The sequence below is a fragment of the Triticum urartu genome, chromosome 2, assembly GCF_003073215.2.
Source record: "Triticum urartu cultivar G1812 chromosome 2, Tu2.1, whole genome shotgun sequence".
Lineage (NCBI taxonomy): Eukaryota > Viridiplantae > Streptophyta > Magnoliopsida > Poales > Poaceae > Triticum > Triticum urartu.
In genome coordinates, this window is record NC_053023.1 from 443286688 (window position 1) to 443358776 (window position 72089).

Here is a 72089-nt window from a genome sequence, read left to right on the forward strand (position 1 = left end):
AAATGACAAGTGTCAGTTTATCTCGGAGCAGCCAACTAGCTAGTGGTTGTAGGGGGCGGCTATTTATAGCCTAGGGAGCAGCCCGACATGATAAGACATAAATGCCCTTCAATGATATGACCGTTAGGTGGATAGATATTTTGGGACAGCTGGCGCATAGCACAGCAACGGTCGGAATTTTGAGTAGCAAAATCCTCAGGGATATCATGTTCCTCACTGTGTAGGCAATCCGCACTGGCGAATTCCTAACTCCTTAGTCAAGACAAATTCCTTAGAGACCAGAAGAACTTCGTCTCTGTCACTGAAGAAATTGACTGAACTGTATGAGATTTCCAATGGCTTCACTCGAAGGGATTGGTAGGTGTAGGATTTTGAGTAGACCATCACATGGAAATTTTTCCTTAGTATTTCCTCGACCCCCTTTAATAGTACGGTGTTTCCTATGACTCAAGAAAGAGAAAAACGAAACTATGAACACGAAAGTTGTAGCAACCAGACCTCAAACAGTCTGATCTCTGTGCTCCGGTGTCATCCCTGGACCAGTAATGCTGACACCACATAGTACTCGGAGGATTTATAGCAGATTAGCAATCACACACTTATTACATCGAGTGTCTCAAAAGAGAACTTAATACAATAAATATGGCTTAAGGCCATCTAATAACGATAACAGCGGAAGGCTTGGAAGATAAGTGAGTCCATCAACTCCAACGGCATCACTGAGTATAGAACCATGACCTAAAAACTCCTTAATCGTCGTCTGAAAAGTCTACAACATTAACGTTGCAGCCCGAACGGGTCAGCACATGGAATATGCTGGCAATGTAACACATAGAGAGTAATGAATGAAACAGCTATACTATATGCATATTTGGCTGGTGGAAAGCTCTATGGTTATAGTTTTGCGTAAAGCCAATTTTTCCCTACTTCAAAGGAATAAATTTTATTTAACTATCAGGGTAGTTGTTAAACATTGAGAATGGTTGACAGCATTCTCAATCCCAATTAAGCATCATCATTAAGCATAACCCAACAAAATTAATTTAGAGTAACATGTTGAGATTCACACGATAATCCAGGTACTAGATACTCAAGATGTCCATAACCGGGGACACGGCTAATCATGATTAGTTTATTACACTCTGCAGAGGTTTGCGCACTTTTCCCCACAAGACTCGATCGCCTCCATTTGGTTTCTCGCACTACAAGGTGTTTGAGAAATGGATGACCGAGACATAGTCTTTTAGAAGCGCTAGCACCTTATGATCGGGTAGACCGTACCACCTACATTCCCTACATCTGCTAGTCTACCACTGTAAGAGTTCGCACTACTTAGTTTACTATGCTAGAGCCCATAATAGCTTGTGGTTGCACACGGAAGTTTCTAGTATGAATAGTCTCATGATCCCTTTGAGCCTGGGTGGCGGTCCAAAAGAAAACATGCAAGTCCTGGAAAATCCAGGTGCCTCAATCCACCCAGATGTGTGTTTAAGTTGCCACCTTAGAACCATTAATTAATAAAACTCACATCTATCATGGATATCAATCACCCAATCCACGTCTACTAGCATAGCATGGCATAATAAGCAAACATAGAAGTAACTCCCAAAGGTTTGATAATAAACACGTAATAGGTACTACCTCAACTACTTTCCATCCCAAAATTTATTTAGATCCTAATCATGCAATGTGAGAGGATTGATCTAATGCAATAAAACTGGGTAGTAGGAGGTATGATCAAAGTGTTACTTGCCATGCTGATGATCCGGGAAACCTAGCGATTCGAAGTAACAAGCGGCGCACTCCGGGTATTCTATCGCAGACAAACAAACAAGCATCCAATAAGTACTCATCTAATGCACAGGTAAAACTCAAATAAGATATCTAACCAGAAGGTTCAACTTAAGAACTTCAATTGGCAAAAAGAATCAAATCGAATGAAGCAACGAAAGTCAAACGGTGAAAGAGAACAACTTCGTTCTACTAATCTGGATCTAAGGCAAATTTTACAGTACCAAAATCTTGTTTAGGTTGGTTAAATGGATAGAGGGTTTCGAGACGAAACTCTAGGCGCTTGAATCGCCTGATTCCGATAAACGAGCGAAAAGTTATAGTAAAAAGAAAATCGGATCAGGAATCGCGATCAGAAAAATCGCGGATTTAATCCGAGAAAAAGAAAAACGACGAACGATCGCTAGATCGAACGAACGGACGAACGGGCACTATTTAAATAAACCGGAAAAACTGATCTATTTCAAAAAACCGAAACTAAAAAAAAACGACGGAAAAACCGAATGGTTTTTCTAAAGAAAATAAAAAAATCGGCACGGATTTTGAGGTGGGGCGAACCTCGGGCGGCGGGATCGACGGCGGTGGCGTCCGGCGGGCGGCGGCGGCAGCGCTGGTGGCGGCGCTGGTGGCGGCGGCGGTGGGCGGCGGCGCTGGTGGCGGCGCTAGGGTTAGGGTTCGGCCTGGGGTGGGCCGGCTTATAAAGGGCGAGTCGGGCTGGAGTCCGGATAGGACACGACCCGTAGGTCGGTTTGTTTTTTTTAAATAATTACGCATGGAAGAAAAATAAAAAGAAAAACTGAACGGACTCCAAAAATTCCGAAATAAATTTTCACGGGCTTCTAAAATCAATCCGCACAAGGTGAACATTTATTTGGGACCTAAATGCAATTTTGAACAACGCACATTTTTCGTAAATTCAAATAAAACACCGAAAAACTCCGAAATAAAATCTTATTTGATTTTTTTATTAAATCCTCAATATTTCTTTATTTTGGGAAAGTCATTTTATTCCCTCTCTCATATTTTTGTAATAGAAATAATTGATGATAAAATAAATAAAATCAAATGATCCTATTCTCAAAATTTGAGAAAACTCAAATATGAAAATAGCGAAATCCCCAACTCTCTCCGTGGGTCATTGAGTTGCATAGAATTTCTAGGATCAACCAAATGCAAAAATAAAATATGATATGCATAGATGACCTAATGTATAACATTCCAAATTGGAAATTTGGGATGTTACAAACCTACCCCCCTTAAGATGAATCTCGCCCTCGAGATTCGGGTTGGCTAGAAAATAGGTGAGGGTGGTCCTTGAGCAAATATTTCTCTCACTCCCTGGTGGCTTCATCCTCTGTGTGGTGGCTCCACTGAACTTTGCAAAACTTGATAACCTTGCTGCGAGTAACTCGACTGGCAAACTCAAGGATCTTAACTGGTTTCTCCCCGTAGGTCAAATCGTTATCCAACTGAATAGTTTCCAACGGCACTGTATCTCTCAACGGTATGTCAGCCATCTCCGCGTGACATTTCTTTAACTAAGAAACGTGGAACACATCATGAACTCATGACAATCCTTCGGTCAATTCCAACTTATAGGACACTTCTTCCATACGCTCCAAAACTCGATATGGTCCTACAAATCGTGGCGTTAACTTCCCTTTAACTCCAAAATGCTTTGTTCCCCGAAGTGGAGATACTCGAAGATAAGCTCTATCTCCGACTTCGTAAACTGTCTCCTTGCATTTAGAATCTGCATAACTTTTCTGTCTGGACTGGGCTACCTTGAGCCTATCGCGAATCAACTTCATCTTCTGTTCAGACTCTTTAATCAAGTCAGGTCCAAACAACTGGCGGTCTCCAACTTCGTCCCACAATAACGGTGTCCTGCACCTCCTTCCGTACAATGCTTCGAAAGGGGCCATCTTTAAACTGGTTTGGTAACTGTTGTTGTTAGAGAACTCTGCATATGGCAAATTATCGTCCCAACTAGATCCATAATCTAGCGCATAAGCTCTCAGCATATCCTCCAATACTCTCTCGGTCTGTCCATCTGTCTGTGGATGAAAAGCTGTACTGAATTCTAGCCTGGTACCCAAAGTTTCGTGCAACTGCTTCCAGAACTTTGAGGTAAACTGGGTTCCTCTATCTGATACGATACTCCTTGGAATTCCATGCAGACATACGATCCTGGTCATGTATATCTTTGCCAACTTAGCACTGGTGTAAGTGGTCTTTACTGGGATGAAATGAGTTACTTTCGTCAATCGATCGACTACAACCCAAATCGAGTCATAGCCTGAACGAGTCCTGGGTAATCCCGTGATAAAATCCATGCCTATCTTATCCCACTTCCATTCGGGTATCGGCAATGGTTGTAACAATCCTGCTGGCTTCTGATGCTCTGCCTTTACTCTCTAACACACATCACAAACTGCTACATACTCCGCAATATCCTTCTTCATTCCGGTCCACCAGAAAATATCCTTCAAATCCAAATACATCTTGGTATTTCCTGGGTGAATCGACTATGGTGAGTCATGTGCCTCTTGCAGAATCAACTTCCTAATCTCCGGGTCATTGGGCATGTAAACGCGGTCTTCAAACCATAGGGTATCGTGCTCATCCTCACGAAATCCTTTAGCTTCTCCTTTGCTCAGTTTCTCCTTAATAGAGGCAATCTCCTTGTTAGTCTTCTGAGCTTCTCTGATTCTATCCATTAAAGTTGACTGAATCTCCAATGCTGCTACATAGCCTCTCGGAACTATTTCCAAACATAACTCTCGAAGATTTTCGGCTAACTCCCTTGGTATTTCTCCCGTCATTAGTGTATTGACATGGCTCTTATGGCTCAATGCGTCAGCTACTACATTAGCTTTTCCGGGGTGGTAATGCAATTTCATATCATAATCCTTGATGAGCTTCAACCATCTTATTTGTCTAAGATTCAACTCTTTCTGGGTGAAAATGTACTTCAAACTCTTATGATCCGTGTACCCTCACAATGATTTCCAATTAGAAAATGTCTCCATGTTTTCAAAGCATACACTACGGCTGCTAACTCCAAATCATGCGTGGCATAATTTAACTCATGAGGCTTCAGTTGTCTTGAGGCATATGAAACAACTCTCCCTTCCTGCATAAGCACTGCTCCAAGTCCTCGACGTGAAGCGTCGCAATACACCTCATAATCTTTGGTCTGGTCTGGCAAAATCAACACTGGTGAGGTAACCAAGCATTTCTTCAACTCCTGGAAACTAGCCTCACATTCCTCCATCCATATGAACTTGGTATCTTTCTTTAACAACTCTGTCATAGGCTTCGCAATCTTTGAGAAATTTTCAATAAATCTCCAGTAGTATCCTGCGTGTCCAAGAAAACTCCGGATCTCTCCAACGGTTGTTGGGGCTTCCCACTTGGTCACGGTATCAACTTTAGTGGGATCAACTGCTATACCTTCTCCAGATATAACGTGTCCAAGGAATCCTACTTCCTTCAACCAAAACTCACATTTGCTGAACTTGGCATATAGTTGATGTTCTCTGAGCTTTCCAAGTACCAAACGCAAATGCTCCTTGTGTTCCTCTTCAGTCTTCGAATAAACCAGGATATCATCAATGAACACTACGACGAACTTATCCAAAAACTCCCTAAACACTTTGTTCATCATGTTCATAAAATAGGAAGGTGCATTAGTCAGACCAAATGACATAACGGTATACTCATACAGCCCATACCTGGTGGTAAAAGCTGTCTTCGGAATATCCTGTTCTCGAATCTTCAACTGGTGGTATCCTGATCGCAGATCGATCTTGGAAAATACCTTAGCTCCTTGCAATCGATCAAACAGATCATTGATCATTGGTAGTGGGTACTTGTTCTTGATCATTACTTCATTCAATCCTCGATAATCGACAACCATTCTTAACGATCCATCCTTCTTCTCCACTAGAAGTACTGGCGATCCCCAAGGTGCAGAACTTGGGCGGATATATCCCTTATCCAGTAACTCCTTAATCTGCTTCTTAATTTCCACCAAATCCTTTGCTGGCATCCTATATGGTCTCTTTGATATTGGCCCTGTGCCTGGCAATAGGTCAATCAAAAACTCATTATCTCTATCTAGTGGCATGCCTGGCAACTCCTCTGGAAATACTTCAGGAAAATCCCTTACCACTGGTACTTCCTCCTGCACAACTCCTGTTAGGCAATTTACTTGAGTCCTCTTTGGCACATGCCGGGATACATACTTGATCCTTCTCCCTTCTGGGGTGGTAAGAAAAATTGACTTACTAGCACATTCAATATTCCCTTCATACTTTGATAACCAATCCATGCCTAATATCACATCCAATCCTTGGGATTCCAATACTATTAGGTCTGAGGGAAATACATAGTTACCAATCCTTAATGGTAACCGATCACACCATAGACTAGCGACATACTCTGCTCCGGGCGAGGTTACTAACATGGGTGACCTAAGGGCTTGGGTTGATAGGTTATACTTATCCACAAATCCCCTTGAGATGTATGAATGCGATGCACCAGTATCAAAAAGAACGAGTGTAGTAAATGACTTAACCAAAAACATACCTATTACTGCATCGGGCTAAGCTTCAACCTCGTCCACGCTAACGTGGTTCACCTGTCCCCTGTTGAAAGGGTTCGGCTTCTTCCCAGAACTTCCATTGCCATTTTGGCCTTCAGGACATTCATTGGCATAATGTCCGGTCTTCTGACACTTAAAACAAGTGACTTGGCTCAGGTCCTTCTTGGCTGGGGTTGATGGGTTGGTGCGATTCTGGCCGTTGCTTCCTCCATTCCCATTACCATTTTGGGTGCCATTGTGATTGTGCGAGCTACCTCCTCCATGGGTATGCTGAAAATGTCCTCCCGGTCTAGGGGTAAAACGTGGTTTCTGCTGAGCTCCTGAATTGTACTTCCCTTGTCCATACTACCTCTTGCGATTCTCAATTTGTTGCTGCTTCCCTTCAATCATAAGAGCATGATCTACCAACTCCTGGTAGTTGTTGAAGGTGGCTACCATCAACTGCATGCTCAACTCATCATTCAGTCCTTCCAGAAACTTCTCCTGCTTTGCTGCATCCGTAGCGACGTCATCTGGGCATAACGTGCTAACTTACTAAAGTCCTCCACATACTGGCCAACAGTCCGTCCTCCTTGGCACAAGTTGCGAAACTCACGCTTCTTCATGGCCATAGCTCCTGCTGAAACATGTGCAGTACGAAAAGCCTGCTGAACTGGTCCCATGTGACAGTGTCGACAGGGAAAGTGGCTGTGAAATTCTCCCACCATGATGCTGCAGGTCCTTCAAGCTGATGTGCGGCAAACTTCACCTTCTCCGCATCTGTGCATCCTGCTGTGGTCAACTCCCTAGCTGTCTTGCGGAGCCAATCATCTGCTACTATCGGCTCGGTGCTACTGGAAAACACCGGCGGATTCAGCCTAAGAAAACGGGCTAAGTGATCAACAGGTGGTGGGGGTGGGTTGTTGTTGTTGTTCCCCTGATTCTGATTCTGGACTAGCAACTGCATCAATGTGTTCTGCTGCTGGATCAACTAGGTGAGCTCCGGTGGAAAGGCAAATCCGGGGTCACGTCTTGGAGGCATCTGAGGGTTTAGAAAAGATGAGATGTAAGAATAGAGGGGGTCTAAAGAGAAAACACTACCCATATGCACATGAGGCAAAAGCAAACAATTCACTTCAATCAATCAAACAAGGGCATACAATCGATCTATCTATCGCAAAAGTGCTCGGACTACTATATTTACATGGTGGACTACTACTACTGATGAGGTGGTCTACTAGAAATATTCTTTGGTTGCAGACTCCATGATATCTGCTCCAGCTTCATCAACATAGTCATCATCGCTACTATTTGGTTCCGAATCGGTGCCATCGATGATGATGTAGTCTTCCGGGCTAATCTCCTTGGGTTCTTCGTCTTCATCTACTGGTGTAGGGCCTCCCATAAATATTCCAATCTTCTTGATCAGGTTGTCATTCTTCTCCACCAATACTTCAATTTCCTCTTCATAATCTTCACGTGTAGCCTTGAGTTCTTCCTCCAGTTCCTGTATTCTAGTCTTAGCCTTCTTCAGATCAATCATGTCGGCGCACATCTGGTTCTCCTGTCGTCGAATGTGCTGGTTTAACTCCTGGATAAAAGCTGCGATTGATGTATCCTTCCTGGTGCTGATCATATCCCAGTGTTCATCTCGGCGCCCACAAATCTGGTAGATAGTATCCTTGAGATCATTGCGGTAGAGTTCTCCAATGTGTCCCATGGTGATGTGAGCTGCCACGCTCTTTCCTAGACTCCAAGTTGGTGCATCAAAAGAAAACTCTATGGGCTCAGTGACTGGCATGAACGTCCTTCCTGGAACTTGAACTTGAATCATCTAGCGGTCTTCTTCAGGTAAAGTGGCGTTGTAGGTTCCGGTGAAGCTTGGTACTCCTATGTTCAGGTATCTAGTGACTTCCTTCAAGTGACGTCCAAAGGGTGTATCTTCATCCGGTTGCGTGAACTTGTTCCTTGCATCCGCCATCCTAATAGAGTAGAAAAGATGAGAGGTCAGAACAGAAGAGAGTGGATAGTGATCTAGGTCTTTAGCTTAGTGGTCGTGTCCTACAGTCAGCGTGTGCTCTGATACCATCTCTGTAGCGACCAGACCTCAAACAGTCTGATCTCTGTGCTCTAGTGTCATCCCTGGATCAGTAATGCCGACACCACACAATACTCGGAGGATTTATAGCAGAGTAGCAATCACACACTTATTACATCGAGTGTCTCAAAAGAGAACTTAATACAATAAATATGGCTTAAGGCCATCTAATAACGATAACAGCGGAAGGCTTGGAAGATAAGTGAGTCCATCAACTCCAACGGCATCACTGAGTATAGAACCACGACCTAAAAACTTCTTAATCGTCGTCTGAAAAGTCTGCAACATTAACGTTGCAGCCCGAAAACGGGTCAGCACATGGAATATGCTGGCAATGTAACACATAGAGAGTAATGAATGAAACAGCTATACTATATGCATATTTGGCTGGTGGAAAGCTCTATGGTTACAGTTTTGCGTAAAGCCAATTTTTCCCTACTTCAAAGGAATAAATTTTATTTAACTATCAGGGTAGTTGTTAAACATTTAGAATGGTTGACAGCATTCTCAATCCCAATTAAGCATCATCATTAAACATAACCCAACAAAATTAATTTAGAGTAACATGTTGAGATTCACACGATAATCCAGGTACTAGATACTCAAGATGTCCATAACCGGGGACACGGTAATCATGATTAGTTTATTACACTCTGCAGAGGTTTGCGCACTTTTCCCCACAAGACTCGATCGCCTCCGTTTGGTTTCTCGCACTACAAGGTGTTTGAGAAACGGATGACCGAGACATAGTCTTTCAGAAGCGCTAGCACCTTACGATCGGGTAGACCGTACCACCTACATCCCCTACATCTGCTAGTCTACCACTGTAAGACTTCGCACGACTTAGTCAACTATGCTAGAGCCCATAATAGCTTGTGGCTGCACACGGAAGTTTCTTGTATGAATAGTCTCATGATCCCTTTGAGCCTGGGTGGCGGTCCAAAAGAAAACATGCAAGTCCTGGAAAATCCAGGTGCCTCAATCCACCCAGATGTGTGTTTAAGTTGCCACCTTAGATAAACCATTAATTAATAAAACTCACATCTGTCATGGATATCACTCACCCAATCCATGTCTACTAGCATAGCATGGCATAATAAGCAAAGGTAGAAGTAACTCCCAAAGGTTTGATAATAAACACGTAATAGGTACTACCTCAACTACTTCCCATCCCACAATTTAATTAGATCCTAATCATGCAATGTGCGAGGATTGATCTAATGCAATAAAACTGGGTAGTAGGAGGTATGATCAAAGTGTTACTTGCCTTGCTGATGATCCGGGAAACCTAGCGATTCGAAGTAACAAGCGGCACACTCCGGGTATTCTATCGCAGACAAACAAACAAGCATCCAATAAGTACTCATCTAATGCACAGGTAAAACTCAAATAAGAGATCTAACCCGAAGGTTCAACTTAAGAACTCCGGTTGGAAAAAAGAATCAAATCGAACCAGAAGGTTAAACGGATAGAGGGTTTCGAGACGAAACTCTAGGCGCTTGAATCGCCTGATTCCGATAAACGAGCGAAAAGTTATACTAAAAAGAAAATCGGATCAGGAATCGCGATTAGAAAAATCGCGGATTTAATCCGAGAAAAAGAAAAACGACGAACGCCCGCTAGATCGAACGAACGGATGAACGCTCACTATTTAAATAAACCAGAAAAACCGATCTATTTAAAAAAACCGAAACTAAAAAAACCGATGGAAAAACCGAACGGTTTTTCTAAAGAAAATAAAAAAACCGGCGCGGATTTCTTGGCGCGTCAAACCTCGGGCGGCGGGATCGACGGCGGCGGCATCCGGCGTGCGACGGCTGCGGCGGGCGGCGCTGGTGGCGGCGGCGGCGGGCGGCGGCGGCGGCGCTGGTGGCGGCGCTAGTTTTAGGGTTCGGCCTGGGGTGGGCCGGCTTATAAAGGGCGAGTCGGGCCGGAGTCCGGATAGGACACGGCCCGTAGGTCGGTTCGTTTTTTTAAAATAATTACGGGTAGAAGAAAAATAAAAAGAAAAACTAAACGGACTCCAAAAATTCCGAAATAAATTTTCATGGGCTTCTAAAATCAAGCCGCACAAGGTGAACATTCATTTGGGACCTAAATGCAATTTTGAAAAACGCACATTTTTCCTAAATTCAAATAAAACACCGAAAAACTTCGAAATAAAATCTTATTTGATTTTTTTATTAAATCCTCAATATTTCTTTATTTTGGGAAAGTCATTTTATTCCATCTCTCATATTTTTGTAATAGAAATAATTGATGATAAAATAAATAAAATCAAATGATCCTATATTCAAAATTTGAGAAAACTCAAATATGAAAATAGCGAAATCCCCAACTCTCTCTGTGGGTCATTGAGTTGCGTAGAATTTCTAGGATCAACCAAATGCAAAAATAAAATATGATATGCATAGATGATCTAATGTATAACATTCCAAATTGGAAATTTGGGATGTTACAAAAGTCTTCAAGCTTCATATTTCTCGCATGAATATCAAGTCTTCACGGATACACCAATTTCTTCACTTTCAAAGTCTTCATGAAAGTCTTCAGAAATACCAAAATCTTCAGTCGAAGATATTCATTTTTAGGGGTCGACTTTCCTGTAAATATCAAACTCCTCATAGACTTATAGACCTGTGTACACTCACACACGCATTAGTCCCTTATCCTATAAGTCTTCAATACACCAAAATCACGAAGGGGCACTAGATGCACTTACAGGCTGAAAGTCTTCAGACACTTCATACTAAGTAGGACACCCTTCAAGATCAACATAACACTCTCTTGTCCGATCATGAAAAGCTTTCTTATGAATTTCTTCAAAGAAAGCAAGATCTTGAAAAGCTAAGAGTGAGTTATGAAGATCTTCAGAAGGAGCGCGATTCATTACTTGCTCAACAAATCAGCGATTCTCAGGAAGAATTTGTTCCTCCATGCTTGAAGTGCATTGAACGTGAATCTGCTAATTCTTCACCTGAATGTTCAAATGCTGCTAATGTTTCAAATTCTTCACATGCCTCTACTATCACTAATTCCTCATCTGAGGACATTGCTAGTATCACTAACGATGCAGGGCTGAAGGAATTGTACACGACAGGCATGTACAAAAGCCTCAAAGGGCATCAGGCTCTTTGTGATGTGCTTAAAAAGCAGATCCTCAACAGGAACCCTAGGAAAGAGGGTATCGCCTTTGAGAGGAAACTCAATGCTGATGGTACATATTGGAAGCCTGAGCAGTACCCCAAAACTACATGGGTTGCTGCAAAGGGACCTCCAGTTGATCCATGTAACTTATCTGGATTTGCATGTGAATCTCCTCATTCTGATGATGAGTCAATTGACTCCAACTATAAACTGTTCAAAAATCAGAATGGTGAAGTGTTTGCTAGATATGTTGGCACTAACTGTAGGAACGGCTCCCCGATGAAGAAAATCTGGGTTCCCAAAAGATGCCTTGAAAATCTTCAGGTCAATGTCATCATGACGCCACCTGTGAAGAATAGGAACCCCAGATCAAATTCCTCATATGGACCAAATTCCTCATATGGATCAAAGTCCTCATATGAACATCATCGTGCTAACCCGTCTGTTTCACAGGGAAGATCTAAGGATTATGGATATATGCATTATTCTTCAAATCATTATGTCCATAAGTCCTCGAAGAATTTCTCTGCATACTCTTATGCTTAATCTAACCCCTCTTATGTGAAACGAACTGGACTGGCTTCTATGCCATCCTTCTCGTATGGAGCTCGCAGAATGATGAACTCTTTGCCACCCCTTCAGATGTGGGTGGTGAAGAAAAAGAACTAATCTCTTCTGCAGGGTCAGGTCTCCAGACACACGTTATCGTCTGAAGAATTTGCTGGAGACCTGAGCATGCCTGATAGGATGCAGGCTAATCATGAAGAAATGAACTTTCATTTCTCACGTCCTCATATTGCTTTATCAGTTCTTTTACTTGATGAAATTGATCTGATGAATTGATGTCTTATTCTTCACTGATGAAGTATATGAGTTTGTAAGCTGCACTAATTCGTCTGCAGGATGATCAACCCAAAGCCACTGAGTGGGTCCTCGATAGTGGATGTACAAACCACATGACTGGTGACAAGAATCTATTGATGGATGCTCCGTTATCTCCGTCACATCTGAAGCATATCATCTTTGCTGACAAAGGCAAAAGTCAGGTATTGGGTCTAGGTAAGGTTGCGATTACAAAGGATCGACACATGGACAAAGTCATGCTTGTTGAGTCCTTAGGATACAACCTTATGTCTGTCTCAATGCTTTGTGATCTTGATATGGTTGTTGTCTTTGGCAAGTACCGTTGTGTTGTGGTTATGGAAGCTGACAATTCCAAAGTCTTCGAAGGCTTTAGGAGAGGAGACCTGTATATTGTTGATTTCTCTACAGGACCACAACCAGCCGTGTGCTTAATTGCAAAAGCTTCAGAAGGCTGGCTCTGGCATTGACAACTTGGTCATGCAGGCACGAGGAATTTGCACATGCTTGCGAAGAAGAAGCATGTCATTGGCATCAAGAATGTCAAATTCCTCAAGGATTACCTATGCGGAGCCTGTGAAGCTGGGAAGATGACGAAGGCCAAGCATCCAGCAAAGACTATCATGACCACCACTCGCCCGTTTGAATTGCTTCACATGGATCTCTTTTGTCCTAATCATTATTCTGCTATTTAAAATGAAGTATCTCAATATGGCTTTGTTATTCTTGATGATTATTCTCGCTACACATGGGTACACCTTGTTACTTACAAACATAAAGTGCAGGAAGTCTTCAAACGATTTTCCTTGAGGGCTTCAACCAACTTTGGTGTGAAGATCAAGCACATCAAAAGTGACAATGGCACTGAGTTGAATAATTCTGGTCTCGATGACTATCTTGATGAACTTGGTATCACTCATGAGTTATCTGCTCCTTACACTCCTCAGCAGAATGGCGTCGTGGAGCGCAAGAACATGACTCTTGCTGAGATGGCTCGCACTATGCTTGATGAATACAAAACGCCTCGTCGTTTCTGGACTGAGGCAATTGATACTGCGTGCCACATCACCAACAGAGTATATCTTCACAAATTCTTCAAAAAGACTGCCTATGAACTCCTCACTGATAAGAAACCCAATGTAAGTTATTTCAAAGTCTTCGGTGCTAAATGTTGGATTAGAGATCCTCATCACAACTCAAAATTTGCACCGAAAGCACATGAAGGTTTTATGCTTGGTTATGGAAAGGACTCGCACACCTACAGAGTCTTCAACAGCATTCTTCACAAAGTTGTTGAAACTGTAGATGTGCGGTTCGATGAAACTAATGGCTCGCAAAGAGAGGACCTACCTACTGTGATAGATGAACCAGCACCTGAGGAAACTATCAAGTTCAAGGCTACTGAGGATGTCATTCCTACTGAAGAATCTGCTGAAGAATTCATTCCAGAACATGAAGAACGTCGAGCTAATGCACCTGAAGAAAATGCTGAAGAAAATGGTGCTGAAGAAAACGCTGATCAAACTCTTCAACGACAACCAGCTCATCCTCGCATTGCAAAAGAAGTGCAAGTTGAAAAGATCATCAATGACATCAAAGTGCCAGGTCCTCTCACACGCTCAAAAGCTTCACATTTGTCTAACTTTTGTGGGCAGTATGCTTTTGTCTCTATTATAGAGCCCACTAAGGTAGATGATGCATTTCTGGAGCCTGAGTGGATTCAGGCCATGCAAGAAGAATTACATCAGTTCGAGCTCAACAATGTCTGGGAACTGGTCAAACGTCCAGATCCTCGCAAGCACAATATCATCGGCACAAAGTGGATCTACCACAATAAGCAAGATGAAAATGGCCTTGTGGTGAGGAATAAGGCACGACTTGTAGCTCAAGGCTACACACATGTTGAAGGAATTGATTTCGATGAAACTTTTGCACCTGTTGCTAAACTTGAAGCTATTCGCATATTACTTGCTTATGCTAACCATCATGATATCACTTTATATCAAATGGATGTGAAAAGTGCATTCCTTAATGGTAAGCTTGAGGAAGAAGTATATGTTGCTCAACCCCCAGGTTTTGAAGATCCAAAGAATCCTGACAAAGTCTTCAGACTCAACAAGCCCCTCTATGGCCTCAAGAAGGCCCCACGGGCTTGGTATGATACCTTGAAGGAACTCTTCATGAAGAAAGGCTTCAAACCCGGTTCACTCGACCCTACTCTTTTCACTAAATCTTATGATGGTGAATTGTTTGTGTGCCAAGTATATGTTGATGATATTATCTTTGGCTGTACTGACCAACGTTATAGTGATGAATTTGCCTATATGATGAGTGAAGAATATCAAATGTCTAGGTTGGGAGAGTTGAAGTTCTTCTTAGGTCTTCAAATTCGTCAACAACACAATGGCATATTCATCTCTCAGGAGAAATACCTCAAGGATGTACTGAGGAAATTCGGCATGCAAGATTGCAAAGGCGTCAAAATTCCTATGCCCACAAATGGCCATATGTGCACTGATGAAAATGGTATTGACTTCGATCATAAGGTATACCACTCCATGATAGGCTCCTTATTGTACTTATGTGCATCTAGGCCAGATATAATGCTTAGTGTTTGCATGTGTGCCCGATTTCAAGCTACACCAAAGGAATCACACCATAAGGCTGTGAAGCATATTCTTCAATATCTAGCTCACACACCAACACATGGATTATGGTACCCCAAGGGATTGGCTTTTGATCTTGTTGGATATTATGACTCTGACTATGCTGGTGATCGTGTGGATCGCAAGTCAACATCTGTTACATGTCATTTCCTCGGACGATCTTTGGTTTGTTGGTCCTCGAAGATAAAGAACTGCTTATCACTATCTACTGCTGAAGCTGAGTACATTGCCGCTGGTTCTTGCTGTGCCCAATTGCTATGGATGAAGCAAACTCTCAAGGACTATGGCGTCAACATGAAGAATGTGCCTCTCTTCTATGACAATGAGAGTGCCATCAAGATTGCTCACAACCCAGTTCAGCACTTGAAGACAAAGCACATTCAGATTCGTCATCATTTTCTTCGTGATCATGTGTTGAAGGGCGACATTTCTATTGAGCATGTGAAGACTGAAGAACAGCTAGCCGATATCTTCACAAAGCCCTTGGATGAGAAGAGATTTAGCAAGTTGTGGTGTGAGCGAAATATCCTAGAATCTTCAAATGTTCTTTGAAAAGGACACTCATCCTAACACTTATGAAAAATTGATGACTTAGATGTGCAACACATGAAGAAACGTTTTTCTTCAATCAATGAAGAATAACACTCTTAGTGTGAAGAAATTAACGAAGAATTTGATTGTCAGAACCCTATGATAATTGTACGCGGTGTCTGAAATCATCATTCTTATACGGTGGGTCACGCCACCACCAAAAGTTGAAATTCCTCAATTATTCATATTCTTCAACTTTGCATTGTCTTCACTTGTCCCGTCGTTTTTCTTCATTGGCTATATATATATATGAGTTTATGTCCTCTACAACATTCACTTATTGCTATTTCTTCAAGTTGGTTTTCTGCTAAGTGAATGTGATCGGACCCTTCCCCTCTATGCTATACTCAACCCAATCTGTTCACAAATTCTTCATGTGCGTTCTATTTGAAACTCGTTCAAAATCTTCACTGTGTCCTTGTCAGCTGAAGAAATTGCGAACGGAACTTTAAAACCTATCTTATTAAAATTTTCGGCTTTGCCGCTCTAACCGTTCCTCATCCCACGATACACTTATCCACTCACCGACGATCTAACACGATCTCCACCTCTCACTGCGTGGGTGACACATGTCATGCGAATGAGAAGGGTCAGGGGCACGTTCGTTCAATTTCTTCGGGCGAGCAGTTTTTCACCGTGCCTATAAATACCCCTCATTCCCTTCCTCACTTCTTTTACTCCGCTCGACCTCTCTCTCCAGCTCGAGCTTCTCAAACCCTAGAGCCGCCGCTACTTCATCACCGCCGGTGAGGAAGAGCTTCACTGCCTCGACCTCGTCGCCGACGTACTCGCGCCGACCGCGGACATCTTCACTCCGCCGCCGCCGTAGCCGTCTTCCTCTGCCTAGTTAGGGCGTGGAAGATCTGCATAGACGAACATCACATCTCCTCACTCCAGTTCGTCGTGTTCTTCGTCCAGGGTAATTAAAAGTCACTTTTACTACCCTCGTTGATTCGAATGATTATCTCCAAAATCTTCAAAGGTGTTTTTCTTCATAGAGTCACACACTAAAACACCTTACATATTATCCGTTCTTGATTTGTTTCTCTAAGCCATGATTTTCTTCAAGATTCCTCAAATGTGTGGACTTTTAATCTACACATCTATGGAACCTAAGCCAAAGAAAGCTTAGGGAAATTCTTCAAGACTCATCTGGTCAAATTCCTCAAACTTGTTCTTTTTGAAAAACCTTCTGAGAACGCATATGACCTCTCCAAATTCCTCGCAACTATACTCTGTTCATAGGTACACATGTCAGCTGCTGAATCACTAGGTTCTCATCAACTTAACTCATTTGCAGCGTTCCTCGAAGAAAAGTTGCATACTTATTTATAGAATTCAATTGTTCAAATTCCTCAACTGAAGAAAATGGCTGATGGTAAGAAACCACAGAAGGGAGGAAAGAGGCCTGAGGTAAATACAGTGTTTGAGATTCCTGATGACATATATGCTGGGTACTGCACACCTACTGAGGAAACCAAGAATGAGCGCAAAGTGCGCAAATAGAGGATAGAGAGGAGATGGGCAAGAGAATGGAGGGAGTACAGATATGTCACTCCTAAGTACATGAAGAAATTCGCACTCAATCCTCTATGCCCAAGAGCTCCATTGGCACCTGGCCAAATAGCAGATCCCACCAGCCTCAAGCGCGGTGAGGACTATCCTGATGAATGGGCCAAGCGCCAAGCTAAGCTGGCTAAGCAAGCCACGGAAGTAGTGAGGAAATTCAATGAAGACTCTGCTGCTGCTGCTGCCTCTGCTGAGGCCTCTGCTGTCAAGCCAAAGAAGGCTATGTCTAAGAAGCCTGCTCGCAGGCCAAGTTCCTTAGCAATGCCCTCATGGCCAGAATCATCAAAGCCCTCACGGCCAATTCCTCATGTTGCTCCTGTTCCTCCAAAGTCCTCAGCTCCTCCGCCCAAGCCTTCAGCTATTCCGCCTAAATCCTCAGCACCTGTGCATCTCGCCTCGTGCCGAAGGACTGCCGGCATCTCCATTGCCTCAGGTGCCTCAGCTAGTTCCTCAGCTGCACCAAGTTCCTCAGCTGGCCCCTCACTGATGAAGACAAAGGCCACTGCTGGATGAGGTCCTCACCCAAGTCCTCAAAAGAAGCAAGTCGCTTTCCAAGTGTTGTCTGATGAAGACGAAGCTGATGATGATGAACTTGCAGAAATCATCAGAGACAGGCAAGTCAGGGCCGCTAGAGCCAAAGGATCAGAGGTGCCACTGCTTTTGGATCCCAAGCTGATCCTTGATTACATTGATGATTGGCACAAGGACCCTAACACTCCCTTGCCTGACTTCAAGCTGACTCCTGGCCAGAGTCACATGCTGACCCACTTCATTCAAGAAGAAAAGTGGAAATTTGAGAAGGCCAGGAAGATCAAGAAAGCGCAGTACAAGAAAGAGCGCTATCTGAAGAAAAACGTTGTCTCTATGACAACTGAAGAACTTGTCACTATTCAGACTGAGATTAAGAAACTCAGTGATGACTTTGACGCATATCACGCTGATTGGCTTGGAGCCAAGGTTCGTTTTGTGAAACTTGCGGATAACTTCACTTCCAATGTTGCAGCCCCAACGCAACAGAAAATTCCTCAGGCTGAAGCATCTGCTCAGCCTACTGAAGAAAATGCTAGCACTGCTGATGACAATTTAGGCTGCTGAAGATAATGTGAGTTCCAGGGCTGATGACTGCATTCCAGCCACTGAAGAAAGTGCCAGGGCACCCACTAGTGGTGTGCCTGAAGAAACTGAAGAACTCAGAGAAACTGCATCAGTTGTGCCTGAAGAAAATCAACCAGATTCCTCAGCTGCTCTTGCACCAACTTCAACTCCAATCCTTCCATCTGCATCAGATGTGAAGAAGACCAAGGCTGTAGAGCCTGCTGCAGTGAAGAAAAGGAAAGCATCAGCTACTTCAGATTCTTTAGCTCCGAAGAAAATGAAGCCTATGACAAGCTCATTTGCAAATCTGATTGATGCTGTTCCCATCTCAACCAGGCCATCAAAGGACCTTGTTCCTTTTGATGAAGAATATGTGATCCCCAGCGGATCTGATGAAGAAACTCCTTCTGCTGCTTCGTCTGAACCATTGGATGAAGAAATTGAAGTGGATGCGATCCCTTCAACACCTATCATCTCCTCGCCTATGCCTTAGTTCACAGCTGAAGAGGCTGGCGTTGAAGAAATGGAAGAGGAAGATGTCGACATTGGCTGCTCCACACCCGTAATCAGTGATGAATTCTGGGAAAGTCAGCATCCAAACTATCCAATGTTCACCCCTCTACAGCAAATTCCTCAGTCCCCCACACAAACTGTTCACATGGGCTCTGAAGAAACTCATCCCACTGCATCTGTCCATGAGGAAATTCCAGCCACTAGCGCTGAAGAAACTGCTGCTGCTGAACAACCAACTACGCAGACTGCCACTGAGGAGGAACCAGAAATTTCTCAGTCTGAAGAACCTGTCATTGAGATTCCTGAGGTCGTGATGCAACTCACTGAAACTCCTCTGCCGAAGCCAAAGGATCCATTCTCACGTAAGCAAAAGTTCATGGCTGATGATTTCTTTGGCGAGCACATATTCTTCAAAGATTACAACCCATATGACTCTGCTCGCATTAGGAAGAGGTGTTTCTGGACTGCTAGTCAAGCCAATTTCTATTCCTTAGTGCTGTTCAACAAGGAGAAGATTTTCTACCATGAGCATATTCCTCACGTGGATATGGAATCTCTGTCGTCCTTCGCACCAGTCCTTAGTGTTCTTCACGATGCTGGACTGCTCAACTTTTGCTCTGACATCTTCGATTGGAATGAAGAACTGATTCTTCAATTCTATGCAACGCTGCACATCACCGGAGATGCTGAAGATGTGAATTCATGGGTGCTGGACTGGATGTCTGAAAACACTCACTACACTGCACCAGTCTTTGAATTGCTTCGTGCTCTACCACTCAGTCCTCCCCTTGAAGAAGCTCGTTGCATCTACAGTGAACCTGAGCAAACACATCATTACATGCAGGTGCTGATGAAACCTTTGAAACCTGGTCAGGCACCAAGAACCAAATTCCTCATGAAGGAATTGTTGTACGTGCCCAGAACTGTCTATCATATTCTTACGAAGACAATTAGTCCCATCAAAGGCCACGACTCATCTGATGAGGAAATTGTTGGCATCATGAAGAATTTGGTATTCAACATCGTTCATGGCATTCCTGTCAATTATCATGATTTCTTCATGAGGACTATGGCCAATGTTGCACTGTCTCCAATTGAGTTAAAGCCTTATGCACCTTGGATCATGAGATTCCTCAGGACAAGGTCTTCACTCAACTACAAAGCTGATTTCCAGAATCACCTCAGCTACTTGCCCCCATTGAAGTCCTCAAGCAGACATATTCCTCAGTTGATGGAAAGGGCAAGGCACCAGCTGTAATAGATGAGGGCATTCGTCCATTGGATGGTCAGTTTCGCAAAGCTGCATCTTATTCCACCAATGATGACTCTGCCACACATGACTCTGCCAATGCACCCAAGTCCACTCCTCAAGCCACTGCTCCGCGCGTGATGACTGGCCGTGAACTTCTGTTTAGTCTTCACCAGAAGGTGGATCGAAATCACAAATGGGTTAAGCGTCAGTTTGGTTCACTTCTTCACAACATGACTGCCACACACAATGCAGTGAAGAAAAACCACTACTACCTCCATCAAGTCTCCGGTCGCACCTGGGCAATCCTGTCACATCTATATGGTGAAGAAGATCTGAAGAACATGGGTCTCAAAGAAGATTTTGACTGGTCTGCACCTCCACCGAAGAAATTCAAGAAGGTCCAGGTTCCTTCTCTGGTGGCCAGCTCATATTCTTCATCGCGCGACACTGATGAACATGAAGATTTGGACGACAGTGCGACAGGCCCTACATCAACAAACGACCCCAACAACGCTGGCGCTCCTTCATCAACATGATTATCTTTAGGGGCGTTAGTCCTCATTTTCGATCCTTTTGGTCATTCGATGACAAAGGGGGAGAAATATGAGTTAGTCTTCAAGCGGGTCTACTATATGGGCTTTTTTCTGCCAAGTTACAACTCTCGTTCTTCTGAAACTTTATTGGATCGAGTTGTAATCTTAAACCCGATGGTGCTCTGATACTTTTGATGCACTGTGCTCTGATACTTTCGATGCACTATTCTGCATGCTTATTCCTCGTTAATATTATTGCACGCATGCTGAATTTCATCAGGCACCATATTTCATCATGCATTTCAAATTCTTCATATTATATGTTAAATGCGTGTATGAATTACAAGATATAGGGGGAGATCTCCATGATTCAACTCTTCAAGTGTGCATTGCTTCAAAAGAAAATTCCTCACTATGCACATCTTCAGGGGGAGTTCTTCTATATCTTGCAATCAAATTCCTCAATATCAGTATTTACACTTCATATGTTTATCCCCGTTGGAAACTTAACCTATATTGTCATCAATCACCAAAAAGGGGGAGATTGTAAGTGCATCTAGTGCCCCTTAGTGATTTTGGTGTATTGAAGACTTATAGGTTAAGGGACTAATGCGTTTGTGAGTGTACACAGGTCTATAAGTCTATGAGGAGTTTGATATTTACAGGAAAAGTCGACCCCTAAAAATGAATATCTTCGACTGAAGATTTTGGTATTTCTGAAGACTTTCATGAAGACTTTGAAAGTGAAGATAATGGTATGACCGTGAAGACTTGGTATTCATTCAAGGAATATGAAGCGTGAAGACTTTTGTTTTCGTAGTTTCATTTTCTCTTTCTTGAGTCATAGGAAACACCGTACTGTTAAAGGGGGTCGAGGAAATACTAAGGAAAAATTTCCTTGTGATGCTCAACTCAAAATCCTACACCTACCAATCCCTTCGAGTGAAGCCATTGGAAATCTCATACAGTTCAGCCAATTTCTTCAGTGACAGAGATGAAGTTCTTCTGGTCTTTGAGGAATTTGTCCTGACTGAGGAGTTAGGAATTCGCAAGTGCGGATTGCCTACACAGTGAGGAACATGATAGCCCTGAGGATTTTGCTACTCAAAATTCCAACCGTTGCTGTGCTATGTGCCAGCTGTCCCAAAATATCTATCCACCTAACGGTCATATCATTGAAGGGCATTTATGTCTTATCATGTCGGGCTGCTCCCTAGGCTATAAATAGCCGCCCCCTACAACCACTGGCTGGTTGGCTGCTCCGAGAGAAACTGACACTTGTCATTTGAGAGCAACCCATCCTCTGAGGACTTTGAGCGAAAATCATCAAGTGAGGAAAAACCAAAAACCCAAAACCCAAACACCTACAAACCCCAAGTGATTGAGCATCACTGAAGAGATTGGTTCTGAGTGGATCCGACGCTTGTTACCTTTGAAGACTGTGCTTCTTCCAGATGGTTAGGCGTCATGGTCTAGAGCATCCAAGAGGAATTGTGGATCACCGAGTGACCAAGTTTGTGAAGGTTTGGAAGTCGCTTGAAGACTTACCATGAGTGATTGGACGAGGTCTGTGTGACCTTAGTTCAAGGAGAATACGGTGAGGACTGGGTGTCCTGAGCTGCGTGTTCAGGACTGGGTGTCCGGGACTGTGTGTCCTCGAGTTTAAATACTCAGCTGCTCCAACCAGACGTACAACTGAGACAGCAGTTGGAACTGGTCTACCAAATCATTGTCTTCACCAAGCTTACTGGTTCTATTTCCTCAACTCTTTCATTTCCTCATAACTGTGTTGTGTGTTTGTTCATATCTGTGTTTGAAGACTTTGACTGAAGACTTTCTCAATTTCCTTAGTTCATTTTCTTCAGTCTGTTTGTCTTCATCCTGTGTTATCCTATGATTACGCTTCCTGTACTCTGTGCTTGTCTTCATTTCATCATGATAACTATGCTTGTATTCTGTTATGTTTACTTTTGAGTACTTATTCCACTGTTAGTAGTTCTTCGCTAAGGAATTTCCTCACCGGCAAATTCCTCAGTGAAGAATTTCATAAAAATCGCCTATTCACCCCCTCTAGTCGGTATAACGCACTTTCAGCGTTGCGCATATTGCGAGACGGTTTTTCTGTCACGTCTTGTCAAAGCAGAGATCGTGTCCCCCTTATTATGGGAATCTCATCAATACGGACGTGGGTAACCCAACCGTGCATGTTGGTATGACTCCTAGATCTTAGGCAAGTCCAAAACGGCCACGAGGAGGACGCTTGATATTCACCCTCTTTATAAATAGGATGAGGCTTTTTCTTTTTCCCTCTCGTGCTCAATTGAATCCTTCCCCCGCCTCGAGTTCTAACACCCAAAGCTCATGTCAGGCGCTTTGGACCTTCAACTATGTCTGGATCCAACCTTCAAGGTCATTGGATGCCTTCCTCTGTCACAGAGGAGGACATCAAAAAGTTGAGAGAGGCCAGATATCTGACCGCCGAAATTTCGCATATGCTGCTTGCCCGAGGGCAGGTCATCCCTACTCCAGAACCCACCGAGAGTATCGTGTTCATCTCCCACTTCCTCCGAGGACTAGGCCTCACTCTAGATCCCTTCATTAGGGGTCTTATGTTCTATTATGGGCTGGATTTCCATGATCTGCCCCGGATTCCCTTCTTCACATCTCGTCATTTATTGTCGTATGTGAGGCCTTCCTCCGCATTACCACTCACTTCGGCCTGTGGCTCAAGACCTTCGATGTGAAGCCGAAGATGATCGAGGGGCGGCACACAGAGTGCGGAGGTGCTTTAATAAGAAAAATCGCTGATGCTCCATGGCCAGAGGGTTCGTTCCCAGAGGTGTCCAGGTTGTGGCAGCGGGAGTGGTTTTACATCACAGCTCCCTGAAGTGCCAAGTGGGTAGCCGCCCCCACCTTTCGCCCGGGCCCCCATCGCAACTGATGTCATGGATCAGTAGGGGGCTGAGCTGGGGTCCAGCAAAGGACGTGCCAATATTGCAGAGCCGTATCCGAGATCTCTTTGAGAGGGATTTCAGTCTGGTTATGGTAATGCAAGTTATGCTAGTTAGTCGAGTCCAGCCTTGCAAACGTCATCCCCTCCGTATGTGGGAATTCAACCTGGAAGGACCGTGAGCTATTCAGCATTTCCTCGGCATGACGCTCGAGGAGATGTACAAATCGTTCTTCGGACCCCAAATAGAGTGTTCGGACACCATCGAGGATGCGGGTTTGAGCTACAACCGCCCTGCTACCCAAGTAAGTAATCCCATAGCCGAACACGCTGTCCTTTTATTTATCATGACATCATTCTAAAAAGTCGCTCTTTGACCAGGACTGGATAATAAAGGCGAAGATGATTAGGTGTCCGGCCCCCCTTCCTGAAGGCTTGGACAATCCGGTACTGGACAAAATGCTCGAGCCGTCATCTTATCAAGTGCCCTCAAAGGAAGATGAAGGGGGGAATAAAGAGGCCGACAGTGGGCCTCACTCGCTACTCGTCCAAACCGAGGGGATGAGCGCCTCCACGAGGGAGGATAACGAGGGGCAAGAATCTAACATTCTCTCTCCTCGGGGAAGGAAGAGGACTACCTCTGAAGATCCGGAAACTAAGGTTTCCAAACGGGAGAAGAAATCTTCGCCAGAGGGTCCTGCCTCGGAGGGTATTCTTGGCGCACAATGTCCACGTGGAGATCAGCCCTCTACCGAGCTGTAAGTAATCAAAAAGTACTTAATAGTGGAAATATCCTACCTTACTTCCGAAGACAATAACCGATGCTTATAAATTGTAGTCCGAATCATAGCCCTTCTCGACAGAGTTAGTCTTCGGGGGATCTTCTTCCGGAGATGACGAAGGCGAAACGCCTCCCCCTGACACCCCGCCTTATGAGGCGGGCGACCCTGAAGTGTCTTCACGGAGGGTATCTCCAGATCCGCCAAGGCCAGAGGATAACCCTTTGGCTACCCGGAATCCCCTGTATCCGGCTCCTAAGGAGAGCGGCAACAAGACTCCGGAACCGTACAGTGTGCAGTCGGACGTACTGAAGGATCTTCTGGGGCAAGCGGCCGTCTCGGAAGCGCATCGTACGCTGATGGGTATGGTAATTGAAAGGATTTCATTTGCTGAAAACGGATTGCACGAAGCCTTTATGAGTCTGTTGAAAGGCTTTGAGGTACGTGAAATAGTGTATGTTTTTGATAGTACCGCACACGTTAGGTGTGCCCTATGCAGATAGTAGCCCCTGAGACTCTGGTTGTCGTCGAGAACGGAGGCAACCCGAGGATCATATTCCCAGGTAGTAACCCAACTGCCTTTATGTGCAGGCGGCTGAGGCTCCGGTGGCTAGCCAAATTGATGGGTTTACCGAGCTAATGCGGCAACTTGATGCGGCCGATGCCGATATCGTGCTTGTCAACCAGCGGCATGACGAGGAACAGGGTAAGTGATTTCTCTGGTGATCGTCACATAATAAGAGGAGCATGATGCTAGTATCTTTAATATGTTGTGACTGCAGATGGAGCTGCCACCATGGAGACCCTTCGGGCGGAGCTTGCCCGAGCCAAGGAACAAGCAAGGAGTAGCAATGCGGTCGCTCTAAAGGCGGCCGAAGAGTTGAGGGCCGAACAGGCCGCGCAATGTGAAAGCAAGGAAAGAATGGCCAAAATGGCTGTAGAGTTAAAAGGTGCCGCTAACCGTTACCAGCTTCTTGAAGAAGAAAGCCGGGCGACGGGCCTGGAGAAGGCACTGGTAGCTGCCAAGGAAGCCCGCTCAAAAATTAGAGCGACGAAGGAGGAGCTGCATCAAGCTGCAGATATCGTGTCTGGGAAGCCCTTCTTGTTGCGGGCTAAATTCGGAGATCCGAAGTATGCTCCTCTTGACCGACTATGGAGTTCTGAGGACGCCTACGTGGATTTGGCTCCAAGTGCTGCTGATGCGGCCGAGTACTTCAAGGATCAGAAAGATCGTGAAGTGGAAAAGCTGTTCTAGTCACAGTTTCATGCTCCTGTCCATCCGCTGCTGTTGAATGAGCGAATGGCCGAGTGAACCGAGCTCCATAGGTTGTCTGGACTTGCCATGAGGTCCGTTGTGGATCATCTGTGGCTGGGAGGGCCAAGGCCGAATAGCTATTTTAGTTTAGTGCAACAATTCCTTGGTGCTGGGCCGTGCATCGATGCTATGAAGAGATCAGCGTGCATAGAGGGTGCGCGGATGGCCTTTGCCCGTGTCAAGACATACTGGGCGGAGATGGAGGCGACCACTATTGCGACACAGGGTTCGGCAGTAGGCTGAGTGGCTGCCGAGCACTACTTTGAAGAAGTTCTTGAAGGCGCTCGCTCGATAGAGGCTCAGTGCTCGAAGAATATTATGTTCAAGTGACATGTACTTCCATTGTAAAAACAATGTTTTATTGACTTATCAAGGTTGTATTTATACTTTTGCCCGAAAGTACTATGTTGCCTCCTGTGCGGCCATTTATGTATATATGTATATAATCTGAAAGTTTGCACTCGTCGGCTTCCGCCCCCACGCATATAATGTGGGGGTGTTCGCAGAAAATGCGAATCCACACTTGATCCAACGTCGTGGTCCATTAAGGAGGTGGTAGCGCAGCGAACGAGGCAATCGGACTATATTGCTTTAACACTTTCACTTAGCCATAGGAGTTCGACGGTGGGGCTACTATATAGCCCCTGGTACTTCTGCGCTCGTCCGAATACGGGGCGCGTACGTACATGACCGGGAAACGGCCCTTCGTTAATGCGAAGGAATCCCGAAGATTCCGTTGAGTCATCGAGTGGTTGACCAGTCTCTCGCTATATCATGACAGTCAGTTTTCGGCTTTCTCTGCTGAGGTGCTCATCCGGATGAACCATGGCACAATCGCAGTAGTTCTCCCAGTGCTACCTTAGCTGATATAACGGAACGTAAGGTACCAAAACATGGGAGCCGGGCAAACCCAACATTTGACCAAAGACATGATTCAGAGCTGATGCATATAGGGCCAAACTCGCGTTGCCGAACACTCCCTAAGGTGTTCGGTCTTTATAACATATACCAGGCTAAACAATGCCCTTAATAATAAACCCCATGTGTCCAGGTACATGCAATATCTTGACGTGGCCACATGCCAATAACGCCAAGTTCCTTCTCGGTTGTGTGGAGTATCCGGAGGATGTGAGCAACAAGAGACAGTAAAAAAGGTTTACGCAGGGTCTTAATCTAAAAAGAAACCTTTGGGCGGGTCCCTGCTGCATGTCTGCGCCTGTGTCTCTGTTGTGCCGTGTCCTGGACGTGTGTAGCACGATTGTCATCTGTAAAAGGAAAGAACTTAGGTGAAAGTTGCCGCGCCGAAAAAAAGAAGAATTGGTTATTATCAATGAACTATCAAAATTCAAGAGAAGTCAAGTTGACCCGGGCTAGCCCTGATTGCATGCAGGAAGCCCCTGGTATTGTCTATGAGGGTTTGATCATTAAACCGATCTCATGTATATGTGGTGGAGCGCCGGACTCGTCTAACCGTGTCTGTGGTGTGGACGACCTGTCATTTTTCCTGGTTGTTGAGGCCGTCTAGTTCGCGGCTGTTAAAGTCGCCGCATCCTCTTCCGCACGTAAAAAACGTTCGGTATTTCCACTAACTGTGATGATGCCATGTGGACCGGGCATCTTAATCTTGAGAAAAGCATAATGCGGTATTGCATTAAAACGAGCAAAAGCCGTTATTCCGAGTAGTGCTTGATAACCACTTTAGAATGGAGCGACGTGGAAAGTTAACCTTTCGCTTCGGAAGTTATCGGGAGAACCGAATACAACCTCTAGCAGTAGAGAGCCTGTACAGCGGGCCTCTTGGCCTGTTATTACTCCCTTGAAGGTAGTATTACTATGGCTTATTTGTGTTGGGTCTATCCCCATTTTGCGGACTGTATCCTGATATATCAGATTTAGATCACTGCCGTTGTCCATGAGGACTCGTGTGAAATGGTACCCGTTTATTATTGGGTCTAACACCAAGGCTGCCAGTCCTTCGTGCCGGATACTTGTCGCTTGATCCCTACGATCAAAAGTGATTGGGCAGGCCAACCAGGGATTGAACCTGGGGGTGACGGGCTCTATGGCGCGTGTATCTCGGAGTGCATGCTTGCTTCTCCTCTTCGTCACATGGATCATGTTTACGTTTTAACCTCTGGTGGGAACTTTTTTGTCATATGGTGCTTTGCTGGTGAGGTTCGTCCTCGTCTTCGCTTGGTGTCTCTTCCCCTTTGTGTTCGGCGTTTAGCTTACTGGCCTGCTTGAAGACCCAACATTCTCTGTGGGTGTGATTTGCAGGTTTGTCGGGGGTGCCGTGAATCTGACAGAGCTTGTCAAGAATCTTGTTTAGGCCGAATGGTCCTTCTCTGCTGCCTTTGAAAGGCTTTTTCCGCTGACCAGGTCGAGAGCCCCTAAATCCGGCGTTTACCGCCTTATTATCTGGGCTACCTTCTTTATTTTGATGCTTGTTTTTGTTGCGTCGTGGTTTTACATTGCCATCCCTGACTTCGGATGTGCTTGGGTCGCTGGTGCTGCTACGGGCCAACCAGCTGTCTTCACCCGCACAAAAGCGGGTCATGAGGCTTGTTAGGGCTGGCATTGTTCTCAGTTTTTCTTGGCCGAGGTGTCTGGCGAGCCATTCGTCTCGGACACTGTGTTTAAAAGCTGCTAAGGCTTTGGCGTCTGGACAGTCGACGATTTGGTTCTTCTTGGTGAGGAACCTGTTCCAAAGCTTTCGGGCGGACTCTCCGGACTGTTGGATTATATGACTTAAATCGTCTGCCTCCGGAAGTCGGACATAAGTCCCTTGAAAATTAGCCCGAAAAGCATCCTCGAGCTCCTCCCAACTTCCAATTGAGTTTTCGGGGAGGCTTTTCAGCCAGTGCCAAGCTGGCCCTTTAAGCTTGAGGGGCAAGTATTTAATGGCATGGAGATCGTCTCCGCGAGCCATATGAATATGGAGGATAAAGTCCTCGATCCAGACTCCAGGGTCTGTGGTCCCGTCGTACGCCTCTATGTTCACTGGTTTGAATCCTTCTGGGAATTCGTGATCCAGCACCTCATCGGTGAAACATAGGGGGTGTGCGGCGCCCCTGTATTGGGATATGCCGTGGTGTTCGGATGGTTGTAGTATTCAGTTTTTATTTTGTGCCGGAGCGCGCTTCCTAGATCCATAGATGGATTTAGTCGCGTCGGATTTTTAGCGCAAGTTCTCACGTAGATCGTGTGTTGACTTATGTGCGACTTTGTTAGACGCTCTATCGCGGTCACAAGGTGGTGGATCCGGCCGGTTGGCCGTATCATTTTTCGGCTGTGTGGGCTCTAAGGCCTCATCGTCGAATTCAAGTAATAGCTTGCGCTTTGGATAGCTATTTGTGTGGTAACTTCCAACATACTTTGTTTCGTTCTTGATCACTTTGTTCCACCTACTGTTGCGCGTATCTTGTGCGGCCTTAAGCCTTTGCTTCTACTTCTTCAGGCTCCTCGCTGTGGCAATAAGCCTTCTTCGGAGGTTCTCTTGCTCCGAGTGCATTTCCGGGATGATGTGTGCATATTCGTCCGGACTGCTTTCCTCCCCAGACGGGGTTTGATGAGGTTTATCCTTGGCGTCGCCGTGTTCGGATGCCGGATCCGCACTGTGTTCGCCGTTTGCGTCTTGATCATGCTCTGCCAGCGGGGTGGCGCAGTCGTCATTTCTTCTAGAGTCGACTGGACTGCTATTTCCTCTTGCGTTGTTATCGCTGGTTTTGCTATGGCGGGACTTAGAGCGGCACCGCTGACGTCGGCGCTTGGGTTGCTTGGAGGGGGCATCCTCCGCTGTCTCTTCGCCATTGCCCTCTTTAGGTGCATCCACCATGTATATGTCATGTGATGAAGTGGTTGTCCGGCGCCCTGTGGGCGCTGGTTCCTGTTCGTCTCCTGCATCTTCGTTCATGCCGTCGATGTCTTCGGAGTTGAAGTTAAGCATGTCGGTTAAGTCGTCAACAGTGGCTACCAAGTGGGTGGTGGGTGGGCAGCGAATTTCTTTGTCATCCGCATCCCATTCTAGCCGAGCATAGTTCGTCCAAGGTTCTCCTGACAGGGAGAGAGACCTTAATGAATTTAGCACGTAGCCGAAAGGTGAGTGCTGAAAGATATCCGCAGAGGTGAACTCCATGATCGGTGCCTAGTCGGATTCGACTGGCATGGATGTAAGCGGCTCGGAGTCCATGGCCGGAGATGAATCCAGGTGTTCGGCGACACGGCTCTCGTAATGGGTGAAGTCAGTATCCGGCTCTATCGCCACTGAGAGTGTGGCCTCCATGGCGAGGTCTATCCCTCCGCTCTCGGATGCCGTGATTTGCTCCGGATTGACGGCCGGAGTAGTTGCAGATGCGATCTCCCGAATATTGTCCGACGACAGAGTTACGTCGTGCTCGTCGTAACTGTGCGGCGCACCTGACATGGGCTCGAATCCGTTGAAGATCAAGTCTCCACGGATTTCGGCGGTGTAGTTTAAGTTTCCGAACCTGACCTGATGGCCAGGGGCGTAGCTCTCAATCTGCTCCAGATGGCCATGCGAATTGGCCCGCAGTGCGAAGCCACCGAATACAAAGATCTGTCCGGGGAGGAAAACCTCACCCTGGACCGCATCGCTATCGATGATCGAAGGAGCCATCAAGCCTTACGATGACGACACAGTGGAACTCTCAATGAAAGCACCAATGTCAGTGTCAAAACTGGCAGATCTCGGGTAGGGGGTCCCGAACTGTGCGTCTAAGGCGGATGGTAACAGGAGGCAGGGGACACGATGTTTACCCAGGTTCGGGCCCTCTTGATGGAGGTAATACCCTACGTCCTGCTTGATTGTTCTTGATGATATGAGTATTACAAGAGTTGATCTACCACGAGATCTTAGAGGCTAAACCCTAGAAGCTAGCCTATGGTATGATTTTATGTTGTCCTACGGACTAAACTCTCCAGTTTATATAGACACCGGAGGGTGCTAGGGTTACACAAGGTCGGTTACAAGGGAGGAGATCTACATATCCGTATTGCCTAACTTGCCTTCCACGCCAAGGAGAGTCCCGTCCGGACACGGGACGAAGTCTTCAATCTTGTATCTTCATAGTCCAACAGTCCGGCCAAAGGATATAGTCCGGCTGTTCGGAGACCCCCTAATCCAGGACTCCCTCAATGGTCCCCAACTAAGTTGGGTCCTAAGAAGTTAGTCACAATAGGCTTGGCAACCCAAATGGTCTTATCCACTTCGAAACCACTTTGGGCACCAACATACTTGGCAAACAAATTGCCAACATTATCCTTCCTATGTGAATAATGATCATTGACAATTGGAGGCTTAGACATGTTACCGTTGGGACATGATGAAGCTATGTGTCCCTTCTTACGACAAATATAGCAATATGTACTCCCCCTTCTCTTCTTCTTTACTTTCTCAACTTGGGGAACATTATCTTCATTAATTATGGGTAGAGGCCTTTCTTCATTTTGAGATTGAACTCGAAGCCACTTCCCTTGTTGCTTCACACTTGAACCCTTCTTCTTTAGTGGACAAGATCTCACATGGTGTCCAACATTCTTGCACTTGAAGCAAGTAATGTTGGCTGAATTCTTGTATTGCTCTTGTCCCTTCTCCTTGTTCTTGGACTTCTTCTTGTTAGAGTGAAAATTATGTCCAATATCACACTTTTCCAAGTCTTTCTTCAAACTAGTGACTTGGGCCTTGAGCTCATTAATTTCCTCTACATGGTTAGTTTCAACACTAGAAACAAGAGGACTAGTGGAAGTAGAAACTTCATGGTTAGAGCAAAAAGACATGGTGAGAAATTCATCATGAGTGGTAATAATATGAGAGGTGGATTAATTCCAAGGATTAGCACATGGCAATAAAGCATTTAGAGTGGATGTGCTAATGTTCACATGAGACTCACAAGATTTTACCTCGGTGACCATTGCCTCATGAGCTAACTAGCTTACTATGAGAGATTAAAAGATCCTCATGAGTGCCTGAGAGCTTTTTATGACTTTCCAATTTCCCATAATTGCTTGTTAGCACTGCAAGTTGAGCACATAGCTCAACATTCTCCTTCAAAATTGATGTTTCACATGAAATCGAGTTAGTAGCAAAAGCATCATCATCAATATAAGAGGAGCAAGTAGCAATTAGAGACTTCTCGTGAGTTGATTGAAGCTCCTCATGAGACTTAGAGAGTTTTATGAGCTCTCCCTTGACACTATTGCATTCAAGGAGAAGGAGCTCAAAATCCTATTTAAGTTTACAATGAGTAACTTTAATCTCTTCTTTTGAAGACCCCAAGTCTCTTAACGTTTGATGAGACTTAGCAAGTCCATGTCCAAGTTGTTCACCTTTTGCTTGCTCATTAAGAATTAAATTATTACGTTTTTCAAAGCAAGAAAGAACATCTTTGGGAACCTTTTATAAATGTTATTTTTATCTCTAGAAGAGTTTTCCCAATCTCATAGAGATTTTGAGTCAAGTCATCATCATCATCATCCTCATTACAACTATCATCATTATCAATAAGATAAGATGATACCTCGTCATTACCTTTTGCCATGAGGCACATGTGAACAAAGGGGGTTGATGATGATTCTTTTGGAGAAGAGGATTCTTCATAAATCAAGTGTGCTTCATGTTTCTTGATTTCCTCTACATGGTTAGTCATAGAACAACTAGAGGAAACCAAAGCATTTCTATCATGGTAACACGGGAGCTCAAGCATATTATCACAAACATGTGTCAAGAAATTCTTAGGGGATATGAATGAACTATTAAAACAATAATTTACACTATTTGTGGTGCTAGATATGCTCAAGTCCATAGAAGATACATCCCTAGCATCTTGTGGCATGCCACATGTTGGTGAAGTAGAACATGTTGAAGTATGCACGTAATCGGAGGTGGAAGTAATAGAGAGTTCTTCATGATTAAAAAATGTGGAGAATTCCTCCATTAACTCCCTGAAAAGAATATTGTCTTCATCAAGATTGGACCCACCATATATATCTTCAAGTATGGTCCAAGCCTCATGGGCCGACTTACAAGTCGAGATTTCCTTAAACACTTCAACAGTTATAGCTTTATGAATGGCAAGAGAAGTATCACAATCAAGATACATATCCTCAAAAGACGGAGAAGGACCATACTTTGCAATAGAAATTCCTACAAGAACAATTCGCAAAGCATTTGGACCCATGGCTCGGAAGCGACAAAGCATGTGAATTCTCCACAAGTGATAATTTGTGCCATCAAAATTGAGGGTGCCATTGTGCACTAAATCACTAGTCAACATTGATACTCTCTAGGAGGTGAAGCCTAATAAGGAGAGACCTTGCTCTGATACCAATTGAAAGGACCACAATGCCCTAGAGGGAGGGTGAATAGGCATTTTAAAACCTTCTATGAATTTGGCTTTATCCTAATGCGGAAATAAACTAAGAGGATACTTTTCAAGAACAAATCCTAAATATACTAGGCTCAACAAAGTGCACCAACAACTTAATCTAAATTAGGTGAGCACAACAAGGATACTAACAATCACAAGTAAGTTACACAACCTTACTTGAGCAATATCACAAGATATGTAAGTGTATGACACAAGTTAGCAATTCACACTAAGCACAAGATATATCCATAGTAGCAAGTATGAGTTGCGGGATATAAAGTGTAGGCCTAAATAATATCTACAAGGAAATAGCAAACACAATATAATGAGGACAACAATATATAGGGAATACAAGGTCAAGTGAACAAAGTAAACCACAAGTAAGGAGTTAGGGTTAGGGATAACCGAAGTCACGGAGACGATGATGTATCCCGATGTTCACTTCCTTGGAGGGAAGCTAGTCACCATTAGAGAGGTGGATGTTACCACGAAGGCACACCAATGCCATGAAGGCTCACCCTATTCTCCTTGAGATATCACCACAAAGGCGATTCCTAACCACTAGTTGTAGAACTTCAGGTGGCCTCCAAACCTTCACAAACTTTTCGGGGGACAAATCACAAGTTGTTTCCTCACCGAAGCACTCGTACCGTCTAGGAGTCTCCAACCTCCAAGAGTAACAAGATCAAGGGGGGAATGCTCAAGACTTGCTCAAATCACAAATTGCTTTGGTCAAAGAGAGAGGAGGAGTGGATCTATGCTTGGGTAAAATCTCTCTCGAGAACTCTCACAAATCTCTCTAGGGTCTGAGATTTGAGGTACGAGAAAGGAGAGGGAGCTTTTCTGAGATGTGGGTGAATATATTTTGTGTTGCTCAACCCCTCCACGAAGTGGTGAAGGGGTATATATAGTGCGGCCCCAAAGTTAGTCATAGGAGTGTAAAATCCCGTGAAAGTACCGAACGTCTGGTAAGGACGGAACATCTGGTAAGGACCGAAGAGCCAGTGGCTGAAAGAGCACCAGACGTCTGGTCGCTGGAGTTTTTGCACGGGCTGAATGAAACATCAAAGACAGAGAACAGTAGCACCGGACATCGGGAGAAGACCGGATGATTGGCAATTTGACTATGTATAGGACCGACCTGATTTCCGGTGGATACCGGGAATCCGATAGTTTCTTTTAGTTGAGATGCACCTGATTTATAGAAGGTTCTGGACGTCTGGCGGGTAAGGAGTGATCGGACGTTCGGTAAATACCGGTCGCCCAATGAGAAATCAGTGGGTGTATGTGTGACATAGGATGGAGGATGAGAAATGAAAGATATAAGAAGCAACTGTGGCCATTGAGGAAATCCTTCAAGAACCCCTTTGATCCCCTCTTAATAGTGCGGGATCCCTATAACTCAAGAACATAAAAAGAGCTACACTCACTACTGCAGGATGCTGCTAACGCGTCACTATGATCAGAGACCCTTTCATGAAACTATGTGCGATGCATTAATCACAAACGGGGATGTAAAAAAACCGTCAAAAAGGTGCAAAACGTTTGCAATGGAGGATGCATCAAACATGGTTCAGATTTTAGTTGTGTGTGCGATCCAGGGCACACGGTTCAGTCCAATGAACCGTTTGCGATGAGGCGGAACAAAAGAAACGGGCAGCCTGATGAAGGCATGTGCGATGTACAACATACAGTTCACTCAGATGAACTGTTTATGATTAGGCAACACAAAAGAAATGTTCAGCCAGATCAAGGTGTGTGCGATGTACAGCATACAGTTCACTCGGATGAACTATTTGTGATTCGGCAACACAAAATAAATGGCCAGCCAGATCAATGTGTGTGCGATGTACGACACGCGGTTCACCCGGATGAACTGTTTGCGTTGAGACTACAGAACAAAAATGGTTCAATATAACAAATACCATAAATATTGCAAGGTTCAAGTTCAAAGATTACAACACCCAAATTCAAACATTGCAAGTTGCGTCATTTCTGAAAAGGGATCAACCGCTGACAAGTCATGTATGAGTTTGACACAGTAACTTCCAATTGCTTTGCCATATGCTCTTCCAATACGAAGTTTGGCATTTTTGGAGGCACTTCCATTCCGCAGTACCAGCCGCCTCTGATAATCATACCATTGATCTTTCCTAATTAAATGTGTGTTCAACCTCAGTACTCTCTGCACCTTTGCTCTGGCAAGAAAGAACATGGCGAGTGTAATCTTTGGTGGGGTCCCTCAGTAGGAGTTGAAAGTAATATTTGAGAGATGCAGATCCAGGCATTCGATGTGATTGTCGTTATCAACATCTTCCACTGGGCCTAATATGCACTGCAAAAGAAGAGAATGTGTTAGTGCCTACATGCAATTTTGAACACTGCTACACGCCCATTTGGTTTGCAGGATTTGTAAAATGCACCAACGTGCCATGTTTGATCTGTCATGATTAACATGGGAATCAATTTGATGACAATCTAGAAACATGTAGCCTTCTTCACAAGAGGTTGGATTGGATGGAAAATTCCCTAAGAAAACTATTACAGATGAATCCAAAGGAGAAATGCTTATGGACGATTGTAACCATATGAATGAAGCAACCGATATGGGGTGGGGTGTATGTCCTAAAATCCTCCAAAATTCCTTCAGAAATCGTAGTACATAGTCATTTAAATTTGGGAAAAGGTGCAAAAAATTGAACTCCCTTATGGTTAACATTTAACAGGAAAGGAACATCACCTCGATATACAGCTTCTTCAGGCACGGAAAGCATCTCAGGCAACTGAAAACTTGGTCCAGGTTGGGGACGACAGATTCTAGTGCCAAGACCTTCACTGTGCCCAGAGTTTGGGTGAATCTTTGCTGGATGACAGACGAACATACATCTTCAAAACTAGAAATAACGTTGATATCAAGAAGGAGAGGTATATAAGGCGACTGTTGTACCTGAAAGTTGTAGTATTTGATAGACGAGTAGCCCACCACTTTCAATTTTGGCGCAGAAATGACATTAATTCTTGTTGGACCTTGTTGATCAACTACAAGTAATCTCTCAAGTGAAGGTGTGTCCTGGATGACCATATTGTGGTCCACCTTTTGTGATCTCTCGTTGCAGCACCAGAAACACACATAAATAGTGCAGAGAGTCTTGGAGGTGATGTGCAAGGTACTCGACCAATTCATCGCCTGAAGATGAAGGAAGTTGAGTGCAGTACAGCTGCGGAGCAGGTTCTCCATGTCATCCTTTGGGATGCGGATGACGACGAGCTGGAGGTGCTTCAGTCGTGGTAGAAAAAGAGCGGGCGCGTCATTAAGGGGGGGTGGTAGTTCATGAACTTGGTGAGGCGCAGCATGAGCGCGAAGCGGAGCGCGGACGTTGGCAGCAAGCTCATATGCCCATCATTATAACTTAGCTTCTCGAGCTGATCTATGGCGCGGGATCGGAACCACTCGTCAAGCTTGGCTCGCTCCTTGCCATTGGAACGGAACTTGCCCGCGATAAGGCCTTTGATTGGGCCATGGTGAATGTCGAGGATCTGGAAGAACGCATCCAAGCTTTGGCGATAGCCATGGCAGAGCTTGTGGGCATGGTGGAGGTCGAAAGGGGTGCAGAGCCATAGGGTGCGCCACCGCCGGGAAACGGCGGCTGTCCTCGCCCGATTTCTGATTGGGAGGAGGGATATGATGACTATCAACATATCATCAGGGAGGTTGTTGATGAAGTCTAGGCCTGCTGGAGTCGCTTGCGGTTCTTTCTCGACCCGCCTCCACTTATTGGCAGCCTCGTTCTCCACCTCGTCGGCGGGGATGGGAACCTCTGTCTCCATATTCACGTCGTGCTCCGGTGCTTCAGCAGCCTCGACGTCGCCACTCCCTCAGATGGGGCGCTTCACCGGCATCCTCGTACACTGACTGCTTTGAGGACTCAGAGCGGCGTCGAGGATGCGGGCGGAGAGAGAGGAATTGTTTGTGTGGCGAGGATGGGGGGGTGTGGCTGCTCGGCGGCGCCATTAATACAGACCAGTGGGAGCGAGGCGGGCGGTGGTCCAAGGATGTCTCGCTTCCCGGTGAGAGAGACTGTTTAATCTAGAATGAATGAAATCAATGCTTAATTACTAAATTTTTGTTGCAAAAAATAGATACTGATATTGATTTTTAGCTGCATATTTTGACAAATCACAGTGTCTCTTGGCTTAGCACTGAAGTCTAGATTTAATTTGCATACCGTAATCTAAACCGTTTGCGTTGAAGAGATGCACAGATCCTGCGTTGAACAGCTTGTACGCTTTCCCGGTGATCCTGTTCAGTCAAGCAGCTGTCCACACGACACCTCCTATAGCCATTAAAACCAAGACACGTGACGCCACGTGAATGGTTAACCGAACGCACACAGTTTAAATTATACAAACGTTTGAGATATTAAAGTGGCAGCTATTTTTTTCAAAATGCCTTTGTTGGCTGTCATTATTCGAGTGCGCCTTCTCTCAAAATGGACACGAAACATACCACAGCATGTCGGGTGCCCTTCCATGACAGCACGCCAAGTATCATGAATTTCAGACGAGTTTTGGATTTACTAGAATTTAAAAACCAGGCATCTCAATGTTTTGCCGGCAATCAACGGTGCCCTGGTGTTTGAAATTCATTCCCATTTCTTGCATGGGACCTAAGCATGCACCCAAGGACACAGATTTGATTTTTCAACCAATTTATATGCACTGGAGCATGCGCATGTAGTTCAAATTCGAATTATGCACATAAATGCATTGAAAACTCAGTTAATGCATAAAAATGTCCAAACGAACCCTGAAAAATCACAAAAATTCAGACAACACTCCTGTTGTTCTATGTTGACACGAGAAAAAAACTTGAAAGCAATAAGAGGCAATGGATATCGTTTCGTCCCCAAAGGTGGGACGTTCCCTACAGAAAACCATCATGCTTGTTGTGAGAAGATCTGGTTTGTGAGAAGCATATACCCAAACCTGCCCCAAATGGGACAAAATTTGTACCATGGCATCTTGATGCCCTTGTATGATAGCATGCGAAGTTTCATGAATTTCAGACGAGTTTTGGATTTACTAGAATTTAAAAACCAGGCATCTCAATGTTTTGCCGGCAATCAACGGTGCCCTGGTGTTTGAAATTCATTCACATTTATTTCATGGGACCTAAGCATGCACCCAAGTACACCGATTTTATTTTTCCACCAATTTATATGCACTGGAGCATGCGCATGTAGTTCAAATTCGAATCATGCACATAAATGCATTGAAAACTCAGTTAATGCGTAAAAATGTCCAAACGAATCACAAAAAATCACAAAAATTTAGACAACACTCCTGTTGTTCTACGTTTACACAAGAAAAAAACTTGAAAGCAATAAGAGGCAATGGATATCGTTTCGTCCCCAAAGGTGGGACGTTCTCTACCGAAAACCATCACGCTTGTTGTGAGAAGCTCTGGTTTGTGAGAAGCATATACCCAAACCTGCCCCAAATGGGACAAAATTTGTACCAAGGCATTTTGATGCTGCTCCATGATAGCATGCCAAGTTTCATGAATTTCAGACGAGTTTTGGATTTACTAGAATTTAAAACCACGCACCTCAATGTTTTGCCGGCAATCAACGGTGCCCTGGTGTTTAAAATTCATTCCCATTTCTTGCATGGGACCTAAGAGTGCACCCAAGGACACATATTTGATTTTTCAACCATTTTATATGCACTGGAGCATGCATGTGTAGTTGAAATTTGAATTATGCACATAAACACGTTGAAAACTCAGTTAATTCATAAAAATGTCCAAACGAACCTGGAAAAATCACAAAAATTCACACAACACTCCTGTTGTTCTATGTTGACACAAGAAAAAAACTTGAAAGCAATAAGAGGCAATGGATACGTTCCCTACCGAAAGCCATCATGCTTGTTGTGAGAAGCTCCGGTTTGTGAGAAGCATATACCCAAACCTGCCCCAAATGGGACAAAATTTGTACCACGGCATATTCATGCCGCTCCATGATAGCATGCCAAGTATCATGAATTTCGACGAGTTTTGGATTTAGTAGAATTTAAAAACCAAGCATATCAATGTTTTGTTGGCAATCAACGGCGCCATTGTGTTTGAAATTCATTCCCATTTCTTGCATGGGACCTAAGCATGCACCCAAGGACAAAGATTTGATTTTTCAACGAATTTATATGCACTGGAGCATGTGCATGTAGTTCAAATTTGAATTGTGCACATAAATGCATTGAAAACTCACTTAATGCATAAAAATGTCCAGACGAAACCTGAATAATTCCAATTCTTTTATGATCACTACAGATAGAAGGTCTAGCAATTCAAACACCGTTCATGGCCACTATGACCCCATTATGTAATTCAAATCAAGACCAAAAATCAAGTAGATCCCACACAATTTATTATAACCAACCGTGTGAGATGCAGCACAAAATATCTTCGGACCATGTCTGAATAAGGGACCGTGTCTGATGACACTTTGCGCGCCAGTTTTTTGTCTGAAGCGATTCCAAATTTTCGGCTTCCGCGGAAATATCTACCTCCCCGCCCCCTCCCCCTTACCAAAAGCCACATTTCCCCTATTTCCGCCTTCCTTTCCAAGTTGAAACCTTCACTCCTTGCTTGCAGCGCCGCCGCCTCCTCGCCGGCGACCCTCCTTCATGCTGCTCGGCCTCGCCTATCCAGGCAGGTAATCCACACCCGACCCCATCCTCCTCCTCCTTCCACATCCCACATGCCTCGACCGCCGGCGCGAGCGTGACACCTTCCACCCAAATCACCGACCCCTCCACCAAATAAGTGCCGGCCTAAGCCATGGTGCATGCAGTATAGCAGGACATCAAGGAGCATTTGGCAGCGGAGAAGCAAATCGCGGCCGCACGCGCAGATGAGGTTGCGATGGCTACCATTTGTGCCGACCCCCATATCTTGGAGGAGCACCTCGCCGTCGAGGCCACCGTTGACGCCTCGCGCGGCGACGCGGTTGGCTGCTTTAAACGACAGTTCGTGGCGTTTTCTCGAGGCCACCGTCGGTGCCTTCGACAAAGACTACGAGGTGTTTTCTCAGCGTGCACGTGCTTACCTCATCTTGAGAGCCAGAAGGTTGGTGCCCGGAGCATCTCAAGCAACTCACCACTACAATGATGGCACCCACGATGCGGAGGCCTCGCTCTCTTCCATGTCCAAGGAGCCAATCGTCATTGATATCTTCGATAATGAGGAGTACTCCCTCCTTTCCGGTTTATAGGGCTTATCTCAAAAGTTTAGTTTTTTCATTTTATAAGGCTCAATTTAGTTGTTCCCCATCACATGTTCATACTTCAAGGTGCATTAAATCATTGCATGCAAGTATTAAGAGAAAACTGACCAATGGATGCACTTTATGCATGCATGCATTGCAATTAAGGCATTCGTAAACATAATTTTTTGAGGAAAACAAGAGCATTAATTGGGTGCTTTTGCAAACTACAAAAAATATTCCACCACTCATCATCTACCTTGGTTGGTGAGATTTCTGAATTGAGCCATATAAACCAGAAAGGAGGGAGTAGCTTGTCTTATTAGCTCACTATAAGGACCCATGTTCAGTTTGCTAGCTACTGCCTTTCCTTAACAAATTCTAGTGAATTGTGCTATCTACTTTCACCATGCAATCTTATGCTATAGTGTATATGTTCTATATGTCGTGCAATGTGGTGTTCATTTAACTGCTTGGTTCAATTCTGCAAATGTGATGTTCAATTCTTTAGGGTGCAATATTTCCAAGTTGTTAAGCATGCTTGGTTTGGTTAACTGTATGATCTCCTGTTAGGACTATGTTATATTGTTCAATTGGTGTTTACTTAACTGCTTGGTTCATTTTGTCGTGGCTTGGTTCACTTGTTGTGGTGTTTAGTTAACCGCTTGCTTCAATTCTGCAATGCGATGTTCAATTGTTGTGGCCTCATTCTGTTATTGTATACCATGTGAGGAATAAATCGAACTTGGCTGTACTAAATACATGAGAAACAAATACAATTGCTATATTTCCAAGTTGTTAAGCATGCTTGGTTTGGTTAACTATCTGATCTTCTAGTAGGAGTATGTTATATTGTGCAATGTGGTGCTTAGTTAATGTTTGGTTCATTTGTTGTGGTGTTTAGTTAACTGCTTGGTTCAATTCTGCAATGCGATGTTCAATTGTTGTGGCTGCATTCCGTTATTGTATACCATGTGAGGAATAAATCGAATTTGGCTGCACTTAATACATGAGAAACATATACAAGTGCTATATTTCCTAGTTCTTAATCATGCTTGGTTTGGATAAATGTGTTTTCCACGTGGCTTGAATTAATCTGATGAATCTGCAATGTGCTTATTTATCATCAACATATTTTACTGATAGCATGCGAACCCTTACTTAGCTTAATGACTAACTACCTTATATGTGTTGCAGGGAAACAATGGGAAGCACTGAGGTTTACAAGATGGTACTAACTATTATACATTGCCTTTTTGTATTCCTTTGCCACATTTCCAATCTAGAGAAGATATTTATGCACATCCTTGTTTTCAGGCTTCACTGATGATTACATCTCAAACCACCTCTGTTGTCAGGAGGCGAGGAAAGTTTTCACACAACACCCATGGTTCAATATTGAAGTGTTCCTAAAGAGGTCGAAGGATGGACGGTCAATCATCCACAGGCAATGGCCTAAAGTTGCAAAGACCTTCAACATGAATGAAGGCTCAATATTCGCCTTCCGCTTTAGCATTTTTCCAAATGAGATGCATCTCTCTATGTACCATCTATGATGCTAATTTCAAAAAGTTCTAGATGTTGCATGTGAAACATGCTCCTGGTGCAGTCGTGTAATGGGGTAGCTGAGTGCTAAAGCTATATCATGTTGTACTCTGATGTATTTCAATAATGAAATCCTACTTCCTTAATATGGAAATGGAATATATTATGTGCTTAATATGAATGTCAATTAGATTAGTAAATGGATTATTAATAATAGGGCAATTAGCCCACTAATTGGCCAATTAGCTTGCTAATTGGGTTTTCCTATTGCAAACGCTTAATGAGAAACCACCGTGGGCGATGACCTCAGGCAACGCAAACAGTTTCTAGGAATAAACCATGTTGGATAAATGAACAATCACACATGACATTCTCTTCAAAACTGTTTGCGTTACACCACCTTGCGCAAATGTTTTCCTTGTAGTGACTGTGTGGGATGTATATACGAACGGAAACATTTCGTGGTGACTGACTGTGTGGGATGTACTTACGACCGGAAATGATTTCACCTGTATAATTGTATTTTTTGAGCACTACTGTATGTATTTCTGTATTTGAGTGCTCGCCGGTTGCACACGTCCTCATTTTGCCGAGCGTGTGTGCCAGGAGGGATATCCCCAACAGTTTCTGGGTCGTGTGGGAAGGACCCCCCTATCGCCCACACTCACTTGGCGACAGTTCCGAATGCCATCGCAGAAAGGGGTTAAAAACTGTTTGTTTAGGACCGACGCGCACCAGTGACTAGATAGCTTCCAGAATCCATACTTGAGAGAATATGTTTCTTTGTTGGTCATCAATCCACAACACTAATGCCAAAGGAACTAATACCTTTGACATGAGCCTTTTACTTTGAGCTTGATGTTGGTGTTTCTTCTTGGATCAAGTTGAAGGAAAGACACTGGTGAACGATGACGGAGAGTCCCCGGGCGTCAAGTCCGAAGATGGTGACCCAGGCTCCAGCTGAACACCGGCAACACCATCATCTCCAACTAAGCACCGGCAGCACCATCATCTGCAGATGGACACCGGCAGAATGGCCTACCGGGAGCGCTTTGTCTAAGTGCCCCTTTTTCCCTGGGGTGCACTTGATGTAAACCCTGGAAAGAAAGGGCTAGAGAAAACATTAACGATCACTTTTCTTTTTCAACAAATATGTAACATTTGTTGTGCTCAATAAATATGTACTATTTCCCTTATCTCTGTTTATCCTGGCATGATTTGAATCCGACACCCTACGCAGTTCAGAAACTTGCCGGAACACATACTTGTCGCGAGCGCTTTGAAGGATTGGTCCTTAGCAGCCTGCTAGAAGTAAGGTATCTGGCAAGGTGACTTGCTGGTCTTAACACAGCTACAAAGGATCTTGCCGACCGGACTCGAGGTGAGAATAAGAGCGCTAATGAAACAAGACAAGATTCCCTCGCGTGCAAGTTTTTCATACATGCATAACTCCGAATCAAGGGAAAATTCCAATACGTAACAAACAAATTTCTAGTTGAAAAAAAATCCCAACTTAGCTTTCTTTGATGTACTTCTTATCATATGAAATGTGGGTCAATCCCATAAGAAATGGTACTCCATCATCCCCACGGGGAAACATGTCCACGAGGAATCCTTCTGTCTTTGAGAAAAAGAAAGAAGAGAAAGGAATGTTGCGGAGGCCTTGGTGGCATGTTAGCCATTTCATTCAAACAAAGTGTTATCACAAAGATATGCGTATTGATACCTGAGTAAATATGCATAAAGAGGTTGTGAAACACTTAGGTTTATTCACATATGCACACGCTCTGCGCCTGGCTTTGTACAAGGGCTACAAGTCTTTGAGACAAAGCTTGTACAAAAGGGGATTATCGGGGAAAGGCCCAACAACAATGCCTCATGGATAAAACTTGTGAAGATGCTCGATGTTCCACGACTTTTGCACTTGAATGCCATCTTATATCTCCAGACAGACTGCGCTAGGTCTGGTGACTCATGCTACCCGATAAGGGCCTTCCCACTTTGGCGTCAGCTAGTTTGATCCCTTGGCAGACTGAACATGCGGAAGGACAAGGTCGCCTTCCTCAAGTCCTCGAGCATGAACCTTGTGGCTATGATAGCGGCACAAGACTTGCAGGTAGCGTGCAGCTCACACAGCTTCCCGAAGAAGGTCTTCCTAAAGGAGCACGGCATCGTCATGCCAGAATTGCTCTTGCTCTACCTCGTCATAGACAAGCACTCGAGGTGACCCATATACGAGTTCTGTGGGGAGTACCATGATGTCTGCTAGGACTACGTCGGTATTTCCCCAAAGAGGAAGGGATGATGCAGCACAACGATGGTAGGTATTTCCCTCAGTGATGAGACCAAGGTTATCGAACCAGTAGGAGAACCAAGCAACACTATGTAAACAACACCTGTACACAAATAAGAAATACTCCCAACCCGACGTGTTAAAGGGGTTGCCAATCCCTTTTGGATAACGGCGCCAGAAATTGGAAAACGGACATGAGAGAGTTGTAATAAATTGATAGATAGATCGCGCGGGAACACAAGATAAAATAAATTGCAGCAAGGTATTTTTGTATTTTTGGTTTAATAGATCTGAAAATAAAAGCAAAGGAAAATAGATCGCAAAGGCAAATATATTAAGGAAGAGACCCGGGGGCCGTAGTTTTCACTAGTGGCTTCTCTCAAGAAAAATAACAAACGGTGGGTAAACGAATTACTATTGGGAAATTGATAGAACTTCAAATAATCATGAAGATATCCAGGCAATGATCATTATATAGGCATCACGTCCAAGATTAGTAGACCGACTCCTGCCTGCATCTACTACTATTACTCTACACATCGACTCCTATCCAGCATGCATCTAGTGTATTAAGTTCATGGAGAAACGGAGTAATGCAATAAGAACGATTACATGATGTAGACAAGATCTATTTATGTAGAAATAGACCCCATCTTGTTATCCTTAATAGCAGCGATACATACATGTGGGTTCCCACTTAGTCACTGGGATCAAGCACCGTAAGATCAAACCCATCACAAAGCACCTCTTCCCATTGCAAGATAAATAGATCAAGTTGGCCAAACAAAACCCAAATATCGGAGAAAAAATACGAGGCTATAAGCAATCATGCATATAAGAGATCAAAGAAGACTCAAATAACTTTCATTGATAAAAAGAGATAGATCTGATCAGAAACTCAAAGTTCATCGGATCCCAACAAACACACCACAAAAGAATTACATGATATGGATCTTCAAGAGACCATTGTATTGAGAATCAAACGAGAGAGAGAGAGAGAGAGAGGAAGCCATCTAGCTACTAACTACGGACCTGTAGGTCTACAAACAACTACTCACGCATCATCGGAGAGGCACCAATGGACACGATGAACCCCTCTGTGATAGTGTCTAGATTGGATCTGGTGTTTCTGGAACTTGCGGCGGCTGTAATTGATTTTTGTCGACTCCCCTAGGGTTTCTAGAATATTGGGGTATTTATAGAGTAAAGAGGCGGTCCAGGGGGCACCCGAGGTGGGCACAACCCACCAAGGCGCGCCTGGTCCTCCAGGCGCGCCCTGGTGGGTTGTGCTCCCCTCGTAGCACCCCCAGGAGCTTCTCTGGCCCATTCGATGTCTTCTGGTCCAAAAAATCCACAACAAGTTTCGCTGTGTTTGGACTCCGTTTGGTATTGATTTCCTGCGATGTAAAAAACATGCAGAAAACAGCAACTAGAACTTGGCACTATGTCAATAGGTTACTACCAAAAAATGATATAAAATGATTATATAACATCCAAGAATGATAATATAACAGCATGGAACAATCAAAAATTATAGATACGTTGGAGACGTATCAGCATCCCCAAGCTTAATTCCTGCTCGTCCTCAAGTAGGTAAATGATAAAAACATAATTTTTGATGTGGAATGCTGCCTAACATGTTCCATCTCATATTCTTTTCTTTATATCATGGACATTTGGATTTTTATATGGTTCAAATCAATAGTCTAGTTTTGACATGAGACTTAAATACTCAAGCATATCAACAAGTAACCATGTCTTTCAAAATATCAATGCGAAAATAAGTTATCCCTATCCCATCATGCTCAATCATTGATCCATTCATGAAACACACTGTCATATTAGCTACACCCAATGCTCAAGTACGATCATAGTGCCCCATAGTTGGTGCTTTGTAAGAGAAGATGGAGACTCAAATAAAAAATAAAAAATTGCATAAAGTAAAAGAATGGCCCTTCGTGGAGGGAAGTAGGGATTTGTAGAGGTGCCAGAGCTCAAAGCGAAAAACATAGAGATAAAAATATTTTGGGAGGCATGCTTTTCCTGCCAACGAGAACGATCGAGAAGTTCCTAATACTTTCCATGCTAGATATATCATAGGTGGTTCCCAAACAGAAATTAAAGTTTATTTCTTTTTCCACCATACTTTCACTTTCCATGGCTAGCCGTATCCACGGGTGCCTTCCATACCAACACTTTCCAAGGAATTTATTATTTGACAACATAAAGTAAATTCATTTTTCATTTCGGGACTGTTCATCCCTAATACCTTTGCCCTACTCTCGTGCAATGACAAGTGAATAAACACTCATCATGAGAATAGCATATCTAGCATCAAAATATCTTAGCCACCCCCTACCAATTAATGAGCGGTATGAGCACACAAAAGAGAAATTTATTTTGAAAATTAGAGATGGCACACACAAATTTGCTTAAACGGCAAAAGAATACCGCATATAGGTAGGTATGGTGGACTCATATGGCAAAACTGGTTTAAAGGATTTTGGATGCACAAGTAGTGATCATAATTAGTGCAAAATGAAGGCTAGCAAAAGATTGAGAAGTGACCAACCAAGAAACGAATAATCTCATAAGCGAGAATTAAGCATAATTTACACCGAATAATGCACCACAAGTAGGATGTAATTTCATTGCATGACTATTGACTTTCGTGCTTGCATAGGGAATCACAAACCTTAACACCAATATTCTTACGAAAGCATAATTAATCATCAACACGACTCACATATCACATCATCATATCTCAAAACTATTACAAGGAATCAAGTTTATTTTTTCCAATGATCTTCATCAAAGTTTTTATTATATCCTTCTTGGATATCTATCACTTTGGAACTAATTTTCATGTTTTGCTTTTGATAAGCTCAAACAAATATAAATGAAGATCATGAGCACAATATTTCTTTCTCTCTCAAATTAATTTAAGTGAAGCTAGAGAGAATTTCTTAAAAATTAACAAAGCACGCCGTTCTCAAAAAGATATAAGTGAAGCACTAGAGCAATTCCATAGCTCATAAACATTTAAGTGAAGCAAAGAGAGAAATTCTAACAAGTCATGGCATAACTTTGACTCTCTCAAATAAGTGTGTCCAGAAAGGATTCAAGACATAAAACACAAAACAAAACAAGCAAAGACTCATATCATACAAGACGCTCCAAGCAAAACTCATAGAATGTGACAAATAAAAATATAGCTTCGAGTAAAATACCGATGGTCGTTAGAAGAAAGAGGGGATGCCACTCGGGGCGTCCCCAAGCTTAGTTGGTTGCTTCTCTTTGGATAATAGCTTGGGATGCCATGGGAATCCCCAAGCTTAGGCTCTTCTTACTCCTTATTCCTTCATCCATCGTAACATCACCCAAAACTTGGAAACTTCAATCACACAAAACTCAACAAAACCTTCGTGAGATCGTTAGTATAAGAAAACAAATAACTACTATAAGTGTTGTTGCAACCAATTCATATTTTATTCTTGCATTATATCTACTGTATTCCAACTTTTCTATGGAAAAAACTCTTCAAAGAAAACCATAGAATCATCAAAACAAGCACACAATGCAAAGAAAACAAAATCTGTCAAAAACAGAACAGTTTGTAGCAATCTGGATATTTCGAATACTTCTATAACTCCAAAAATTCTGAAAAATTAGGATGACCTGAGAAATTTGTATATTAATCAAATTAGTATTTTATCACACTTCTGTGAAAAACTAAAATTATTTTCATGGGCGCGAATGTTTCTGTTTTTTAGCAAGATCAAATCAACTATCACCCAAGAAGATCCTAAAGGCTTTACTTGGCACAAACACTAATTAAAAGACAAAAAACACAATCATAATAGTAGAATAATTGTGCTAACACTGAAGAATTGGAAGTAAAAGACAAAAATAAATTTTATTCATTGGGTTGCCTCCCAACAAGCGCTATTGTTTCATGCCCCTAGCTAAGCATAAGGCAAGGATCTAAGTTTTGTCATCCATAGTTTTGGCAACTTTTGTAAGGGCTTTCTCAAACCCGGGAGGCTCTTTGCGCTTTCCTAAATTCTCAGGAAAAGAAATCATCTTTATATCTAAGATATCCAATCGCTTATTACAGAGAGTAATCAAGGTATTCATGCGACTGATACTACCATTAAGATGTTAGAGGGGTTCGTTATATTTTTGCAATTCAACCATATGTTTGTGCTAATCACCGAGTTTGTCCAACATTTGAACTCCCTCTGGGGTGAAAGAAAACCCCTTCTTTGGAGGTGGAACTCCCAAAATTCCTTCTAAGATTTTATAGGTAGCATTAGCATCAAGCTGAATAAAATTCCCTTTAGCGGCAAAATCTAAGAGTTGTCTATGAAGCAAGGCCAATCCTATGTAAAACTTACGAAGCAAAATCTTTGCATCCCCCTTTAAGTTGCAAACATGATAGGATTCCATTAGCCTATACCAAGTATCTTTCAAATTTTCACCTTGTCGTTGATTGAAGTATAAAACTTCAAAATCTGGTGACAAAGGAGGAGTAGACACGCTAGACATTAAGACTAGAAAGCAAGAACATGGATAGATCTGGCAAGAAAATGGTGAACAAAAACGAGGGCGAATAAAACGACAAATTTTTGTGATGTGGGGGAGAGGAAAACGGGAGGCAAATGGCAAATAATGTAAATTGCGAGGAGATGAGATTTGTGATAAGGAACCTGATAGATGTTGATGATGTTTCCCTGGCAACGGCGCTAGAAATTCCTTTTCATGTCTGCTAGGACTATGTCGGTATTTCCTCAAAGAGGAAGGGATGATGCAGCACAGCGACGGTAGGTATTTCCCTCAGTGATGAGACCAAGGTTATGGAACCAGTAGGATAACCAAGCAACACTACATAAATAGCACCTGCACACAAATAACAAATATTCGCAACCTGACGTGTTAAAGGGGTTGTCAATCCCTTTCAGGTAACAGCGCCAGAAATTGGCAAACGGACGTGAGAGAGTTGTAATTAATTGATAGATAGATCGCACGGGAATGCGAGATAAAACAAATTGGAGCAAGGTATTTTTGTATTTTTGGATTAATAGATCTGAAAATAAAAGCAAAGGAAAATAGATCGCAAAGGCAAATATATTAAGGAAGAGACCCGGGGGGCGTAGTTTTCACTAGTGGCTTCGCTCGAAAAAAAATAGCAAACGGTGGGTAAACGAATTACTATTGGGAAATTGACAGAATGATGGCCCACAAGTATAGGGGACCAATTGTAGCTCTTTTCGATAAGTAAGAGTATTGAACTCAATGAGGAGTAGAAGGAAATGACAAGTGGTTTTCAGCAAGGTAATGTCTGCAGGTGCTGAAATTGTAAGTAATAGAGTAGTTTGATAGCAATATAATTTGTAACGAGCAAGTACCGATAGTAGTAACAAAAGTGCAGCAACGTAGCCCAATCTGTTTCAGGCAAAGGATAGTCCAAAATGGTCTCTTATGATAAGCAAAGCGTTCTTGAGGGTACACGGGAATTTCATCTAGTGACTTTCATCATGTTGGTTCGGTTTGTGTTTGCTACATTGGTAATTTGATAGGTGGGTGGACCGGTGCTTAGGTGATGTTCTTACTTGAAAAAACCTCCTACTTATGATTAACCGCCCCGCAAGCATCCGCAACTATGAGAAAAGTATTAAGAATAAATTCTAGCCATAGCATTAAACTTTTGGATCCAATCGGTCCCTTACGGAATAGCGCATAAACTGGGGTTTAAGCTTCTGTCACTCTCGCAATCCATCATCTAATTGCTACTCCACAATGCATTCCCTTAGGCCCAAATATGGTGAAGTGTCATGTAGTCGACGTTCACATGACACCACTAAGGGAATCACAACATACGTACTATCAAAATATCAAACACATATCAAGTTCACATGATTACTTGCAACATGATTTCCCGTGACCTAAAGAACAAAAGTAACTACTCACAAATGATAAACATGCTCAAGATCAGAGGGGTCTTAAATAGCATATTGGATCTGAACATATAGTCTTCCACCAAATAAACCATATAGTAATCAACTATAAGATGTAATCAACCCTACTAGTCACCCACAAGTACCAATCTATAGTTCCGGTAACAAGATTGAACACAAGAGATGAACTAGGGTTTGAGAGAGGATGGTGCTGTTGAAGATGTTAGTGGAGATTTCCCTCCCCAAGATGGGAGAGTTGTTGGTGATGATGATTACGATGATTTCCCCCTCTGGGAGGGAAGTTCCCCCGGCGGAATCGCTCCACCGGAGGGCAAAAGTGCTCCTGCCCAAGTTCCGCCTCGAGGCGGCAGTGCTTTGTCCCGAAAGTCCTCTCCTTACTTTTTCTAGGTCAAAATGACTTATAGATCAGAAGATGGGCACCGGAGGTGGGCTGAGGAGAGCATAACACACTAGGGCGCTCCTGGGATCCCTGGTGTGCCCAGGTGGGTTGTGCCCACCTGGTGGCCCCCTCTGGTAATTATTGGCTCCAATATTCCTCATATATTCCATAAAAAATCCTCATGAAGTTTCATCTCATTTGGAGTTGTGCAGAATAGGTAGCCTGAGGTAGCTGTTTCAGGTCCAGATTTCCAGCTACCAGAATTCTCCCTCTTGGTGTATACCTTGCATATTATAAGAGAAAAGGCATTATAATTACTCCAAAAAGCTTATTATGGATAAAAACATCATAAATAATAGTAAGAAAACATGATGCAAAATGGATGTATCAACTCCCCCAAGCATAGACCTCGCTTGTCCTCAAGCGAAAAACTGAAATCAAAAAACATGTCCACATGCTTTGAGAGAGAGGTGTCGATAGAAACAAAATACGAACATAGAAGCATCATGTTGATTATAATAACAACAATAAAATTAAACATAGGACTCTTATAGTAGAATTTTTATCATATACTTCTCATGAATAAGTAACAGTTCATCACACAATCGAAGTATAAAGCGAAAACTCTATTAGAAACTAACAAACTATGTTCTCAGTCAACTTTGCAACTAAAATTCATCATCTTTTCAGAAGGGTCATGTATCGGAGCCTTTGGGGAAGTCCACATACTCAACCATCGTATAGTCTTCTATTGCTAACACTCACCGCGTACACATGAGCAAAACATTTCAACCGGACACATAGAAAGATAGGGGCTTATAGTTTCGCCTCCCAACATATTCACGTCAAGGGTGATATCAACAATAATAACTCATGCTATCTATATTCAACTGGACATATGTGCCTAGATATTTCCTCACCACATGATGCTTGCCAAAGGAGAAAAATAAAAAGGAATAGAAGGAAAAATTTGACTCTTTGCATAAAAGTAAATACATAAAAGTAAAAGATAGGCCCTTCGTAGAGGGAAGCAGAGGTTGACATGCGCTTATTTGTTTGTATTCTCAACCCCTTAGTGCAAAAGAACGTCACGTTACATTGCCCCTTGTGATAGCAACCTTTATTATGCAGTCTATCGCTTTTATTCTTCACCATCATAAGTTTGTGCAACGCTCAATTTTCTCTTACACTAAATGATCTCACATTTTTTGAAGCAATATTTATTGCCTTTTTGCACCAATCACAAATTGCTTCAGGGATCTTGCTCAATCCCTAGGTAGGTATGGTGGACACTTGAAAATAAGATTTGGGTTTAAGGGTTTTTGGATGCACAAGTAGTATCTCGACTTAGTGCGGAATTTTTGGCTAGCAAAGATAGGGGAAAGCACCACATGTTGAAGGATCTATGACAATATGACTTCTATATGAATATAAAAAACATAAATCATTAAGTTGTCTTCCTTGTCCAATGTAAACAATTTTGGCATATAATATTTTGATGAGGGCTCACAATCACAAAGGATTTCTAGGATAGTATATTTATATGTGAATCTTCTCTTCCCTTATTAATTCTTCCATGAGTTGCATCATTTACTAATGATATGTTTGTCAATCTCTAATAAAATTTTCTACTTATACTTTTCCTTATGTGATGCCATCACCCACCATAGGATTAGTATATAATCTTTTCTTTATTTATTTCCTTTCTCTTCTTCTTTCTTTCTTTCTTTTATTTTATTTGCAATATGAAAGTAAAGAAAGCAAAAACTCAAACTAAACTTTTATTACATAACTTGCACATGATTACAAGTTTAGATCACTAAGCAAACTCTCAAAGAAGAAAGGATTGAACTATTTTTTATTCATCTAAAGCAAAAGATCAAAATAAAGCAAGTAAAAGTAATAAGATAGTGGGATGATACGATACCGGGCCACCTCCCCCAAGCTTGGCGGAAGCCAAGGGGAGTGCCCATACCCGATACTCAATTCTCCTTTGGTGGTGAAGATGATTATGGTGGTGAAGAAGTAGTATTCTCCAATATAGCCATGACTAGATCCTTCACACCTTGAATCTCCTGAAGGGCTTGAGGAATTAATTCACTATTTTTCTTCACCTCAGCCATTATGTGTTTATTCTCAAGGCCCCACGGTTTTGTTCCTACATTGTTTTCTCTTGGACGGAATATGTCCCAGTTGGACGGTATGTGCCTATGTAAGGGATCATAATTGTGAATCAAGTTATGAAAATTGTTATGATGTAACCTATGTAAGGGCCTCCTCAGTGGGAGCTCTTTTTGCACTTCCAGGCTCGCTTGATTGTTCGATGATCCCATGGCTTGGTGAGAATCAGGGTGAGTAGAGATGCGAGCTAGTGTACCCCTCTCGGAGGCCGGAGGGTGAATCCCAAAGGGACATTCCTCTTCTTCCTCCATAGCAACCTCTTCAGCTTCATCCCTCATTAGATCTTCCTGGACCGACCTCATGTCTCCTTCTCCATTGTTCAAGGGTGAGGAAGACATGACGTTGGTCTAGTTGAATCTATCACGTACCTCCTTATTTTCACGATTTTGGAGTGTCCCGGAAGGACTCTTTTATGTGTTCTTCCGGTGTCAAAGTTTGGATAACATTACTTTCAACATTAATAGGCGTACCTAAGATATAATGCTCTATTCGTTACCCATTGACAACCTTCGGGTTAGTACCTTCGGAATTATTTATTTTGATGGCTCCAGACCGGTAAACCTCCTCGATAACATAGGGGCCTTCCCATTTGAGAGGAGTTTTCCTGCAAAGAATCTGAAACGAGAGTTGTACAAAAGAACATATTCTTCGACTTTAAACTCACACTTTTTGATTCTTTTGTCATGCCATCTTTTTACTTTTTCTTTGAATATTTTTGCATTTTCATAAGCTTGGGTTCTCCACTCATCTAGAGTGCTAATATCAAATAACCTCTTTTCACCAGCAAGTTTGAAATCATAGTTGAGCTCTTTGACGGCCCAATATGCTTTATGTTCTAACTCAAGAGGCAAATGACAAGCTTTTCCATAAACCATTTTATAAGGAGACATACCCATAGGATATTTATATGTTGTTCTATAAGCCCAAAGTGCATCATATAATTTCTTAGACCAATTCTTCCTGGACCTATTAACAGTCTTTTGCAAAATTAATTTTATTTCTCTATTGCTAAGTTCAACTTGACCACTAGACTGAGGAAGATAGGGTGATGCAATTCTATGGTTAACATCATACTTGGCAAGCATTTTACGGAAAGCACCATGAATAAAGTGTGAGCCACCATCAGTCATTAGATATCTAGGGACTCCAAACCTTGGGAAAATAACTTCCTTAAGAATTTTGATAGAGGTGTTTTGATCAAGACTACTAGTTGGAATAGCTTCTACCATTTAGTAACATAATCAACAGCAACCAAAATATGTGTATACCCATTAGAGGAAGGAAAAGGTCCCATGTAATCAAATCCCCAAACATCAAATGGTTCAACAGCAAGTGACTAATTCATAGGCATTTCTTGATGCTTACCGATATTACTTATTCTTTGACATTCATCACAAGATAAGACGAACTTACGGGCATCCTTGAAGAGAGTAGGCCAATAAAATCCAGACTATAATACCTTATGAGCAGTTCTATCTCCAGCATGATGCCCTCCATAAGCTTCGGAGTGACATTTCCATAGGATTTGTCCCTGTTCATGCTCAGGTACACAACGTCTAATAATACCATCTACTCCTTCTTTATAAAGATGTGGGTCATCCCAAAAGTAATGTCTTAAATCATAGAAGTATTTTTTTATTTTGTTGGTAAGTAAAGATAGGTGGTAAATATTTAGCAACAATGTAATTAGCATAGTCAGCATACCAAGGAGTACTATGAGCAACATTTATTGCAGCTAACTGCTCATCAGGAAAACTATCATCAATAGGTAGTGGGTCATCAAGCACATTTTCAAGCCTAGATAAATTTTCAGCTACTGGGTTCTCAGTTCCTTTTCTATCAATGACATGTAAATCAAATTCTTGTAACAAGAGAACCCATCGAATAAGTCTAGGTTTAGCATCTTTCTTTTCCATAAGATATTTAATAGCAGCATGGTCTGTGCGAACAGTTACTTTGGAATTAACAATATAAGGTCTAAACTTATCACAAGCAGACACCACTGCTAAGAATTCTTTTTCAGTAGTAGCATAGTTCCTTTGAGCACTGTCTAGAGTTTTACAAGCATAATGAATAACATTAAGTTTCTTATCAACTCTTTGTCCTAGAACAGAACCAACAGCAAAATCTCTAGCATCACACATAATTTCAAAAGGCAAGTTCCAATCAGGTGGTTGAACAAAAGGTGCAGAAATTAAGGCTTTCTTGAGTGTTTCAAAGGCTTCTAAACATTCATCATCAAAAACAAAGGGAATATCCTTTTGCAAGAGACTAGTGAGAGGCCTAGAAATTTTAGATAAGTCTTTGATAAATCTCCTATAGAAACCAGCATGACCTAGGAAACTACGAATACCTTTTATATCTTTAGGGCATGGCATTTTCTCAATTGCATCAACCTTAGCTTTGTCCACTTCAATACCTCTTTCAGAAATTTTATGACCCAAGACAATGCCTTCATTAACCATAAAGTGGCAATTCTCCCAATTCAAGACAAGATTTGTTTGGTCACATCTGTGCAAAACTCGATCAAGATTGCTTAAACAATCATCAAAATACTTCCCATAAATAGAAAAGTCATCCATGAAAACCTCAACAATCTTTTCACAAAAGTCAGAGAATATAGCAGTCATACATCTTTGAAAGGTAGCAGGTGCATTACATAAACCAAAAGGCATACGTCTGTAAGGATAGGTTCCAAAAAGATAAGTAAAAGTGGTCTTTTCTTGATCAGGCTGAGAAACGGGTATTTGTGAAAAGCCAGAATATCCATCAAGGAAGCAAAGGTGCGTGTGCTTAGATAATCTTTCAAGCATTTGATCAATAAAAGGAAAAGGGTAATGATCTTTTCTAGTTGCTTGGTTTAATTTTCTAAAATCGATTACCATTCTATTGCTTGTAACAATTCTTTGTGGAATAAGTTCATTCTTATCATTAGGAACAACAGTTATACCTCCTTTCTTAGGAACACAATGAACAGGACTTACCCATCTACTATCAGCTATAGGATAGATTGTACCTGCTTCCAGAAGTTTAAATATTTCCGTTCTTACCACTTATTTCATCTTCGGATTTAACCGACGTTGGTGATCAACAACGGGTTTGGCACCAGGTTCCATATTAATTTTGTGCTGACATAGAGTGGGACTAATGCCCTTTAAATCATCAAGAGTATATCCAATAGCAGCTCGGTGCTTCCTCGGAACTTTCAATAATATTTCTTCTTCCTGTTCTGAAAGGTTAGCACTAATAATAACATGATATATTTTCTTTTCATCAAGATAAGCATATTTCAAAGTGTCTGACAATTGTTTTAATTCAAACACAGGATCACCTTTAGGTGGAGAAGGACCTCCTAGAGTTTCAATAGGCAAGTTGTGTTTAAGTAGAGGACGTTGTTCAAAGAAAATTTTATCTATTTCATTTCTTTCATGCATATGTAAATCATTTTCATGGTCTAGCAAATATTGTTCTAAAGGATCAGTAGGTGGAACAACAATTGAGGCAAGACCAATCAATTCATCCTTACTAGGCAATTCTTTTTCATGAAGCTTTCTACTAAACTTGGAAAAATTAAAACCATGAGACTCATCACCAAAACTAACACCGACAGTTTGTTTCTCACAATCTATCTTAGCATTAATGGTGTTCAAGAAAGGTCTACCAAAGATAATGGGACAAAAGTCATCTTGTGGGGAACCAAGAACAAGAAAATCAGTAGGGTATTTTATTTTCCCACACAATACTTCAACATCTCTAACAATCCAAATCGGTGATACAGTGCCTCTATTAGCAAGTTTAATAGTAACATCTATGTCTTCTATTTCTCCGGGTGCTATGTCATTCATAATTTCTTGATATAATGTGTAAGGAATAGCACTCACAGTGGCACCTATGTCACATAAACCATGATAACAATGATCTCCTATTTTAACTGAGATGACAGACATGCCAACAACAAGTCTATGTTTGTCCTTTTTATCAGGTTTGGCAATTCTTACAACTTCTTCACAGAAGTTAATAACATGCTCATCCATATCTTCTTCCAAGAGATCTTTAACCATAGCAATCCTAGGTTCTACTTTAATTTGTTCATCAGGTTTAGGTGTTCTAGTATAGCTTTTGTTAACCACAGTTGAAACTTTAGCATGTTCCTTTATCCTAATAGGGAAAGGTGGTTTCTCAATATAAGCAGAAGGAACAACTAGATCAACATTATAAAGTATAGTTTCTGCTTTAACTGGTACCGGTTCTTTAGTTTCTTCTTTAATAGGTGGGTGATATCTAAACCACTTCTCTTTAGGGAGTCCAACATGAGTAGCAAATGATTCACAAAAGGAGGCTACTATCTCAGAGTCAAGTCCATATTTAGTGCTAAACTTTTGAAAAGCATCGATATCCATAAAAGATTTAACACAATCAGTCTTAAGTTTAATACCCGACTCTTTACCTTTGTCGAGTTCCCAATCTTCAGAGTTGCGTTTAATTCTTTCCAAAAGATCCCACCATAATTCAATAGTCTTCTTCATAAAAGAACAAGCACAAGAAGTATCAAGCATGGTTTTTGATCATTACGAGAAAGCCGAGCATAAAAATTATGTATAATAATTTCTCTTGAGAGCTCATGATTGGGGAATGAATATAACATTGACTTAAGCCTCCCCCAAGCTGGAGCAATACTTTCTCCTTCACGAGGCCAAAAATTATATATATAATTTCGATCACGATGAACTAGATGCATAGGATAATTTTTTTTGGTGGAACTCCAATTTCAAATGATTCCAATTCCATGATCCAATATCATCGCATAACCTATACCATGCCAATGCTTTTGCCTTCAAATATAAAGGGAAAACCTTTTTCATAACTTCACCCCTGGGTAAACCTGCAAGCTTGAACAATCCACAAATTTGTTCTACACATATCAAGTGCATATCAGGATGTTCGGTTCCATCTCCTGCATAAGGATTAGCTAGAAGTTGTTCTATCATACCCGAAGGAATTTCATATTCAATATTTTCAGTAGGTGCAGTAGGTTGAGGGGTAGCTCATTGTGGTTCCGGACTTGGTGAAGATACCCCGAACAAACCCCTCAAAGGATTGTTTTCCATAGTAACAAGTGACAGTAAATTTCAGCACACTATATAAATGTTTCCTTACCAAATTCCACTTACCAAAGGCACTTCACTCCCTGGCAACGGCGCCAGAAAATAGCCTTGATGACCCACAAGTATAGGGGATCAATTGTAGCTCTTTTCGATAAGTAAGACTGTCGAACTCAACAAGGAACAGAAGGAAATGACAAGTGGTTTTCAGCAAGCTAATGTGTGCAAGTGCTGAAATTGTAAGTAACAGAGAAGTTTGATAGCAAGATAATTTGTAACGAGCAAGTAACGATAGTAGTAATAAAAGTGCCGCAAGGTAGCTCAATCCTTTTGAGGCAAAGGACAGGCCAAAATGGTCTCTTATGATAAGAAAAGCGTTCTTACTTGAACAAACCTCCTACTTATGATTAACCCACCCACAAGCATCCGCAACTACGTGAAAAGTATTAAGAATAAATTCTAACCATAGCATTAAACTTTTGGATCCAATCGGTCCCGTACAGAATAGCGCATAAACTGGGGTTTAAGCTTCTATCACTCTCGCAACCCATCATCTAATTGCCACTCCACAATGCATTCCCTTAGGCCCAAATATGGTGGAGTGTCATGTAGTCAACGTTCACATGACACCACTAAGGGAATCACAACATACATACTATCAAAATATCAAACACATATCAAGTTCACATGATTACTTGCAACATGATTTCTCCTATGACCTCAAGAACAAAAGTAACTATTCACAAATGATAAACATGCTTGAGGGAGTCCGTGATTAGGGGTCTCCGGACAGCCGGACTATATCCTATGGCCGGACTGTTGGACTATGAATATACAAGATTGAAGACTTCGTCTCGTGTCCAGATGGGACTCTACTTGGCGTGGAAGGCAAGCTAGGCAATACGGATATGTACATCTCCTCCTTTGTAACCGACCTAGTGTAACCCTAGCCCCCTCCGGTGTCTATATAAACCGGAGGGTTTTAGTCCGTATGAAACAATAACATACAATCATACCATAGGCTAGCTTCTAGGGTTTAGCCTCTCTGATCTCGTGGTAGATCTACTCTTGTACTACCCATATCATCAATATTAATCAAGCAGGACGTAGGGTTTTACCTCCATCAAGAGGGCCCGAACCTGGGTAAAACATCGTGTCCCCTGCCTCCTGTTACCATCCGCCTTAGACGCACAGTTCGGGACCCCCTACCCGAGATCCGCCGGTTTTGACACTGACATTGGTGCTTTCATTGAGAGTTCCTCTATGTCGTCACCGTTAGGCTTGATGGCTCCTTCGATCGTCGTTAGCGATGCAGTCCAGGGTGAGACTTTTCTCCCTAGACATATTTTTGCATTTGGCGGCTTCGCACTGCGGGCCAACTCGCTTGGCCATCTGGAGCAGATCAAAAGTTACGCCCCTGGCCACCAGGTCAGGTTTGGAAGCATAAACTACACGGCCGATATCCGCGGAGACTTGATCTTCGACGGATTCGAGCCTCTGCATTGTGCGTCACGCGGTCACGATGAGTACGATGTAGCTCTACCATCAGACAATGTTCAGGAGATCGCACCGGCAGCCGCTTCGACCCTCAATTCGGAGCTTGTTGCGCCGTCCATGGACGGGTGTATGGACCCCACCACGGAGGCCTTACCCTCAGCGCCGATCGACCGAATATCGACCTTACCCTTCACGAGAGCCGTGTTGCCAAACTGCCGGATCCTTCCTCGGCCACGGACTCCGAACCGCCTGCGCCCGTGCCTATCACATCCGACTGGGCGCCAATCATGGAGTTCACCTCCGCAGATATCTTTCAGCACTCGCCCTTCGGCAAAATACTGAATTCATTAAAGTCTCTCTCCTTGTCAGGATAGTCCTGGCCGAACTATGTCCGGCAGGATTGGGATGCGAATGACGAAGAAATTCGCCGCCCACCCACCACCCACTTAATAGCCACTGTCGATGACTTAACCGACATGCTCGACTTCGACTCTGAAGACATCGACGGTATGGACGACGATGCAGGAGGTGAACAGGAACCACTGTCCACAGGGCACTGGACGCCCACTTCATCACATGACGTATACATGGTGGACACACCAAAAGAAGATGATGACGAGGAACGGAAGGACGCAACAGAGGGTTGTCCCCTCGAGAAGCAGTCAAAGCGGCGGCGTATGCGCCGCCCCAAATCCCACCTCGGCAGAAACAACGATCATATAGACCCAGCCTTAGAGCAGGGTGAACAATCGCCGGACCACGGCAACACAGAGAATCAAACCGAACAACCCGACTCTATCAAAGATAATAGTCCGGATGACATCACACCGGTCGGACACCCGGAGCAACAGAATGCCCGTCAAAGGCTTGTTGCCACTGCGAGGAGTCTAAAAAAGCAGAAGCAAAGGCTCAAGGCTGCGCAAGACACACTCAGAATCAGATGGAGTAAAGTACTCAACACAGCATCGAAGTACGGTGGTAATCGCCCCACCAAGAGCTACCCGAAGCGGAAGTTGCTACCTGAATTCGATGAGGAGGCCTGAGATCCGCTGCAGCCAAAAATTAAAACGGCCGTCTAGCCAGATAGATGACCTCACGGCCAACATAGAGCGGCAAATAATGCCGCACATAAGCTAATACGCGATCCATGCGAGGGCTCGCATCAAAAGGACGGCGCAACCAGATCCATCTATGGACCACGCAAGCGCGCTCCAGCATACGATGCAACACAACAAACATCCGAACATGACGGTACACCCAGATACAGGGGTGCCGCACACCCCCTATGTTTCACCGACGAGGTGCTAGACCATGAATTTCCAGAGGGATTCAAACGCGTAAACATAGAGGCATACGACGGAACAACAGACCCTGGGGTCTGGATTGAGGACTATATCCTCCATATCCATATGGCTCGAGGAGATGATCTCCATGCCATCAAGTACTTACCCCTCAAGCTGAAAGGGCCAGCTCGGCACTGGCTCAAAAGCCTCCCCGAAAGCTCCATTGGAAGCTGGGAAGAGCTCGAAGACGCTTTTCGGGAAAATTTTCAAGGGACTTATGTCCGACCTCCGGATGCGGACGATTTAAGTCATATAACTCAATAGCCTGGAGAGTCAGGCCGAAAGCTTTGGAACATGTTTCTTACTAAAAAGAACCAAATAGTCGACTGTCCGGACGCCGAAGCCTTGGCAGCTTTTAAACACAGCGTCCGAGACGAATGGCTTGCCAGAAACCTCGGCCAAGAAAAGCCGAGAACAATGGCAGCATTTTTGCGCGGGCGAGGACAGCTGGCTAGCCCGATGTAGCACCAGCGACCCAAGTACGTCCGAAGTTAGAGATGGAAATGGGAAATCACGACACAGCAAAAATAATAAGCGTCGGAATAAAGAAGACAGCCCGAAGAGCACAGCGGTAAACGCCAGATTCAAAAGCTCTCGGCCAGGTCAGCAAAAGCCGCCCTCTAAAGGCGCCAGAGATGAACTGTCCAGCCTAAACAAAATTCTGGACCAAATATGTCACATCCATAGCACCCGCGATAAACCTGCAAATCATACCCACAGAGAATGTTGGGTCTTCAAGCAGTCTGGCAAGCTCAACGCCGTACACAAGGGTAATGGTACACCAAGCGAAGACGAGGATGAGCCTCTCAAGCAAGACACTCGGGAACAAAAGAAATTTCCACTAGAAGTCAAAATAGTACACGTGTTACACGTGATCAAGGGGAGAAACAAAGCGGCACTCCCAGAGAAATATGCCCAAGGGCCTATCACCGCGGAGTCCTGCCACTGGCCATCCCAACCGATCACTTTCGACAAACGGGATTACTCAGCAAGTATCCGGCGCACAGGATGGGCTGCCTTGGTATTAGATCCAATAATTGATGGATACAACTTCACACGAGTCCTGATGGACGGCGGCAGCAGTCTAAACCTGATATATCAGGATACAATCCGCAAAATGGGGATAGACCCAACGAAAATTTGTCACATCAATACTACCTTTAAAGGAGTAACGCTAGGCCCAGGGGCTCATTGCACGGGCTCCCTGCTACTAGAGGTTATATTCGGCTTCCCCGATAACTTCCGTAGAGAAAATTTAACCTTCCACATTGCTCCGTTCCAAAGTGGCTATCAAGCACTACATGGACGCGAAGCTTTCGCTCGCTTTAATGCAATACCGCATTACGCTTCCCTCAAGCTTAAGATGCCCGGTCCATGTGGCATCATTACAGTAAATGGAAATATTGAGCGATCCCTGCGCGCCGAAGAGAGTGGCAGCCGCACACCAAAACGGCCTCACCAACTAAAGCATTTGATAGGTCATCAAGACTACGGACACGGTTAGATGAGTCCGACGCAGCTATATGTAATTCATACAGGTTTGATGGCCACACCCCTATTACAAATGCACGGGGCTCAACGCGCGCAGACAAGTGGCAATTTTTACTCATCTTGAATTGTACATGGTTTCTTTAATATAACCTACCTTTTTGCATGACAACTTTTAACCTAAGTTCCTCTCTTTTACAGATGACCATCGTGCTACACCCGTCCAGGATACGGCACAATGGAGACACAGGCGCAGACGTGCAGCAGGGACCCGTTCTAAGGATTCTCTTTAGATTAAGACCCTGCATAAACCTTTCTTACTGTCTCTTGTTGATACACATCCCTCGGATTCTCAGTACTATTGAGAAGGATGCTGACGTCTTGGCATGTGGCCACGTCAGATTAATGCACGTACCTGGACACCAGGGGCTTCTTACAAAGGGCACTGTTTAGGCCCGGTTTATACCATAAAAGACCGAATACCTTAGGGAGTGTTCGGCGTCGCGAGTTTGGCCTTATAGGCATCAGCTCCGAATCATGTCTTTGGTCAAATGTTGGGTTTGCCCGGCTCCTGTGTTTTGCTGGCTTACATTCCGCTCTATCGGCTAAGGCGGCACCAGGAGAACTACTGCGATTGTGCCTCGGTTCATCCGGACAAGCACCTCAGTAGAGAAAGCCAAAAACTGACTGTCATGATATAGCGTGAGTCTGGTGAACCACTCGATGACCCATCGGAATGTTAGAATTCCTCCGCCTTAACGAAGGGACGTTTCCCGGCCAGGAATGTACGCACCCCGAATTCGGGAGAGTGCGGAGCCACCAGGGGCTATATAGTAGCCCCACCGTCAAACTCCTATGGCTAAGTGAAAGTGTTAAAGCATTATAGTCCGGTTGCCTCGTTCGCTGCGCTATAACCTGCTTATTAGGACCAAGACGTTTGATTAAGTGTGAACACGCGTCTTCTGCGAACACCCCCGCGTAATATGCGTGGGGGCTGAAGCCGACGACTGCAATCTTTCAGGTTATATACATATATACATAAACGGTAGCACAGGAGGCATCATATTACTTTCAGGCAAAAGTATAAATACAGCCTTAATAAATTTGATAAACATTGTTTTTACAATGGGAATACATGTCACTCAAACATAATATTCTTCAAGCACTGGGCCTCTATCAAATGAGCACCCTCAAGAACTTCTTCAAAATAGTGCTCAGCAGCCACTCGGCCTATGGCCGAACCTTGCGCCGCAACAGTGGTAGCATCCATATCCGCCCAGTATGCTTTGACACGGGCAAGGGCCATCCGCAAGCCTTCTATGCACGCCGACCTCTTCATAGCATTGATGCGTGACACCGCACCAAGGAACTGCTGCACTAAGCTGAAATAGCTGTTTGGGTTCGGCTTTTCCGGCCACAGATGATCTACGATGAACCTCATGGCGAGTCCGGACAATCTATTGAGTTCGGCCCATTCGGCAAGTTGATTAGTTAGTGGAAGAGGACGCTCTGGAATGTTAAACTGCGACTAGAATAGCTTGTCCACTTCACGATGTTTTTGATCTCAGAAGTATTCGGCCGCATCGACAGCACTCGCCGTCAAATCCAGATATGCGTCTGCCGAACTCCACAGCCGATCGAGAGGGACATACCGCGGATCTCCAAACTTCCTCCGCAGCAAAAAGGGCTTCCCAGCCACAATATCACCAGCTTCACGCAGCTCTTCCTTCTTTGCCCTCATGGCAGAGCGGGTGTCTTTGGCCGCCATCGTGGCCTTTTCAAGGTCCATCGCCTTCACTCGGTTTTCTTCTTCAAGGAACCGGCAACGGTAGGCGGTGTCTTTTAACTTTACAGCCATCTTGGCCATCTTTTCTTTGCTCTCGCAATGCGCGGCCTTCTCGGCTCTTAACTCTTCGGCCGCATTTAAAGCGGCCGCATTACTAATCCTTGTTTATTCGTTGGCTCGGGAAAGTTCCGCCCGAAGGGTCTCCACGGTGGCAGCTCCATCTGCAGTCACAACATATTAAAGATACTGGCATCACGCTGCTCTTACTATGTGACATTGAACAGAAAAACATTACTTACCCTGTGCCTCGTTAAGGCGCTTGTTAACAAGCTCGATGTCGGCATCTGCCGCATCCAGTTGCCGCTTTAGTTCGGCAAACTCATTAGTCCGGCCAGCCACCAGAGCTTCCATCAGCTGCACATAAATCGGTATGGTTATTACCTGGGACTATGATCCTCTGTTCGTCGCCGTTCTCGGCGACAACCAGAGTCTCAGGGGCTACTATCTACACAGGGTACACCTAAAAATGTGCGGTACCATCACAAATGTACATCATTTTACGTACCTCAAAGCCTGTCAGTAGACTCATAAAGGCGTCATGCAGCCCGCTTTCGGCAGACGAAATCCTTTCCATCACCGTACCCATCAATGTATGGTGTTCTTCCGAGATGGTCGCCCGCCTTAGCAGATCCCTCAGTGTGTCCGACCGCATACCAGACGGCGCCGGACTCTTTTGTTTGCTCTCTTCAAGAGCCGGATGCTGGGGACTTTGGGTGACTATAGAATTATCTTCTGGCCTCACCGCATCCGGAGAGGCCCTCCGTGACGACACTTCAAGGTCGCCCGCTTCTTGAGCGGGGGAGTCCGGGGGAGGCGTTTTGCTCTCCATCATCTCCGGAAGAAGGTCCCCTGAAGACGAGCTCCATTGAGAAGGGCTAAGATCCGAACTGCGAGATAAACGCTTCAGTTATTTTCCTCGGAAGTAAGGTAGAATATCTTTACTATTAAGTATTTTTTGATCACTTACGGCTCATTAGAGGGCTGATCCCTGCGCGGACTTTGTGCGGCAAAAGCACCCTCTGAGGCAGGACCCTCTGGTGGAGACTTCTCCCGTTTGGAAGCCTTGGTTTCCGGATCTTCAGAGGCAGTCCTCTTCCTTCCCCGAAGCGAGAGAAGATCAGATTCTTCCCCTTGGTTATCCTTGTTCACGGAGGCGCTCATTCCCTCGGTTGGAATTGGTAGCAATGGGGGACCGCTTTCGACCTCATTATTCCCCCCTTTATCTTCCTTTGAGAGCTCCGGGCAAGGTGCTAGCTCGAGCATCTTTTCTAGTACCGGATTCTCCAAACCCTCAGGAAGGGGGGCCGAACACCGAATCATCTTCGCCTTTGTTAGCCAGTCCTAGTCAAAGAGTGATTTCTCATAATGTCGTTATGGTAAATGAAAGACGATGTGTTCGGCTAGAGGATTACTTACTTGGTCGGCGGTACGGTTGCTGCTCAGGCCCACGTCCTCAGTAGTATCCGGACACTCTATTTGGGGTCCGAAGAATGATTTGTACATCTCCTCGTGCGTCAGGCCGAGGAAATTCTAAATAGTGCGCGGCCCTTCTGGGTTGAACTCCCACATGCGGAGGGGCCGGCGTTTGCAAGGTTGGACTCGACGAACTAGCATGACTTACACCACCGTAACTAGACTAAAATCTCCGTCGAAGAGATCATGAATGCTGCTTTGCAGTATAGGCAGTTCCTTGGCTGGACCCCAGCTCAACCCTCTGCTAATCCATGACATCAGTTGTGGTGGAGGGCCCGAGCGGAAAACAGGGGCGGCCACCCACTTGGCACTTCTGGGAGCTGTGATGTAAAACCACTCCCGCTGCCATAATCCGGACACCTCTGGAAAGGAACCCTTTGGCATGGAGCTCCGGCGATTTTACTTATTAATGCGCCTCCGCACACTACGTGCTGCCCCTCGCCCATCTTCGGCTTCACGTCAAAGGTCTTGAGCCATATGCCGAAGTGAGGGGTAATGCGGAGGAAGGCCTCACATACAACAATAAATGCCGAGATGTGGAGAAAGGAGTCCGGGGCTAGATCATGGAAATCTAGCCCGTAATAGAACAACAAACCCCTAGTAAAGGGATCTAGGGTGAGGCCTAGGCCTCGGAGGAAGTGGGATATGAACACAACATTCTCGTTGGGTTCGGGAGTAAGGACGACCTACCCTCGGGCAGGCAACTGATGTGAAACCTCGACGGTCAGGTATCTGGCCTCCCTCAACTTCTTGATATCCTCTTCCGTTATGGAGGAGGGAATCCACAGGCCTTGAAGGCTAGATCCGGACATGATTGAAGGTCCGAAGCTCCTGACCTGGGCTTTGGGTGTTAGAACACGAGGCGGGGGAAGGATTCGATTGAGCACATGAGGGAAAAAAGTAAAATCCTTGTCCCTTTATAAAGAGGGTGAATATCAAGCGTCCTCCTAGTGGCCGTTTGGGACTTGCCTAAAATCTGGGAGTCCTAGGCACGGTTGGGTTACCCACGACCGTATTGATGAGAATCCCGTAATCAGGGGAACACGATCTCTGCTTTGACAAGACGTGTCAAGAAACCGCCTCGCGTTATGTGTGGAGCTGGTTGAAGAAAAACGGTTCGAATAATCACCAATCCATGGCCTGACGTCATGTTGCCAAAGCGTGTCAGCAGATTAAGATTTGTGGAAATATTATTCTCTCTACGATGGTATGTGGAATTTATTTTGCAGGGTCGGACACTATCCTGGTATTCAAACTCTTCTGTGATGTGTTCGGAGGAGGAACCCGCCTTGCAATGCCGAAGACAACACTGTGCGCCGGACTCATCGTCATTGAAGCCCAGTTCAGGGGCTACTGAGGGATTCCGGGATTAGGGGTCTCCGGACAGCCAGACTATATCCTTTGGCCGGACTGTTGGACTATGAAGATACAAGATTGAAGACTTTGTCTCATGTCCGGATGGGACTCTACTTGGCATGGAAGGCAAGCTAGGCAATACGGATATGTATATCTCCTCCTTTGTAACTGACCTGGTGTAACCCTAGCCCCCTCCGGTGTCTATATAAACCGGAGTGTTTTAGTCCGTAGGACACAATAACATACAATCATACCATAGGCTAGCTTCTAGGGTTTAGCCTCTCTGATCTCGTGGTAGATCTACTCTTGTACTACCCATATCATCAATATTAATCAAGCAGGACATAGGGTTTTACCTCCATCAAGAGGGCCCGAACCTGGGTAAAACATCGTGTCCCCTGCCTCCTGTTACCATCCGCCTTAGACGCACAGTTCGGGACCCCCTACCCGAGATCCGCCAGTTTTGACACCGACAATGCTCAAGATCATAGGGGTATTAAATAGCATATTGGATCTGAACATATAATCTTCCACCAAATAAACCATATAGTAATCAACTACAAGATGTAATCAACACTACTAGTCACCCACAAGTACCAATCTATAGTTCTGGTAACAAGATTGAACACAAGAGATGAAATAGGGTTTGAGAGGAGATGGTGTTGCTGAAGATGTTGATGGAGATTGCCCTCCCCAAGACGGGAGAGTTGTTGGTGATGATGATGACGATGATTTCCCACTCCGGGAGGGAAGTTCCCCCGGCGGAATCGCTCCACCAGAGGGCAAAAGTGCTCCTGCCCAAGTTCCGCCTCGAGGTGGCAGCGCTTCATCCCGAAAGTCCTCTCCTTATTTTTTCTAGGTCGAAATGACTTATATATCAGAAGATGGGCACCGGAGGTGGGCCAAGGAGAGCACAACCCACCAGGGCGCGCCTGGGCTCCCTGGTGCACCACGGTGGGTTGTGCCCACCTAGTGGGCCCCCTCTAGTACTTATTGGTTCCAATTTCCTCATATATTCTATAAAAAATCCCCGTGAAGTTTCAGCTCATTTGGAGTTGTGCATAATAGGTAGCCTGGCGTAGCTTTTTCAAGTCCAGATTTCCAGCTGCCGGAATTCTCGACCAGGGCTCTTGATCCTATGTGAGAGCCACATACGCCCCCATGTATCTCTGCCAACAACTTGAGTCCATCTTCTCGGCAAATGCACTTTAATCTCACTCTGTTTGGTCTCTTTTTGTACAGAATGTTGTCCACAAAGTGGTACATACGTGATTGACGGGCTACTTTCTCAGCTTGCTCTTGCTCATCAGGAAGCTCTCCCATTTGGAGAAACTGAACTATGTGTTGCACCCATGCCGGAGGTTGTGGCTCGACGACAATGACTAAAGGCATTTCTACAGCCGCGGGAGTGCCATCCTCAACAATGAGAACCCGAGGTTCTGCGTAGGGTTGCCACTCACTATCAAGCACATTGTTGTCCCCGGCAGCATTCTCGCTGGTGGCTTTGGGAAGCTCTGCCAGAAAATATTTTCCAGTTTTCAACTTTCTCCTCTTTCTGGCTCATTTTGATGGAGTAACTAATGGTTGATTCAAATGGAGTACAGAAGTTCCTGGTTCCACCGGTAACTTGTGTGCATCACACTTCGACAAGTGATCAGCAATGTTGTTTTCTGCATGAGGGGCATGCTCCGTTTGCAATCCGTCAAAGTGCTCCTCCAATTTCCTCAGTTCATCCACATATGCTTCCATCAATGAGCTCTGATAATCTGTACTCACTTGTTTCACAACAAGTTGTGAATCTTCGCGAATGATCAACTTCTTTATTCCCAATTCTACCGCAATTTTGAGACCGACAAGGAGCCCCTTGTACTCTGAAGTGTTATTGGTTGCTTTTTCCCTCAAAAACTGCATTTGAAACACATACTTGAGGTGTTCTCAGCTAGGTGTGACAAGAAGCACTCCAGCACCGGCGCCTTGCAGCGAGAAGGCACCGTCAAAGTACATGGTCCACTCTTTGTCAGTTTATTTACCGGGGAGAGTTGATTCTAGAGTTTGTTCATCTTATGTTGGCGTCCATTCTGCAATGAACTCTGTCAAGGCTCTTCTTTGAATGGTTGAAGTGCTCTCAAATTTGAGTGCAAAACTTGACAACTCTAGTGCTCACTCTATTATCCTGCCAGTTGCTTCTGGATTCCTTAGAATATGTTGCAACGAGAAGCGAGTGACAATGGTGACCTCATGTGCTTGGAAGTAGTGATGCAGCTTTCTCAAGGCAATAAGGAGGCGGAAAAGAAATTTATGCACACCATAGTACCTTGATCTAGCCCCCTGCAAGAGAGAATTGACAAAGTATATTGGCCGTTGCACCACTGTCTTCTTTGACACGATTCGTTGATCAACTTCCTTTGCTGGTATCACCACTGACTTGCTGGTGTTGAGTCCTATCAAGGAGTATTCTGCCTCGTCGTGGGATGTACTTGCCTCTATTCCTCGCTGAGATACAAAGAACCTAAGAAGTTTGCCAGACGGGATGCCAAACATGCACTCCTTAGGATTGAGCTTCATGTTGATTTTGCGCAAATTCGCAAATGTTTCTTCTAAGTCTTGGATGAGGGTTGATCTGTCCTTGGTTTTGACCACTATATCATCCATGTAAGCTTCTATATTTTTGTCCAACTGTGGCTCAAAACCAATATCAACCGCTCTTGCAAACATAGAACCAGCACTCTTTAGTCCAAAAGGCATAAGCAGGAAGAAGTATGTGCCACATGGAGTAAGGAATGTGGTTTTCTCCTCATCCTCCTTGGCCATGAATATCTAACGGTATCCAGAATATGTATGAAGGAATGAGAGCAACTCACACCCGGCAGTGGAGTCCATGATTTGATCAATACGCGGCAAGGGGAAAGGATCATTTGAACATGCTTTATTGAGATCAATGTAGTCACTACAAAGTCTCCACTTCCCATTTGCTTTGTGCACAACCACTAGATTTACCAACCAAGTTGGGTGTAGCACTCCTCTAACCAGAACGGCTGCTTCAAGTTTCTTGATTTCTTCAACAATAAATTATTGTAGTTCCAAAGCTTGCTTCTGGACCTTCTGCTTGACAAGACAAGCATGGGAACAGACAACAAGGTGGTGCTCAATTACCTCCCTAGGAACACCGGGGATGTCACATGGTTGCCATGAAAACACATCTACATTCGCCCACGGGAAGGCAATGAGCGTGCTTTCCTATTTACTATCAAGAGTGGCACTAATGGTGAAGGTACCACTAGTGCCGTCCTCCTTTGCTGACACCTTCTTTGTTGCTGGTGGAGTAGCTTTGGATCTCTTGCCGGCAGAGCTCTTTGGCAAGTCTTCAACGGGTGCACAGCACTCTGAAGAGACGCGCTTCCCAGAATTCTCGCTAGAGGTCTTACTAGGCTTCCCGCTCTTCTTTTTGTTGGCGAGAGTTGCAGCCTTTATGGTCTCTGCTGCAACTGTATATCTCTAAATCTTGTCAACATATATGGTAGCGTCCTTGTCAGAATTGATGGAAATGACACCCATTTGCCCTGGCATCTTCAACATGTTGTAGTCACAATGAGATGCTTCCATGAACTTAGCCAATGTTGGGCGGCCAAGGATTCCATTAAATGGCAAGGGGGTCTTGACAACATCAAACACTATTTTCCCTATTCTGTAATTCAGTTCTCCACCAAACGTCACCGGTAGCTTGATCTTCCCCTTAGGTTGGCTCCTTCCAGGTTATTCCCTTGGAATGTCCCAGTTGTCTTGAGTTCTTCCTCAGGGATCTGCAACCTCTCGATCACTTCAGGAGAGATCAAGTTCAAGCCAGCACTACTGTCTACTAGTACTTTCATGACCTTGAGGTTGCGTATTGTTGATGAAACCAACAACAACAAACACTCGACACAGTAGTGCGATCAGGGTAGTCCTCGGCATTCAAAATGATAGGTGTGTGGGACCACTTTAGGGTCTTTTGGGCATTTGTTGTCGGCTCCACTGCATTGACCTCACATGCCCACTATTTAAGCTGTCGATGAGAGGAGTGCAAAGATGCACCCCCCGTCAATGCACATGGCCTTTGTAGTTTTCTAGAACTCATGCTCACTGGATTCGTCATCATCTTCTTATCACTCTCTTGATTTTCTTCTTTCTTTTCCCTGCACCTGGCAAGATTCTCCTTTTGCTGATTGGTTTTGCTATGGCACCCTACTCGGCTACCATGACCCATCTTGTCGGATCCACCCGTACCATCCTGGATCTTCTCCTTGTCGCGCTTCTCATACTCGGCCTTTTGCTTCTCAACTAGCTTCTCAACTTGATGGCACTCTTGGAGGTCGTGACCCTTGGTACGGTGAATCTTGTTGTACGGCCCATCAGACTTGCCAGCCTTCTCACCCGCCGCAGCTACCTGACAATCAACGCACGTGGCAGCTTCCTTGCGAGACCTCCCCGTCTTGGTTTTCCTGGCGGGACTAGAATTGCCCGACCGTTCTACGGCCATAATTGTCTTGCCTTTGTGCTTCCTATTGCGCCTCTGGCCTTACTTCTTCGGGGTGGTGGCGTCGTCATCCTCAGAATCGACCTTAGCGCCAGCATCCTCCCCAGGGAGCACTCATCCCTCCTCAGCACATGCACATTTATCCGCCAATGTGTAGATGACCATGCGATTGCCCGCCATCTTCTCCCACATCTTGCGATTGCTTACATTCGTGTGGAATGCAGCAATTATAGCTGCAAGATGTACATCTGGTATATTGTGGTGTACACGGCTGAATCTTTTAGTATATCTATGCAGATCTTCTCCTTCCCTCTGTGGGATCACTTGCAAATCCTTGGGCTGTCCGGGGCCTTTCTGGCCTCCGGTGAAGGCACAACAAACTCATTGCATAGATCTAACCACGAGGAAATAGAGTTCTCTGGCAAGTTCATCAACAAAGATCTCACATTGGGCTTGAGCACCAATGGGAAATAGTTGGCAAGGATCTTTTCATCCCTTCCTCCGGCAGCTTTCACAATAATTGTGTATATGCCTAGGAACTCTGGCGGGTTTAACTTGCCATCATACTTCTCTGGTACCTCTAGCTTGAATGCCCGGATGGATGGTCAACGAACTTGCCGCAACTCATGCGTGAAATCAGGGCACCCGACCTCAGAAGGTAAGTACCCGCCAACAACAGGTGCTGGCTCGTCAATGA